Raw genomic sequence first — 72,089 nt, 5'->3', positions numbered from 1 at the left:
TACTCGATCGAGTAGCACTGTTACAGGAGGTTTTCGAAAATTAAAAATGTTCAATTGTTTTATAATTGCGAGTTTAATGTTTAAAGTAGTTGTGAGTGCGTAGTAACACCTGTGAACCGTTAATTTCATATGTTACAAAGTCGTGATTGAAGTGTTATAAGCGTATTTGTCACAATTAGTGAAGCGGTAATAATTTCTGGTTACTTTAATGCTGCATACGCCTCATTACGATCTATTTATCGGACTTGTAACTTCGCCTATATTTGTGCATATCATTTTAACGTGTGTTGTCAACGGTAACTAGTTATTCCGGTGACTTGGGTACGATTTCTAATTTAACGAGTATGTAGTTAGCGAGTAATGTCCACAACAAATAATATGGTTTCCTTTAATGTTGAGATACAAATAATAAGTAATACGCGTTGATATTTGGGTGGTGAACTTCGGGGACGAAGTTCCTTTTTAGAGGGGAAGAGCAATGTCGCGAAACAAAAAGGCCGTTTTCGAATAATGCTTTGCTTGTTTATAACGTTGTTGGTACCATGTTTTGCGTTAATTACAAAAATTTCTGAAATATAACGAATTACTTTAGTTATTTAAAGTGAAGGGGTTGTATGTTTCAAGAGACGGTCATGAAGAATAGTTATAGTGTGATAAATCGTATTCGAATCACGTTGCCAAGTAACATGGTGGCATTGGTTGTACCATATGATAGTTGATATGAGACATGTTCTAGATCGATAGTTTGATAGTCGATACTGTATGTCGATACTGTATGTCGGGTGATCGTAGGTGGTGATTCGCTTTGCGGGTTTGATGTTTATATGTATATAAAGTAACGGTTAACGGTAATAGTGCTTGCATGATAGTAGTAAAAGTCATTAGATATAAGTATAGACGGTGATGATGATGACATGGGGGGGGATGGTGTTTCCGGGGAGTAATGGGTTGAGCGGGAAGATGGGTGGGGATGTGTTGTCTTCGTATCTTGAGCGGGAGATAGGAGAGGTGAACTTCGGGGACGAAGTTCTTTTTAAGGGGGGAAGACTGTAATACCCGCCCTTTCAGGGACCCTTTGACCATCATTGACTGCCCTTAGGAGCGGGAGTAATCTTAGAAAAGTATGCCAAAACCATCTTGGGGTGCGTGTTAAGAGTGGTACTCGATAGAGTAGAGGCTACTCGATCGAGTAGCTGGGTTACTCGATCGAGTAGGGGGCTACTCGATCGAGTATGTTGGGTACTCGATCGAGTACCGGGTTTTCAGCGAGGGTTTTATATCGCGTTTTGTTAAATCCGCAAATCACTTCCGCCACTTTCCTCCTATCCTTCAGTCGCCCCTTTCCCTTCCCTTCACCTCAAAACCTCCATGGAAGCCTTTTGAAGATCCTTGAACCTTAGGAAGGCGTCGCTTGTGTCGGGTAGCGGTCTCTTGCTGACTTTTCTCCCTGGTAGGTATGTCATAATCATCATCCGTGCCTTTGTTCCCTATAGTTAGGATTGCTTGTTGTAATAGATATTTGTATGGTGGTTATAGGCTTTGCTTGCTAGCTGGATATGTTGTTTGTCGGCATGGATTGGTTGCGATTTGCTTAAAGGTAGGTTCGCCTACTCGGTTTCGTAGATGGTCAGTGTGTCGGTCGTTATGGTAGTATTGTGGTCGTTTGATATAGTAATTGTGTTGTGTTGTGATTGTGGTTGTGATCGTTGTTGATGGTTCTCGAGATGCGGTCTCTACCGAGTGGGGTCACTGCGGGAGTGACTTCACGCCCTAGTTTTGCCCTTCGTGGAACCCGCCACGGAAGGGGATGTGCACATTAATGGACGGGGTTGTCGCTCGATATGATGAGCGGGGATTTGGTGGGTATGGTGCGGTCCCCCCCGGTGGTGGGTCCAGTGGACCGTCGATGTGATGAGTTGGTTGGATTATGGTGGTTGCGTTTGGGTGATAGTAGTGTTGTATTGATAATTGTAGTTGCCGTTGTTTTGTCTTATCTCAGTACTGACCTTGTGTGGTTGTTTGTTTGTTATGTGTCTGCCGTGATCCCTTATGGTGAGCAGTCGGTCTTAGCAGGTGTTGATGTTGTTGATAGCTGAGGTCCGGGCAGGGATGAGTCTTCACGAGATATGATGGTCATAGCGAGTAGTCTTTGAGTTGTACCTTTGTATCGTATTTTGGTTTAAATCACTTGTAATATAACTTAATAGTTCTTTTATTGACGTTTGATAATTACTTTCCTCGGGCAACCGAGATGGTAACGCCCTTATATGCTAAGGAAGGCCTAGTTAAGGCTCCTCTGGATATGGGGGTGTTACAACTTCCTCTTGTAAATAACCATTCAAGAATGCCGTCTTGACGTCCATCTGGAAGAGCTTCATTCCCTTGTGTGCGGCGAATGCTATCAGAAGTCTAATAGCTTCAAGACGAGCAACAGGTGCGAAGGTCTCGTCATAATCTATACCTTCTTGTTGTTTATACCCTTGGACCACCAATCTTGCTTTGTTTCTGACAATGACTCCGGCATCATCTAATTTGTTCCTGAAGACCCACCGAGTTCCAATGACTGTACGATCTTTTGGTCTAGGAACTAAATGCCAAACCTTGTTTCTTTCGAACTGTTGTAGCTCTTCTTGGATAGCTATAATCCAATCTGATTCAGCAAGAGCTTCATTGATGTTCTTTGGTTCGATCATGGACAGAAAAGAGTAGAAAGAGCAGAAATTGTTCAAGGAACGTCTTGTTTGAACACCCTTCTTAATATTTCCAAGAATATTGTCCATGGGGTGTGAGTTCTTGTATTTCCACTTCGTTGAAGTGCTTGGTTCTTCATCGTTATTTGAGCTTGTCCCCACTTCATTTGGTTCGGAATTAGAGGAAGTTCCCCCTGAATCCAATCCAGGTGTTGTATTTGAGCCGATTATAATCTCAGACTCTATACCTTGATTTGGATTCAATGTTACAGTAACATCATCTATAACATTGGTTTGGGAGTTCTTGTCTTGAGTCAATGTTATAGTATCATCAACTATAACTTTGCCTTTCTCCTTTTTATCTTTTGAGGAACGAATAAGTTCATCACTTATTCCCTCAATTTTGTTATCCTCTAATTCCAATTCCGGGGGGTCATCTCTTGAAAGACGAAAGTCGGATTCATCCAAGTCTTCTTCCTGATCCTGTAAAGGCTTATCGAACACATTATCTTCATCAAAAATAATGTGAACACTTTCTTCAATACAAAGAGTTCTTTTATTGAAGACTTTGTAAGCCTTGCTATGATCTGAGTATCCTATGAAGATCGCCTCATCACTTCTAGGGTCAAATTTGCTTAAACGGTTTTTACCGCTATTATGCACAAAGCACTTGCTCCCAAAGCAACGAAGATGGGAGATATTAGGTTTTCGACCTCTAAGAAGTTCGTAGGGGGTTTTCTTGAGGATAGGTCGGATCATAGCACGATTATGGATGTAACAAGAAGTACTTATGGCTTCAGCCTAAAAATTACGAGGTAAACCACTACACAGAAGCATTGTGCGTGCCATATCTTCTAAAGTTCTATTCATACGTTCAACGACACCGTTTTGTTGAGGAGTTCTTGGTGCAGAAAAGTTATGACCTACACCATTAACTCTACAATATTCTATAAAAGTTTGGTTGTCAAATTCGGTGCCATGATCCGTACGAATAGATACAAGATTAGTCTTATATTTGTTTTGAACACGTTTCATAAGACAATCAAATTCATCAAAAGTTTCGTCTTTTGAATGAAGAAAGATAGGTCATACATACCTTGAGTAGTCTTCTACAAGAACAAAGACGTACCTGGATCCTCCTCTACTCCTTACCTTCATAGGTCCACATAAATCCATGTGTACCAACTCCAAGGCTTGATTTGTGCTTACTACTCTTTTCGGTTTAAACGATGATCTTACTTGTTTGCACCTTGCACACGTGTCACACATCTTTTCTTGGTCGAACTTGATCTTAGGTAACCCTTCAACCAAGTCCCACTTCTTGAGTTTATTCAAGGTTAGTGAGCTAATGTGACCAAACCATTTATGCCATAAACAAGGATCATCAAGAGTAACTTTCATGCATGAAAAAGAGTTAGTAGGCACAGCATTTAAATCTACCATATAAACATTTCTTTTCCTTTGGCGTTCTAGAATAACATTGCTAGTTCCTTCGATAATAATGCGACAACTATCAGTATGAAACACTACTTTGTTACCTTTGTCACATAGTTGAGATATGCTTAGCAAGTTATGTTTTAGACCATCCACGAGATAAACATCACTGATTGCGTGAGATTTAGAAATTCCGATTTTGCCAACTCCGATTACTTTTCCCTTTTTTTTGTCCCCGAACGTCACTTTTCCTCCATTAAAGGGGTTGAGTGAAAGAAACAGATTCTTGTCTCCGGTCATGTGTCTTGAGCATCCACTATCAAGATACCACTGATTGTTTTCTTTCACTTCTTCCTGCAGAAAAGATTAGATACAGTTTTTAGGTACCCAAGCTAAGTTGGGTCCTTTATGATTAGTTACTCTATATACTAAATCCTTTCGAATCCAAACATGTTTAATGACAGTTTTTCTAACCTTAGGTTTGTTTCGCTTAGGAGGAGTTCTAGGGTTAGGGTTTTCTCTAGGTCTAGTAATTTCTCTAGGTCTCTCTTGACTACTTCCCTTGTGAATAGGTTTACTAGGTTGAGGTCGACAAGGGTTTTGTGAAGTGCTAGGTTTCTTAGAGTAGTCAAAGGCCATGTCATAGAACCAACGAAATTTATTGTTCCTTTCTTCGTTAGGTTCGTTAGTGGGAGTTTCCTTATCCTCGACAACTGTGTCAACAGTTTTCGCATGTTCGGCACTTTTTCGTAAATCATGAGCCTTTTTGACACAATTGATTTGGATATGTCCTGTATGACCACAGTAATTGCAAATCAAGTATTCAGGAAGATCAGCATACTTCCTTTTTCTAAAATAGAAATCCGAAGGTGTTGATTTGCATTTAGAGTGATCTCTACGGCTGTAGCGCTCATGTCCTAATCCCATCTTCATATTATTATCAGATTGTTCGGTTAGGAAGTTTAGGACTTTTGTGCTACCTTCCCATTTGTCATGGACCTTTCTAGCGTGTAGAAGAAGGTCTTTTAGGGTTTTAACTTCCTCTTGACATTTTGTGTGATCTACATCATTGTCCTTTTTAAAGTTATCACGAAAGTCTTGGAATCGTTTATTAAGAATGAACACAACATCGGTGTGGTGTTTCTTAACATTGATCATATCGGTCTTAGATTCTTTCAATTGCTTTGAAAGAGAATCTATCTCTTTCTTTTGATCTAAGATAACTTCTTCATTAGATTTGACCTTAGTTTCCAAAAGTTCTTTGACTTTTCTATATTCTAAAGTTATAGCTTCATTAGCTATAACTTTGGCTTGAAGGTGCTTGATGTTAAGCTTTAGGTCGGAAGTTATAGCTTCATTAGCTATAACTTTGGACTCTAATTCCTTCTTTTCAGCCATAGTAGAATCTAATGTTTTAGCTTTCTCAGTTATAACTTTAGATTTCAACTTCTTAGCTTTAGTCTTGAGAGTATGATTCTCTTCCGCGATTTCGAGAATCTGTTCCTTTAGATCTTTCAATTCCAAATCCTGTTCGTGACACTTATCCAGAGATTGTTCAAAGAATTCAATTAAAGCACTTTTAGACAATTTCCTAACACATTTTTTAAGCTCAAGATAACTTACCTCTTCATCGTCGTCTTCGTCTGATTCTCCGAGAAAGCAATAGTTTGAATGAGAAGTTGTGCTTTCATCATCACTGTCGGAGATTAGGTCAAGACTAACACTGCTGAGACACAGGTTTGCTACTTCGTCGTCTTCAGATTCCTCGTCATCTTCTGATTCAAGGTCTCCCCAACACGAAGCCATCATAACTTGCTTGAATTCTCTCTATTTGTGAAGGACGTCTTCGAGTCATTAACCTTTTTGTTGAATGACTTGTTGTTATTGTTGTTATAGGATGATTTTGTTTGTTTATTTCGAAATATCTTGTTTTTAAAGCGTCGTGCAAACAAGACAGTTTCATCCTCTAGTTCAGAGTCAAATTATTCGCTCTTTAAGGTCATACTCTTATTGCGACTTGGTTCAGCGTCATCTTTGTTAAGAGTAATTTCATGGGCCATGAGAGCACCAATGAGTTCTTGATAGGATAGGGTTTCAAGATCTCATGATTCCTCCATTGCAGTGACCTTAGCACGCCACTTCTTAGTAAGGCTCCTAAGAACCTTTCTAGCAATATCCTCGGTACAGAATTTCCTACCTAGGTTTTTTAATTCATTTATTATACTTGAAAACCTTGCGGACATACTATCTAAGGACTCATTAGGCTCCATTATGAATAGCTCATATTTTTGCATAAGCAAATCTATTCGGTGCTTCCTAACAATGGAAGTACCCTCGTAAGCTAATTTGAGCCCATCCCATATCTCCTTGGCCGTGGAACATGAAGAGAACCGATCAAACTCAGTAGAAGTCATTCCGTTTTGCAGAAGACTTATCGCTTTGGAGTTCTTTTCGGCCTTCTTGTAGTCGGCCTCGACATAGTCCTCTTCTTTCTTTTCATAGGTAGTGCCTTCCTCGGATGCCACAAAAATTTTGTGCGGTCCGTTTTGAATAATCCTCCAGCACTCCCAATCGTGTCCTTTCACATAGTGAGTCATCATGTTTTTCCACAATCCGAAATTCTTCCCATCAAAGACGGGACACTTGAGATATTTGGAATCCATTTATCACGTGATAGGCACCGGAATATAAAACGATAACATAAATGAAAAACAACATAGATCAGCCTCTTTGCGGTTTGGCAATCAAGAGCACAAGGCTCTGATACCAATTGAAGAGTCTATTGATCCAAAATACTCAAGAGGGGGGGTGAATTGAGGATTTAAAACTTTTTGAAAGCGTTTTCGATTATTCTAATGTAATTGATTATTTAAAGTTTATTGATTAAACTTTAACTAATCAACTAATGTAATAAACGAAACAAACGAAAGAACGGAGAGACACAGGGTTTTTGAAGTGGTTCAGTTTCACAAGTCGAAACCTACGTCCACTATTCTCGATTAATAAATTTAGTACCTTTCTACGGATTACAAATTTACTAACCCAACTCGTACAACTAACTCTAGCTGTAACTCAATGAGTACCGTTAAATACTCGAGTGACTAACTTACGCTAATAAGAAAGCACTAATGATTCTAACAAAGGTTCACGTTAATGAACAAGTTAAGAATTCAACTAAGCACTATTATCTTATAACGATAAATGAAAAACGAGTATGCGAGTTTTAAGACACACGACCTTTCAAAATAACAAAACGGTTTTTCTGTTTAAAACACACGGTTTTGCTTTGTAAAGATGAAAACAATTTTTATGCTTAAGGTCTCTATTTTAGATGTTGTAAATAGCAAAGTATTTATAGGAGAAGGAAGAGTAGGCTACACGGTTTTGTCAAACCCTAATAGCCGAAATATTAAGATATAAAAACAAATTATATCTTCTTATTATCTCTTTCCTAAAAGCCTTAAAAGATAAAAAAGAATATTCTAAAAGATAGAATATAATCTTTCCAAATATTATCTTTACTATAAATTCTAAGATTATGATAAGATTTCCTAAAACAAGAATATCTTTTACCATAAACAAATATATTAAGTAAGATATATAAGATATGTAAAGATATTATTATAGAATAAAATCTTTACCTAATATACCCTATGTAACACGAGATGTCAGGGCTCATGTGCCTCGTGACTCGTGCAAACCCTAGTCTTAACATATGATTATAATTTAGGTTTTAAGAGAGGCTATACAGAAACCCTAATTAGTAGCAAGGTCCAACTCATAAGTTGATCCATCAAGACTACCAATTAACGTTTACTATAAAACCGGACTCCTCACTAAACCGGGCTTTATAATATAAATACTTTTATTAAAACAAACTTTAAACAATTAAAAAACAATTTTCGAAACAATTATAAGTCGTGTATAAAAACTCAGCATTTCAATGTTATAGTAGAAGAGCTATAACATTGAGCTCTTTTATTAGTAATGTTATGGCTGCAAAGCTATAACTTTACTAATCAAGAAACTCATTCTTGATTACCATTACGAGATAATCACCTATACTATTCTAATCTTCAAGGAGATCTTCGAGTATAGGCTACGTCATCATCCAAGCTTGATTAAACTTTAGACGAACTTCGTCTTCACATAGTTCTTGAATGAATCTTGAATCGTTTGATCTTGAACGAAGGCTCTTGAACTTCTTACGCAATTGTCACATTCTTCTTTGTTGCTCATAATAGGTTTGTTCTAAAATACTTAACAAACAATTACACGCAACAAGTATATAAAATGTAAAACACCTTGACATCATCAAAACATAAACATATAAACTATATGGTTCAACAACACTATTTCTGATGGTTTGATTACACTGATTCATGTGCCTATCCAATCCTAGCTCGCTGACATTTTTAAAAAATATGTGGCATCGTCTCAATTTGATTTCCTCCTTCGCAAACTGGGCATTCTTGATCTCCATGCTTCAGTTTGAGAGGGGGGGTATTAGGCCGAGTAGGCCTCGTCCGTATTCCGTCCTCCTTGTATTTACCATTTCATAGTATTCCGTCAATGGTATTTACCAATTCATTGTATTAGCCAATTCATTGTATTTGGCTAAGTAGGTTCTTTGTATCTAATTATTGTATTCCGTTCTCATTGTACTATATATTGCTAAGAAGCTGATGAAATAACACACAACACAATTACATATTTTCCTAAACTTAGTTTATCAATAATGGGGTGGTGTGATGGATCAAATCATCAATGTGTTAATATGAGGTTAATGATGTTTTGGTAGATTAGCTCATAAGTGAAGTTGGTTCAAAGATGAGGCACTAATCAATTATGATCTTCGTTTTCGTCTTGTTGATGTTAATAATTGTGAGAGATGTTACTGTCTAAAGCAAGGTCAATCATAGGCAAACCCTTATGGTGTGTTTGGATAAAAAAAATAGAAGAGAAGGGGACGGAACGGGGAATGGGGGAGATACGGGATGGAGGCAATGGATAAGTGAAAAGGAAGGAAGAAAGGAGGGGGGATGGAGGTTTAACAATGGAGAATGAAGGATTGGAGAAGAAAGACGTTCAAGTAAGAAAAGTTGACCCTAAGTCAAACTTAACCGGAAACAATAGGTAAAAATTTTGCCAAGTTTAGTGAGAAATGAGGAGGGGGCAAAGTTAGGTTTATTGTGGGTTAGGGTAAGATTATTGGTAGTCTTAAGACAAGACTTTGGTAAGTTTTAAGACAAGACTTACTCAAAACTACCAATAATCTACCCTAGTCTTGACAAAGTCTTAAGTTGAGTCTTGAAAATCCAAGACTCAACTTAAGACGTTGGGTGAGTCTTGACCCCACCTTAAAGGAAAATAAAAAAAGGAGTAAAGTGAAAAGGTAGAGTCTATGGTGAGTCTGACGGATAATGTATAAAGTCTTAGGTGAGTCTGAGGTGGGTCTGAACAATAAAGAAATAATAAAAGTTAGTGGAAAGCTGGTGTGACAGAGTTTTAAGACTTGAGAAAGTCTTACTTATAATCTCACCCTTATTTTGAAGTTGGGATTAATATAAAAAAACCATGCTGTCAATTTTTCCAAAAAAAAATTGTTGTAGCCAGAAGTTATTGTTTGTCAAAGTATTTTTTTTTTTTTAGGTATAAATGTACTAGTGAGAAAGTGAAAATAATGAGGGGTACTAGTGAAAATTGCCGTTTTTATATATTTGAAATCCCTTATAACTTTAGTGACTACTCAAGTGGAGTAATATGCTCCTAGTCGCTACTCGCTACTACCTCCTTCATAACCCCAATTTCACTACGGCTATGTTTTGTAAGGCATTTCAGGTACCTGATTTGACCAAGCAACCTGATTTGACTAATATTTTAGGTAGTTGTTTTACCTAGTGCTGTTTGGTAAAGTCATTTCAGGTACCTGAAATGACTTTTCAGGTACCTGAAATGAAAAGCTACTCCAGGTAGCTTTTTAAAGTTTCAGATAGCTGAAATGTTCTACTTTACATATTTACCCTTTATTTAAATTAATTTGTTATAATTATTAATGTTCTTTTATGTCATTTTACAAAAAATCAGTTACGTTTTCAGTTAGTTTTACCAAACACTTTACAATTAATCAGCTACCTTATCAGTTTCTAATTTTCAGCTAGCTTTTCAGGTACTTTTTAATTTCAGTCACCTTATCAGGTTTCAGGTACCTTTTCAGTCAGTTTTACCAAACAGAGCCCGGCTCCGTTTGGCAAGGCATTTCAGGTACCTAATTTGGTCAAAGTAGCTTATTTGACCAAAATTTCAGGTACCTTATTTTTTTTGTAGCCATTTTGCAAGTAGCTTATTTAATCAAATAAGGTACCTGAAATGAAATGCTACCTAAAGTAGCATTTGAGATTTCAGGTACCTGATTTGATTTGAATTTCCGCTTTTACCCCTTAAATCTATACTATTAAATAATTATCATATATTTTTACGTCATTTCATCAAAATCAGTTAGTTTGCCAAACATTTTTTTATATAATCAACCACCTTATCCGAAAACGCTACGGATACACATGGTATAAAAAAATTTTGTACACCATCCAATAGCGGCGTGACATGTGGCAAACCATGGTAAATTAGGTTAGATGGATTTAGGGTTAGGTTAGTCATTTTACATATATAGTTAACTAATTTATGGTTAGTTTTAATTCATATTTCATGTTTCCATTTATATTTAGGCAATTACATAAAAATTTAATTATTTATTATTCAATTACATTAATGTTTGCAAAATAATTAACTTTTGCATCAAACAATTTTTTTGCATCAAATTAATGAAACCCTAATTCAATTACACATCTGACTAAATTAGGGTTCATCCAAAAATTGAATTAGGGATCAAGACAATGAATTTCGTATCACATTTCCCCCCTAATTTAATTGTATTAATAAAATTATTGGAACGATTTTTCAATTTAATCGAAATTGATTATCTTTTTCGTCCTAAAATAAGTAATTCGAATGTAGCCCTAATCCAAAATCCAATTAAACAGAAAAATTGTTAATTCAATTGATGATGAACCCTAATTGAAATCGCTTTATTAAGAATGATGAAACCTAATTTAATTTAATTTAATCGAAATTGTTTATCTTTTTCGTCCTAAAATAAGTAATTCGAATGTAGCCCTAATCCAAAATCCAATTAAACAGAAAAATTGTTAATTCAATTGATGATGAACCCTAATTGAAATCGTTATTTTTGTGTGAGTTTCAATGGTTGGTTTGGAATTAGGCGAGAAATTGAGGCTTAAAAAAAAGATGTTAATATTGAGGTTCGAACCCGCGTTTCATGACAATGGGCTAAGTTAGTTTTTGCAAGTATACTTATAACCAGTTAAGCAAGGGGTATCAGCACGTCAACTATACAATTTAATTGAATTTTATAGTGTGAAATAATCTCTATATATGAAATAGTCAAAGGAATATATTGCCTTAATATTCGTTGATTATTGTTTCCTATTTGGGTGCCCTAAATTTCGTCCATTTTGATATTTTATATTAAATAAATTATTTAAGGAAGATTTTCTATACCATTTAGTTATTTAAATTTATTCTGAAATAATCTATTATATTGTGTAATCTTATATTTCTTATTTTTAATGTATTGTAAATTTATTCTTAAAGATTTGTTTTTTCTTAAACGTGGGTATGATTTGTGGGTATATTTGGAGGGAAATTTTGGAGGGAAAAAATGGAGGGAAGTTTGAGTTGGGATTGTATTTAAGTTCATCCCTTTGCTCATTTTAACTCGCACAAAACTCATCCATAATATACAAAAATTCTAAAAGCTTATCAAACTAACCCTAAATTACAAATGGATAAGCGAGATGAAAAAATTGCAAAACTTATGCTACGAAACCGTGTGTTGGAGCATCGACTTGCAAATGAGAAGAAAGGTCGCGCACAAGATGTTTTGGAAACAAGACGGTTCATTCAAGCAATGATGGAAATTGTTCCACAAAAGCAATTTGAAAAAGCTCTTTATGGTATCCCTTGCCAAAATATCGAGTACATATATGAAGAGGAGTTTAATGCGAAAAATGCTCCAATTCTACCCGATGACCATCTTAAATGGCGTCAAGTAGTTGACTTGGAGTATCTCCCCATGCCCGTTGTGGACGATGCAATAGTGGTTCGGGATGATTTTGGCTATAATGGAGATCAACCTACACCTAGCTCCTTCTCCTCTCAATTTTGGATGGAGGTCTAGGGATCGATATCGATTGCCGCCACGCGCTATTAGACGCCTCCAGTTTTAGTTTTTTTATAGTTTTTGTTTATTAATTTTTGTCATTTCACTCGTTTTTCAAATTCAGTTTGTAACCTTAAATTTCATTCAGTTTATGCTATAGAATTTTTAATTGAAATAAATTTGATAGTCATTTCATCAATATCCTTTTAATTATTTGTTTGAATTAAGAATATGTGTGAACATCGAATCGAATAAAATGAATTATGGTTCAAAAGCAATTAAACGACTTGAAATAAGTCGTAAACTAAGTTGAAATGGTAAACCCTAAACTGATGGACATGGTGAAAAAAAATGTGGTTAGTATGATTCGAACCCACGATGCATAAGAAGCCCTAAACGGATACACAAGGTAAAAAAATTTGTGGTTAGTATGATTCGAACCCACGATGCATAAGAAGCCCTAAACGGATACATATGGTAAAAAAAATAGTGGTTTGTAAGATTCGAACCCGCGTTGCATTAGAAGAGATTTATTGTTTGCATTTGAGTATAATGTGAATGGAAATAAATGTAATTAAAAAATAAAAATATGATCTCCCAAAATAATATGATTTTTGAAACTTAAGTAAAGTTTCCTAATTTTATGCCCTAAATTTTGGCCGATAATATAGTTTCCTAATTGTATCCCTATATTTCGGCCAAAATATCTTGGTATAATTTGTAAAATTTAAAAATGAATATATTATAGGAAGATACAATAAAACTAAAAACAGAAAAGACATGAAATATCGTAGTTGATTATGAATAAAATTTGAAATATAAATTTAAGAGTAATGATTCGAAGATAGAATATTGCGTGAATCAAATTGAAAATGGAAAAAATATATGTTACTAATTAAATAAACTTAAATTTGATTTAGTATATATTGCAATTTAATTGATTAGTAATCGTGCTGATACCCATTGCTCAACTGGTTTCTAATTGTAACGCATAGCATAGGCCAATCCGTGTTCGATTCTGCATAGACACATTTGTTTGATTTTTTTTTTTAATTTACCAAATTTAAAACCATTGGCGCAAAATTGAATAATTTGACCAAATTTAAAACCATTGGTGCAAAATTGAATAATTTAAATTAAGTTTGGGAAAAATTTTGAATTTCACACAATTGGCGCAAAACTGAATATACTTGTTTGGGTATAGAATATAGGGTTTAGGGTATAGAATATAGGGTTTAGGGTTTAGAATATAGGGTTTGGGTTTACAATATAGGGTTTAGGGTTTAGAATATAGGGTTTGGGTTTACAATATAGGGTTTAGGGTTTCTAAGTTTGATTGTATGGAATTACTTAATAACTAGTTCCGATTATAGCTTACTATCGACATTTTATGTAATTATGTACTAACTAGTTCCGATTATAGCTTACTATCGACAATTTATGTAATTATGTACTAACTAGTTCCGACTATAGCTTACTATCGACATTTTACGTAGATTAGGAACTAACTAGTTCCGATTATAGCTTACTATCGACATTTTATGTAATTATGTACTAACTAGTTCCGATTATAGCTTACTATCGACAATTTACTTAAATTAGGAACTAACTAGTTTCGATTATAGCTTACTATCGACATTTTATGTAATTATGAACTAACTAGTTTCGATTATAGCTTACTAACGACAATTTATGTAATTATGTACTAACTATTTCCGACTATAGCTTACTATCAACATTTTACGTAAATTAGGAACTAACTAGTTCCGATTATAGATTACTTCGACATTTTATGTAATTATGTACTAACTAGTTCCGATTATAGCTTACTATCGACAATTTACTTAAATTAAGAACTAACTAGTTCCGATTATAGCTTACTATCGACATTTTATGTAATTATGTACTAACTACTACTGATTATAGCTTACTATCGACAATTTATGTAATTATGTACTAACTAGTTCCGACTATAGCTTACTATTGACATTTTACGTAAATTAGGAACTAACTAGATCCGATTATAGCTTACTATCGACAATTTATGTAATTATGTACTAACTAGTTCCGATTATAGCTTACTATCGACAATTTACTTAAATTAGGAACTAACTAGTTCCGACTATAGCTTACTATCGACATTTTACGTAAATTAGGAGCTAACTAGTTCCGATTATAGCTTACTAGCGACAATATCGACATTAAAAAGTAATATACTAGTTAGTATATATTATTACTATAAAAAATAAAAAAAATCTTCTATTTATACTACAAAAAAAGGAAAACCTAACATCTTAAAATACATACCTGTTTACAATTATAATTTTATATATAAAAAAAAGTCCCTATAAATTCCGAAAACCGCCGACCGTCCATTCATCTTCCTGCATTTCATCTTCTTCTTTCCTTCTTCCTCTTCCTCCCTTAAACCGCCACTTTAAAAAAACACACACAAAAAACCCTAATCTCTAACCCTAAATTATCAAACTTAAAAAAAAAATGGTTCAAGTTGAAGACGAAGGCCCTGATTGGTCGATATTTGCTCAACCCAAGAATGAATATCCAATCCCGCATGCAATAACTAAACTCGATAAACCGCCTGAAATTGAAGGAACTGATGAAAGTTCATCCGCGTTTTTGGTTGGTTCATGCAATGACATAATGTCATTCTACATCATACCTAGGTGTGTATTTTGGCAGAAACTCGTAATTATTGTCCATAATCACTACTACAAACCCCTTACCTTCCCGACGCTTTTTGGTCGACGCTTTTAAAGGCGTCGACCCAATTTTTCCCCATATACTATTTTATTAATATAATAATAATTTTTTATTAAAAAATCCCGCTGACGATCAATAGGTTTCATTCTCTCGCGCTAATCCTTTCCCTAATATTTTGATTTTCCCCCAAAATATCAAACCGCCTGTTCAGCTATCAATTTCTCCTCGTTACTTTTCACTCAATTTCCCTCAGAAATCGTAATTAATTAATCAAACCCTAATTCATTACTAATCAATCGTCCTACTATTCATCTCCAACAATTACTCATCAGTGAATCGGGACTCTCGTTGATCATCATCGTCATCAGCTAAATAGGTATGTAATTAATCAAAACCTAATGTACGCTTGTGTTTTTTCTTGCTTTCGATCGTTGCTTCATCATCATCGCAAGTGTTTGTATATTATTCAATCGTTGTTTCATCGTCATCGACGATGCGAAAACCGTTGTTGATCATTTGTCGGGTTTTAATGTCGCAAATCGGTATCTGATTGTGTTGTATTACCAGCCTACTAAGATGAATAAGAAGTTTGATCACAAGAAGAAGTAAGAGGAGATTACTTAATTGCAGGAAAAATACGGTGTTTCGACTAAAGATTATGATAATTGATTGATTCATTGCGTTTGGGTTTTGTGTAATTTAGGGTTTAATTGACGTTTGGTTTGAGTAATTTAGTGTTATGTTGATGAATTGGATGGTTTTGGATTACGGTTTTGTATGTGAGATTTATCTGTATGCATCCCTTTAACTTTAAGGATTATAACGAATAATAAAATGATGATTACGAGTCATAAAACTAAATTGCAAAACAAAAGCATCAAGGATTAAGAAATAACCTTCGGTCCTAGCAAATATGGCCTAAGAACAATATCAAAGTTGATATTCGCCTATCAGTTGCACCCAAGACGATATGAGATATGCCCTTTGATTTTTTTTGCTAGAATCGATCCCCCAAATTAACTGATTAACTTTAGGTTTTGTGTTTTTCTTTTTGATGAGAGGAGGCTAGGTTAAAAGAGAATTAGGGTAGAAAAATAATGATCTACCTATTACCTTATAAAACCGTGTATTAGGTAAAATAGGGTAGTTATTTTTCTTCCAAAATCTCGGCCCAAATTTCCGAAATTAAGAAGATTATTTCTCTTTTTTTCGGTTTTAGCAACAACCACAAATTAGGATAAAATCCTCTTATTTTTTGTTATTCTAAAATTATATATAATGCGTACATTTTATTAATTGTCATACATGTTGTCCCGTTTTAATAAGTCCATACATAATTGGTTGTAGTCGATTTATTAAGTCCGGCCTGACAACATATATTATAACAATCTCGTGTAAAATATACTTTAACTATAATTAAATATAACCGATTACATTTAATTACAAATTAACATATTAATTCGTCCAAGCTAACATTATATACATTAATTAAATATAACATATTATATTCAATTTACGAATTGACAGTTAATTCGTCATAGCTAATATTATTTAATCGGCATTAAATAATCGTCTCATCAACACATTGACTAACTGTTTAGTCATATAAGGCATCAATGTGATTACATTTCCATAATCACATTTCTCAAACACATCCTTTAGGTGTGACTTTTAGGGACCAGTTGATCACTGTCATCTGTATGATAATAACGTCAAACTTTCTAGCAAGCCAACCGTTATTAGGTAATCGTTCATCAACTGATAAAATACGAAGTATACCCTTGTGAACCAGTAAGAGATTTACAAATGTTATCACACTAATTTGTGGAGGACACAAGCTCCAACAAACTCCCACTTGTCCTCACAAGTGTATGTGCGATAACCGATTCTCATATCCTAAAATTTCTCCCACTCAATGTAAAACAATTTGCAAAATCCGTATTCGCAAAGGTCGTATTTTACAAGCGATCATCATCAAGAGTTGTTTCCCCGACTAGAGAGTAACTTAACTGATAAACGAATCATCATTCGAGCATGGCCATGCATTTCAGTTACAACTCTTCGAATGGCCCTGAGAAATAACTATACCTAATAAGGGTTGGATATTTTCCTCAACTCGAATCCTGTCGATGTAAGCACAGTATGAAATGACCCAGAAAAAATCTACTTAGCCTCCAGTTACGGCAGACCGTGAGAAAGAAACCAAAGTCACCCAAAAACTGCCTTAATCTCAAGAGACAGTCGATAGTCAAAATAATCGACTCTAGGAACACAATGGATGTCCTATCCACGACCTGGCACCGAATGTTTTTAAACATTTAGGACTCCATTACGTTGTCACAAAAATTTGTCCTACGAGGTATCGCTATAATCTCGCATCTGTGATCGATCAGTCAACCGTTTGACTTGTGGCTCGTTGAACCCACCATCAATCGACTGCACAATATAATAGACAGAGTTATCAGCTCATTAAGGCGATTACGGACCAAAACAAATATAATGTAATTCAGTTCACTTTGTGGCGTTCAAAGTTGTCAGTACAATCCACATGAAAAACAAAATATTATAAAAACGATGAAGTTATAAATAGTATATGAAAAAGATAATGTATCAAATCCATAATCAACTACTACAACTCAGGAACATGTTTAATTCCCATGGAAATAACGTGCCCTTCATGCTTATCAAAATTCAACGGTTTAGTGAGAGGGTCCGTGATGTTATCATCCGAAGCTATCTTGTCAATCACTATCTCTTCTTGCTCCACGTAATCACGGATCAGGTGAGCTTTCCGATGTACATGTCTAGATTTGTTGCTAGACTTTGGCTCCTTAGCCTGGAAGATGGCACCTCTATTATCACAATAGATGGTGATCGGGTCATTCGAACTAGGAACTATCGTAAGTCCTTGTAAGAATTGACGCATCCATATCGCTTCCTTAGCTGCTTCCGAAGCGGCATAGTACTCGAATTCAGTGGTAGAATCTACTACAACACTCTGTTTGAAACTCTTCCAGCTGACCGCAGCACCATTAAGAGTGAAGACAAACCCGGACTGAGATTTTGAATCATCTCGATCCGTTTGGAAGCTAGCATCTGCGTAACCGATTGCGCATAGCTTAGTATCGCCTCCATAAGTCAATACCCTATCCTTAGTCCTCCGTAGGTACTTGAGGATATTTTTAACAGCTATCTAATGTGTTTCACCTGGATTCTTTTGGTAACGACTCGTCATACTCAATGCATATGCCACGTCTGGACGTGTGCATATCATGGTATACATGATTGATCCTATTGCAGATGCATAAGGAAAACGACTCATGCGCTCAATCCCTTCTGGCGTCGTGGGTGACTGAGACTTGCTTAACTGCTTCCCAGACGTCATTGGAAGGTTCCCCTTCTTGGAGTTAGTCATGCTGAACCTCTCAAGAATCTTATCCAAATAGGACTCCTGACTAAGTGATAACGTTCGTCGTGATCTATCTCGGTAGATACGGATTCCCAATATGCGTTGTGCCTCACCCAGATCTTTCATCTGGAAATGGTTCTTCAACCATTGTTTAACCGAAGACATGAGAGGAATGTCATTCCCAATCAAGAGTATGTCGTCGACATACAGTATTAAGAATACAATCTTGCTCCCACTCGACTTGATATATAAGCATGGTTCCTCGACCGATCGAGTGAAACCATACTCTTTTATCTCCTGGTCGAAACGATGATTCCAACTCCGAGAAGCTTGCTTAAGTCCATAAATGGAACGCTTAAACTTGCATACTTTCTTAGGATGTTCAGGATCTATGAAACCTTCGGATTGCACCATGTACAACTCTTCCTCCAAATAACCGTTTAAGAAGGCGATTTTCATATCCATTTGCCAAATTTCATAATCATGAAAAGCGGCAATCGCTAAGATTATCCGAATGGAACGTAGCATGACTACAGGTGCAAAAATCTCATCATAATGCAATCCGTGCACTTGAGTGAAACCTTTTTACACTAGTCGTGCCTTATAGGTTTCTGGTTGCGCGTTTACAGAACGCTTTATTTTTTAAAGCCATTTGCACTGTAGAGCTTTTACCTTATTAGGTAAATCAACTAGATCCCATACGTCATTCTCATATATGGAGTCCATCTCGGATTGCATGGCTTCGAGCCATAGCTTTAAGTCGGAACAGGTCATTGCACCTTTATAGGTAGCGGGTTCATTACTCTCTAGGAGTAAAACGTCATTCTCCTCGACCATACCAATGTATCTGTCCGGAGGATGAGAGACTCTACCCGACCTCCTAGGTTCCTCAGGAATACTAACCATATCATCAGTTGGAGGAACAACTTCCTCCATCCTTCCTCGATTGTTGGTTCTAGAATCTCCGAACACTCGAAGGTTCTATTACTCGTCTTGTTCTCGAGAAATTCTTTCTTTAAGAACGTCGCACTAGCCGCAACAAAAACTCGATGTTCGGTAGGCGAATAGAAGTAATGACCAAATGTTCCTTTTGGATAACCTATAAAGTATGTCTTGACCGATCGCGGGCCGAGCTTATCCTCGTGTCTCCAATTGACATAAGCCTCGCAGCCCCAAACCCGAATAAAGGACAGGTTAGGGACCATTCCCTTCCACATTTCATATGGAGTCTTGTCGACAGCTTTAGTCGGACTTCGGTTAAGTATAAGAGGAGCTGACAAAAGAGCAAAACCCCATAATGAAACAGACACTACCGTGTGACTCATCATGGATCGAACCATATCAAGTAAGGTTCAATTTCTCCGTTCGGACACACCATTTAATTGAGGTGTTCCAGGTGGAGTTAACTGCAAAACGATTCTACAGTCTTTAAGGTGTTGATCAAACTCATTTGAAAGATATTCGCCACCCCGATCTGAACGGAGTGCTTTAACCTTTCTACCCAGTTGGTTCTCAACCCTGTTGTGGTATTCCTTGAATTTCTCAAAGGACTCACTTTTATGCTTCATTAAGTAGACAAATCCGTATCTACTCAAATCGTCCGTGAAAGTGATCAAATATCTATAGCCATCTCTAGCGGTAATTGACATAGGTCCACAAACATCAGTACGTATGAGTCCTAATAGGTCACTAGCGCGCATTCCAACACCTTTGAAGGAAATTCGAGTCATTTTGCCAATGAGACATGATTCACATGTGCCATATGTAGAAAATTTGAATGCGGGAATAGTCCCATTATCGACGAGTTTCTTTACGCGTTTCTAATTTATGTGTCCCATTCGACAATGCCATAGATAGGTTTGATCTTTGTCACCAACCTTTAATTTCTTATTATTCATGTGTAATACTTTCGTGGTTTGATCTAAGATGTAAATTCCATTCATGGAAACTGCTTTGCCATAAATCATTTCATTGAAAGAGAAAATACAACTATTATCCTTTATTGAAAATGCAAAACCGTCTTTAGCAAGTACGGAAACAGAAATAATGTTCTTAGACAAACTGGGTACATAGTAACAGTTATTTAAAAATAACTCAAAACCACTAGGGAGTTGGATTTCATATGTTCCCTTCGAGACAAAGAAAGAACTCGTGCTCCATTCCCGACTCGCAGTCCACATCATCTTTTTCGAGAGGTATGATGTTCTTTAGGCCCTGCAAATGATTACACTGAGATGAGAACCACAACCAAGTATCAAGTACCCAAGTTCAAACTTGCATGATTAATCTCAATCATATGAATATAAGATGACATACCAACAGGAACGACGTGGCCTGCTTTGATGTCCTCACGGTAGACGGGACAGTTCCTCCTCCAATGTCCAGTCTTGTGACAATGGTGTCACTCAATGTCACCGCCCTTGCTCTTTGCCTTGCCCTGTGAGCCACTAGTCTCATCAGGCGCACTCTTACCGTTTCCTGGCTTTTTAAACTTTGGCTTACCTACAGCTAGGTCGCCATGAGCCTTGCCCTTACCTTTACCCTTGTTGGAAATCGTGAGAACATCCTACTTCATGCTCCCACTCAACTTCATATCCTTCTCGTGGCCCGCACGAGAAGGAGTATACTCATGAGGACTCTTTTTCAAGTCATTCATGTAGTAGTTCACCCTGAAAAGGGCAAAACCATCGTGAAGAGAATGAAGCATTCGGTCTATGACAATGCTCTCAATGATTTTACAATCAAGTGCCTCCATCTTCTCGACATTCTCAATCATGTGAAGAATGTGTGGGCTAACCGGTTGGCCCTTCTGGAGTTTCGCATCAAAGAAGCGACATGTATGCTCATAAGTAACGATTCTCGGTGCCTTTGAGAACTCGTTAGTGAGCGTGGTGAAAATCTTGTTTGCACCCTAAGCAATGAAGCGTCTCTGCAAATTGGTTTCCATTGCAAAGATGAGTACGTTCTTTATCGCACCCGCTTCCATAACGAAGTCACTATAAGCGAGTGACTCGTTGACTCCTGCATTGGGGCCTGGGTTTACCGGTATTGGCTCAGTTAAGTACCTGAGCTTACCGTCAGCAATGGCAGCATTCCGTAGTGCTGCCTGACACGTCTGTCGCGTACCTGTCAAAAATACCAACTGGCTCTAACTAATATAGCTAGGGAAGTCGGGTCGAATCCACATAGAGGTAGGAAATTTTCAGCTTAATCTAAGTTCGTCAAGGTAACCAAATGGGGGGTTTTTAAATGTGATGTTCTAAACTAAGAAGAGTAAGGAAGAGAAAATAAGAGGAAGGAATTAATCAGATAAGGAGAAACAGCTAAGACAGACGGTTCACCATAATCATTCAGTCAAGTAATCTAGGTCTCAGATTAATGCGAATACGATCTAAGGGGTAGCGAACGTCACCTTTCGGTCCTTAATTCACCCTAAAGCGTAAATAGCTTAGCTTTCGCCCTCACTACAATACCCTATTGCTCGCTACTAGTCTCGCCTTTTCCAACCTTTCGGTCCAGGTCAAGGGTCACTAAGATATAAATGTCTAATTGCGTCGACTCAATCGATGAGATACAATTAATCGACATTTAAACAACAAAGATTACACCCGCATTAACCCAATAAATCGACTACTATTCCCTCATGATAATGGATCCCCTATAGTCTTAGCATGGGGGAATTAGCTACTCATTACCATCGAATTAATAATAATGACAAATAGATAATTAAAACTAAACATGATGATAGAACTAATAAGGATTGAATTTAAGCAATTATGATAACAACTAAAAGAGGGAAGGAATTTAAGCAATAAATAAGATCAAAGATAAAAGTAGAATAATAATACCAATCGCAAATTCCAATTCCGAGTAGCAAAGTGTAAAGGAAGAACAAAAATCCAAGAACAGTAGTCTTAGGTAGAGTAAAACGAACGTGAGAAGAGAGCCAGCAGTAACGTAGTCCCTCCCCTCTATCTTATACGAAAAATCCATCCTAAAACCTAATCTATGGACTAATTACAAAATCCCACAAAACAATTAGGCGGGAATTAACTAAAACAGGACAAACCACTCGATCGAGTAGAAATAAACTACTCGATCGAGCAAATGAACACCAAACCACTCGATCGAGTGGTTATAAACCACTCGATCGAGCACTTCTTGCAAAACCTCCTCGATTGACTCCTTAAACTGCTCGATCGATCAATCTTGAGTATATGAAGCATTCGATCGAGCAGAAAACTACTCGATCGAGCTATACAGGCACGCTAGACTTGAAATGCCTTCCGAAACCAGTTCACGCGTCTCCAAAATGTTAGATTCCAAGCTCCGGCTCCTTATTCTCTATGAATACATGCAATTGGGACAAATTAGGCTCGATTTAACTCCTCTTCGGTTAATTCCTGCAAATTACATAAAACGAACCAAAGTAGGATATTCGGGGGCATTTGTAGCTAGATGCTACATAAAAAGTGCAGAATGCGTGTGAAAATGAGGTGAAAACCTTATATAAAAGACACGCATCAAATCTCCCCAAACCAAACCTTTGCTTGTCCCCAAGCAGATATGAATGCAACTAAGGATAAACAATGGAACGGGACCAACGCATCAGCTACAAATTATCCACTAAAACCAATTTAATGCAATAACTGACAAGGTGGCAAAAGAGAAGTGCAAACGAGTTAAATCAATGTTTCAAACTTACTGAACCGTCGACCTTGCAAGACTCAAAAGATGTCGGACTCTCACGGGCCGCTCGTCACTCAAAATTAGGCACAAGGTAAGTATATATGTGAAAGATAGAAAGAAGTAGAGACACTTACCTAACTCGACCTATAAGAACATGCATGCAGTTAACATGAATAAAGTCTCTACAACCGTACATATGCATTCCAACCATACTAATGACCAAGACACATGCCGAGGACTTACATTTGGGTAAGTGAGGTAATGGGTAAGAAGGGGCTAAGATGAATTTGGATATGTGGAGTTAATAGCCAGGCTAGCAACAACGGATCCAAAATTAAATTGCGTCCCAACTTCGTACTCAATATAACAAGATGAAACGGTGCAAAAACTATGCACGAAACTCATGAAACCCAAAAACTCGTCAACTCCCCATAAGATATAAGTGAAACATGGGAGTAAAAGTCATTATATAATTCTCATTTTTCTTCACACGAGATTTATTTTTTTTTCTCTTCTTTTCTTATCTCGCTTTTTTTTTCTTTTCGTTCTCCTTTTTTTTTTCTGCTCTATTTTTCGTCATTTTTTTTTCAACAATTCTTTTTCTTTTCCTTCAATTCTTCCACCATCTTCTGAAATCAGATAAAACAACCATATTGCAATAAAACATTCCAAGAACTACTCGTTACTAGCTCAGCTAGGGTAGGAAGTATTATAGAAAGTAGTTAATAGGACAAAAAGGTAATTTGGCTATGTGGGGCTCATGGGTAGAATGAAATAAAGGGAATTGCCTCTCCTAACATGTGTCACCATCCACAGACCGAATGCATACGGGTATTAAGAAGACTAGACTAATGCTTATGCAAATTGATGTTACATGCCTTAAAGAGAGTACTATTCACATCCTAAATGAAACCGGTCAGGAATGTCACCAGTTTAAAAAGCTCTAACCTCAGAATGTAATGTAGCTTGCCGACATAATGAATCAAGTCTATTCGTTCAGATAAGAGAGAAACAAAAACTCGTAGATTATGCACATAATCATGCCAACTAAATGTCAAGAATATGCAAGGCTCTAGTAAAGATTAAATGTAGCGTCAGTGTTGAAACGTTCTGACTCAATTTAAACGTGAATTTTTTTTTTGAATTTTTATGATTTTTTGAATTAATTAAAGCAACAATGCATGCGGAAATCAATAAACGTGAAAGCAAAAATGCAAGAAAACATGCAGACACAGATATGGATGCATACCTCCCCAAACCAAACCGTACAATGCCCTCATTGTACCAAAAATAGGGAAAGAAATGCAAACTGAAGAGAAAGGGATAAATGGAGTCGGAAAACTTACAAAACGTCGTAAGGAGGAACCTTCCCAAACCGACCATGAACATGGGAGGTCAAAGAAAGTCAAGCAGTAGCTCCATAGACGTAAAAACAGCAGCTGGGAAGCATAACCGCTCGATCGAGCACTTGGAACAGCTCGATCGAGTGAACTGGCAATTGGAAGGGCTCGATCGAGTGAAAAACCACTCGATCGAGTAAGCGTGATATTGACTTTGGTTGATCGAGGACAATTATCACTCGATCGAGTGAAAACTTCCCCAAAAAGTGCTCGATCGAGCATAAAACCACTCGATCGAGTACTTGATCCTGCAAAACACGCATTCCAAAGCTAGAAAAACATAAGGAGTTCGTAAAACAGCGTCTAAAGTTCAGCATAAAGCTAAAGAAAAATAAAAGGTTCAACAAAAGTACAATAAAACAGTCCAGGCTGCCTCCCGGAGAGCGCTGGTTTAAGAGATCCCGTACGACCTTTTTGGCATCAATTAACTGGCGCGTCAAGCTCGTCGAAGCGCAAGACTTCAACGCGATTGTCTGCTTCATTCGCCTCGTGGTAATGCTTCACATATTGGCCATTCACCTTGAATCTATGACCCTCGGAATCTTTGAGCTCCACGGATCCAAATTTGGTAACAGCTGTCACCGTATAAGGACCACTCCACCTAGACTTCAGCTTGCCAGGGAATAATCTCAATCGGGCATTAAAGCAAAGACCTTTTGCCCAACATGAAACTCACGAGGTAGGATTCTCTTGTCATGCCATCTCTTCGTCTTTTCCTTGTAAATGCGCGAGTTATCATAGGCATTAAGCCTAAACTCTTCTAACTCATCTAGCTGCAAAAGATGATTCTGACCACACAACTTAGGATCATAATTAAGCTCACGAATTGCCCACCAAGCCTTACATTCCAATTCAACAGGTAAGTGACACGATTTCCCATAAACTAGCCTATAAGGGGATGCACCAATTGGTGTCTTAAAGGCAGTTCTGTAAGCCCATAATGTGTCATCTAACTTAAGACTCCAGTCTTTCCGTGATTTAGAAACTACCTTAGACAAGATCTCTTTCAACTCGCGGTTAGAGACCTCAACCTGACCACTAGTTTGGGGATAATACCCCAAACCTCGCCGGTGTTGGACACCAACTTTAGACAGAATAGAGGTGAGTTTCTTTTCTTTAAAATGCATTCCCCCATCACTAATGACGACCCTAGGGACACCAAATCGGGGGAATATGATCTTTTTAAACATCTTTATCACGGTCTTAGCATCACAATGAGGTGAGGCAATTGCCTTAACCCATTTTGACACATAGTCTACAGCCACTAAGATATACCTGTTACCTTTACTGGATGGGAACGGTCCTTGAAAATCAATGCCCCAGACATCGAAGACCTCAACCTCTAAGATGCCGTTTTGTGGCATCTCATGTCTCTTTAAAATGTTCCCTGATCGTTGGCAAGCATCACAAGCTGAAACAAAAGACCTAGCATCAGCAAACAAAGAACGCCAGTAAAAACCAGACTGAAGTACCTTAGCCATGGTGCGCGATGGCCCGTGGTGACCACCATATGAAGAGGAGTGACAGCCTTCCAGACTATTTTGGTCTCCCACTGTGGAATACACCGTCTGTAGAGACCGTCTGCACATTCCTTGAACAAGTAAGGATCATCCGTAAATCGCTTAGCGTTATACGTAAAACGCTTCCTCTGGCGATGAGAAAGGTCGGCGGCGACTTGCCACGACAACGAAGTTAGCTATATCTGCATACCAAGGTTCTTGGTTAACAATAGACGATATAACAACAATTAAAGTATCGTCAGGAAAAGAATCATCAATAGGTAGAGAATCTCCCCCTTCTTGTCGCATCAGCCGCGACAAGTGATCAGCTACAACGTTCTCAGCTCCTTTCTTATCCTTAATCTGCAAATCAAACTCCTGAAGGAGGAGTATCCATCTCAGTAGCCGTGGTTTAGCCTCCTTCTTAGCAAGGAGATGCCTCAAAGCTGCATGGTCAGTAAAAACAGTGACTTCTGACCCAACTAAATAAGTACGAAACTTCTCTAAGGCATAAACTACAGCTAGCAGCTCTTTCTCAGTGGTAGTGTACTTCACTTGAGCCTCATCCAGAGTTCGGCTCGCATAGTAGATAGCATTCAAAGCCTTGTCTTTCCTTTGGCCTAGCACCGCTCCTAGTGCATAGTCACTCGCATCACACATAATCTCGAACGGCAAGTCCCAATCGGGAGGCTGTATAATCGGCGCGGAGACTAAAGCCTGCTTTAACCTGTGAAAAGTAGAAAGACAGTCGTCAGTAAACACAAAAGGGGCATCCTTAAGTAGCAACTGTGTAAGTAGTTTAGCAATTTTTGAGAAATCCTTGATAAACCGGCGGTAAAAGCCGGCGTGACCAAGGAAACTCCTCACCCCCTTAACATTAACAGGAGGTGGTAATTGCTGAATCACTTCCACCTTTGCTTTATCAACTTCTATTCCCCTATCAGAAACTAAGTGCCCTAGAACAACTCCCTCATTGACCATAAAGTGGCACTTCTCCCAGTTTAGCACAAGGTTAACCTCAATACAGCGCTGCAACACTTTCTCAAGGTTAGACAGACAGTTAGAAAAATCACTTCCATATACACTGAAATCGTACATAAAAACTTCCATGATAGACTCAATATACTCTGAAAATATCCCCATCATGCACCTTTGAAAGGTGGCAGGGGCATTACACAAACCAAAAGGCATCCTGCGATCGCAAAAAACGCCCGAGGACAAGTAAATGTAGTCTTAGCCTGATCGTCTGGGTGGATAGGGATCTGAAAGAACCCTGAGTACCCGTCTAAATAGCAGAAAAATTTATGAGAAGCTAACCTTTCTACCTATTGATCAATAAAAGGAAGGGGCAAGTGGTCTTTCTTGGTGGTGGCATTGAGCTGTCTGTAATCTATGCACATCCGCCAGCCAGTCACTACTCGAGTAGGTATTAATTCATTCTTTTCATTCTTAACAACAGTTGTCCCTCCTTTCTTTGGGACCACCTGTACTGGACTTACCCATTTGGAATTACCAACAGAATATATAATACCTGCATCTAGCAGCTTCATTACCTCAGCCATCACAACATCCTGCATCTTCTGGTTCAGGCGGCGCTGACCTTGCCTGCAAGGTTTGTGATCTTCCTCCAGCTCTATCCTGTGCATACAAATATCGGGACTAATCCCCTTGATATCGTCCAGTGAATAGCCCATTGCTTTCCTGTTTTTCTTAAGTTTTGACTAAAGAGAAGTCGGTGATCATCATTAAGCTTGGCACTAACAATGACTGGATATTGCTCTGTATCGTCTAAGAAAACATATTTAAGATGAGAAGGGAGAGGCTTACGTTCCGGTACCCTTACCTCAATGGAGCAAAGAGTGCTAATCATTTGTTCCACTTGCTCTCCCTCAGCTTCGGTAAGTTCGGGCTCATCTAAATCATCAACAAGCAAATCCAACACAGCGTCATCGTTGTCTGGGCTATCTGCACACTCATCAAAAAGCATAAGAGCTTCTAGTGGGTCCTTCATAAAAGAACCCGACCAGAAGTCATAAATAGACTCGTCAATAATATCAACCGAATAACAAGTATCCTCTATCATTGGGCGAGCCAAAGTACTAGGCAGACTGAAAGTGATCGCGTCATCTCCTACTGCTAGAGTCAAACGCCCATTTCTAACATCTATAACAGTCCCAGCTGTACAAAGGAATGGTCTTCCTAGGATAATTTGGGTCCGGGTGTCCTCAGCTATATCTAAAACAATGAAATCTACTGGTATAAAGAGCTTGCCTATTTTCACAGGCACGTCCTCTAAGACACCTAAGGGCTTCCTAACGAGATCTATCACCATCTCGTAGGGTAATGTTAGTCACTTTAAAATGACTCATGTTCAGTTTCTTGCAGACAGGAAGGGGCATGACACTGACACTGGCACCTAAATCGCAAAGGGCCTTATCAATAACCATGTTGCCTATAATACAGGTAATAGAAAAGCTGCCCGGGTCTTTCATTTTAGGCGGACTCTTATTCAAAAGCAAATTACTAGACTCTTCCATAAATGAAATCGTCTCAAATTCACTCAAATTTCTCTTACGCGTCACAACATCTTTCATAAATATAGCGTAAGTGGGTACCTGAGTAACAGGTTCGGAAAGAGGGACAGTTACTTGGAGGTTCTTCACAATGTCCACAAACTTACCGTACTGTCGCTCGATCTTTGCGTCCTTTAGACGGCCTGGAAAGGGTACCCTGGTAGCAACGAGTGGACCCGCAACTTTTCCTTTACCTTTATCAATGCGTGACGTCTCCACAGCAGGGGAAAATGACACGGTAGCGGCATTAGATAGCAAAATAGGATCTCCGCCACTTAAAGTACTCGATCGAGTACTTATATCACTCGATCGACCATTCTCTTCTTCTGTTTCACTCGATCGACCAGTTTTGTCACTCGATCGAGTGATTTCTGCAGCAAACTCATTCGATCGAGTAATAATATCACTCGATCGACCAACAGCAAATTGTGCACCACTCGATCGACCAGTAATTTCACTCGATCGAGTGATAGGATGAATTGATTCACTCGATCGAGTAGAGAAATCACTCGAAAGAGTATCTTGATTACACGCTGCAAGTATTTCGGTTAAGAATTCCTCTAGATCGTCCTCCGGGGTATCTTCAGCTATCAAAACCTCGTCTTCTTCATGAGTAAGGTCATTTTGAAAATTCATTGTACTGACTGGATCGCATATTGGAAGAAGCTTGGCTTGGTCTTTCGCGAGTGTTAACTGCGCGACTTGTTCTTTCAGTTCCGATATGACCGTTTCAGATTGCCGTGATATACTCATCATAATAGATTTTAATTCGGCAATTTCTTCACTTGCAGAAGGAGGAATCGGTAGCGGGGCTGGCGGGGAAGGGGTAGAGACATTCTTTATTTCTTCATATAGCTGAGAGAAAGGAACTCCCTGCTTGTATTTCTAATAAGCAAGAACGCGCTCTACACTTTCCATGCATCCGATAGGGTCATGCCCTTCCATGCCACATCTACGACATGGCTCTATATGCTCCGTGATCGTAGGCATCCTGGAACCTCCCCGGCAACGACGCCAAAATTTGACAAAATGGGGGGTTTTTAAATGTGATCAAAACTTTGCAAAAATGAGATCAGCCTCAAGGAATAAATTCCTTGAGACAAGGGACAAGCTTAATTAAAGCAACAAAATTACGCCACCTCCCCGGCAACGGCGCCAAAATTTGACACGTCTGTCGCGTACCTGTCAAAAATACCAACTGGCTCTAACTAATATAGCTAGGGAAGTCGGGTCGAATCCACAGAGAGGTAGGAAATTGTCAGCTTAATCTAAGTTCGTCAAGGTAACCAAATGGGGGGTTTTTAAATGTGATGTTCTAAACTAAGAAGAGTAAGGAAGAGAAAATAAGAGGAAGGAATTAATCAGATAAGGAGAAACAGCTAAGACAGACGGTTCACCATAATCATTCAGTCAAGTAATCTAGGTCTCAGATTAATGCGAATACGATCTAAGGGGTAGCGAACGTCACCTTTCGGTCCTTAATTCACCCTAAAGCGTAAATAGCTTAGCTTTCGCCCTCACTACAATACCCTATTGCTCGCTACTAGTCTCGTCTTTTCCAACCTTTCGGTCCAGGTCAAGGGTCACTAAGATATAAATGTCTAATCGCGTCAACTCAATCAGACAGATATAATTAACTGCAGCATTTAAACCACAAAGATTACACCCGCATTAACCCAATAAATCGACTACTATTCCCTCATGATAATGGATCCCCTATAGTCTTAGCATGGGGGAATTAGCTACTCATTACCATCGAATTAATAATAATGACAAATAGATAATTAAAACTAAACATGATGATAGAACTAATAAGGATTGAATTTAAGCAATTATGATAACAACTAAAAGAGGGAAGGAATTTAAGCAATAAATAAGATCAAAGATAAAAGTAGAATAATAATACCAATCGCAAATTCCATTTCCGAGTAGCAAAGTGTAAAGGAAGAACAAAAATCCAAGAACAGTAGTCTTAGGTAGATTAAAACGAACGTGAGAAGAGAGCCAGCAATAACGTAGTCCCTCCCCTCTATCTTATACGAAAAATTCATCCTAAAACCTAATCTATGGACTAATTACAAAAGCCCACAAAACAATTAGGCGGGAATTAACTAAAACAGGACAAACCACTCGATCGAGTAGAAATAAACTACTCGATCGAGCAAATGAACACCAAACCACTCGATCGAGTGGTTATAAACCACTCGATCGAGCACTTCTTGCAAAACCTCCTCGATTGATTCCTTAAACTGCTCGATCGATCAATCTTGAGTATATGAAGCATTCGATCGAGCAGAAAACTACTCGATCGAGCTATACAGGCACGCTAGACTTGAAATGCCTTCCGAAACCAGTTCACGCGTCTCCAAAATGTTAGATTCCAAGCTCCGACTCCTTATTCTCCATGAATGCATGCAATTGGGACAAATTAGGCTCGATTTAACTCCTCTTCGGTTAATTCCTGCAAATTACATAAAACGAACCAAAGTAGGATATTCGAGGGCATTTGTAGCTAGATGCTACATAAAAAGTGCATAAATGCGTGTGAAAATGAGGTGAAAACCTTATATAAAAGACACGCATCACTGCCTCCCAGTTCGCAAAGATGGACCCGTCGTTTTTCAGACGTGTAAACTGATTCATTTGGTCCATGAATATTTTCAGCCAGGACTCGCGTCCAAGTGTGGCACTAGGCATTTGGATTGCGTTATTTCCAGACAGTTTGTTGTAACAGTATTATCAAAATAAACGTGTTCTACACTGCGAGAAGAAGAATAAAAATAATAAGCATGTGCATCGTTTATATTTTTAAGTCTAATAAACTACTGTCATAACGCGAAGACTCAAAACATGTATACAATTGACCTCCCTCAAGAATTATATAAATGATCCCAAGACTCAATTCTCTGTAAATTGATAAGCTAACCTTTTAGCTAATTCTACCGCTAGAATTCTTGGTCGATAAATTTATGCAAATTCTATCTTTAGTCCATCATAATCACGAGAAACTCTTCGGACTATAATGTTGAGATAAACTAAGTCATCACAAACTACTTACCCAACGTAGAAGGGGTCATATTATTCCTACCGACGAAGAAAGATTCATAGTTGTTTGCCCTTATAAAGACTAATCTCAATTTCCGTTTTAGAGGAAGATCCCATCAACTTTACTTTAATTCATTTTAAGTGAACTAATATCTAGCATGCGTGAATGATTAAACTAAGATGATGGCTTAATAAACATGTGACATCTGTATGTCTATGAAAACTAACATACAACCTATATGTGTCAATTTTCATGTATTTTAGTAGTAGGTGGTTTGGTTTTAGGTGGAATATGATGCATAAACTATCATGTGAATGAAAAGCAATATGAATGAAAACGTAAAACAATAAAAGTCCTAGTGTGGCCTGTCCTATCAAAATGAACATTAAATACATGTTTGGAATCCATCCTTGGACCCGATAAGCTTGTCTTGATGTTCCATCTTGATCCATGTAGCGGGAGTGAGCTTCAATCTCCATCTCTGGTCTTCTTTTGAAAAATACAATAAATAAAATTTACATAATAAACCTATTTATTACATTCTAATTTCAAAACCCAAAACTAAAGAAAAATAAAGGAGATTCGAGATCTCATAATTACATAAAAATTATGTTTCCTTCATTACGAAAACATAATTAACTAAGGCCACACTAAGTATTACAAATTACAACTGATTGCAAAAAAAAACGTAAATTAAATTCATTCAACGATACATTCAACAAAAATAAAATGCATCAACTAAAAATAAATTAAACATACATGACACAATTCCTTAATTATGTTGATTAATTTATCCAAACCACCTATTTAATTGATCAAATTAAGTGACAATTCCGCAATTAATCACATTAAATTTAATCTTAATTCATATTAAACTTGTAATATGAATTTAATCCATCAAAATTTTAATGCTTTAAAATAATTAGGTATCTTTAAATTGTAAACCGTTTCACAATAACTAATTGGTCAAAACAAACAAAAAAAACAAAATCCTTTATTTCTTTTAATGTCTCGGCAAAAAAAAAAAGAGAAACAAAAAAAAAAATTATTTCAGTTCGGCCGAAAAAAAAAACAGAAAACAATTTTTTTTTTCTCTTTTCTTACGGTAATTCCTCAAAAAAACGAATCAGCCCCTAATCTTTTCTCGGTTTTTCAGCAAAAACCGAATAAAAAAACAGAAAAAAAAAATTTTTTTTTTTATGTTCTGCCCAACACGTGAACAGTACCAGAAACTGGAAAAAAAAATTTCCACGGCAAAAAAATTTAAAACAGTCGTCAAAATTTTTAAATAGGCATTATGCCTAAATATCAAAAAACATGATTATCGATGAACAAAAATCGTTTATGGTTGCTATTAACAAGATTAGCATATGAATTAATGGAACAAGATTAACCGTATATGCCAAAAACTATATAGCAAAAATAAATTTTTATATCATCAACACGACAATACCCATTTACATTCTAACTTAATCTGCATTAAATCAAAACATCTACCAATTTTTCATATAATCATTCTAACTGATTAAAACAACAATATGAAAAATAAAATTGGAAATATCATCAAGAAAAGGAACAAAAACCGGCTGCTCAAAAAAAAATTCCAATCGGCATAAAAAAATTTCAGTCGTGCCCTTTTTTTTCTTTTTTTTTCGAAACCCTAAAAATTGTTTGCATCCAATTTTTATGAAAATTATCAAAATAAAATTCGTGGCCTTGGCTCTGATACCACTTATGAACCTGTATGAGATTTACAAATGTTATCACAATAATTTGTGGAGGACACAAGCTCCAACATTGTATATGCTTGCAAGAGTATTATGTTGGAATTAATTAATTGCATTATCCACGAAAGATGATGATTTGTGATTAGTTAATTATGTTATCTTTTTGTGTATTTGTGGTTTATGTTATGCTGTAATTATTTGATCGTTGTGTTTTAATTGTATGATTTCGAAATTAGGGTTTTGTGTACCTGATTTTAATCTGGTAATTTAGCTGAATTGACTTACTTCTTGTGGTTTATGATTTTTGACTGATTTCGGATTGCTCTTTGTTTAGGTAGAGCTTAGGTTGATTTATGCGCAAAACGGTTTTGAATAATGATTCATGTTAATTGACTCTAAATTATTTTCGGTAGCATCTGGAGATTGTAAGTTTAAAGTTTTATGATTTGCTTAGGTTCAGATCGAATTTTACTTGCGGTAGTCAATCTGGAATTCTGTTTATTCGGTTCCATTGTGATACTACCTCTGATCAAGTTGAACTGAGCAACTGAAATTAGGCTTGAACCAGCTAATTTGTTATGTGTCTGAGTAATGAGTTACAGTAAAACTTCAGAGTTGAGACATAAAGCCCTTCCTTTCTAAAGCCATGTGCTTTTGTATAAAAGGGTTAAAGTCAAGGTAATATGCATATTTTTTCTGTGTAAAGAGATTTTTGGAATGCATTAGCTGAAATGTTACAAGGGCAAGTAAATTTAGATCTTGAAAAGGATATATCTGCTTCCTTCTACATGATGAACACGGTGTTACAAAGATGCTTTATAGCTGTCCAAAACTTTTAGTTTGTGCATGATCTTGAAAAGGACTAGGGGCTTTGTTAAATTCTAGTGTGCGACATGATTTTGGTAACAATCATGTAATGTAGGTAGTCGGTCGACTCCCATGGGAAGTTGTTCTGTCTGCGTGTAAGCGGAACTTACATGACTAAAACGACTCACTCAATCTGCAAGTAATTTTCTACTGTTAGATAGGGTTTGGGTATTGTTGGCAACTTTCATGTTTAAAGGCTTTAAGCTTCTTGTTAGATAGTAGGAACTTAGGAACGGGTTTTTAGTTATTTTGGGCTCTGAGTAGGAACCTAGAGTAGGTATTTTAGTTAGGTTTGTGCTCTAAGGCTTTGTGATTAGTAGACCGGCAAACCGATTAGCTGCTGATTTTGAATCTTTCATTTGAACAAGAATCTGCCAAATTTCTCTCTGTTGGGAGTTTGTACTTTAATGTTAATCACAACTTTAATGAGTGAAATTGTGCAAAGATACGAGTTAAAGAGGCAAATTGAGAATGCACAAAGTGAATGAACATACAAGCAAGGCAGAGGTGTCGAAAGAGCAGAATACCTAAAAATATATGATATCGGAGATGCGGGTGGCAGAAGGAATGTTGAAATTCTGGTAATCAATTGCAGTGAGTTTTAAGTGAGTGTCACTGGTGCGCTTGACTCTGAACCTGAGGAATTGAACACAGCTTGTTTGGGAACCACTAATGCCTTTACAGCTCTGTGTAGTCGTATACCATATAAGTATCCCTCTTTTCCGTGACATTATGAATGCAACAGTTCAGAATCATGGGGATGTCACACTGAATTGTTGCTATTTAGTCTCAAAAGCATTATTTATTGCTGATCTCTGATAGTCCTGGTCACACAGTTCAGTAAAAAGAGTCATTCGTTAAAATTTTATCTAGAAGATTCATAAGTTAAATACTCAAGGAAAGTATTTGTTAATCCTTAATTATGATTAACATCAGTGGTTACTGTGATTCTTTAGTATTCAGGTCTTACAGTTGTTTATATTGTAATACCAGTTTATCAGTTGATTGTCTTTAATTTTAGGGCAGGATCCGGATAATTTAAATTTGGACCAAAGTTTGGACAGTGACGCTACTTCAGTAGTTTATACGGTGAGTATTGCAAATTCCTATTTAGTTTTCATTTATTATTTATTATTAAAACCTAATAGCGTTGAAAATTTCGGTGTACATGAAGTAGAACTTAGCTAAGCTCTCTTGAGCCTTAATCCATAAATGATTTGGATATGGAAATTTAATGAGAGGAAAAGGTAATGGAGAAAAGAAGAGGGAACTATGATAAAGTTGGATTTAAAATTCATTGTTGTACTTCCATGTCAGGTTTCCAACTTTCAAAATTTGAAGTATTTGCGCATTTATTATTGTGACAATTTGCAAAGCATAGGATCTCCATATATTTTTGCTGGACAGTCGATTTGTTAATCATTTTTAGGGTTCTGGGTTTAATAAATTTAGGGTTCTAGATTTTAGCTGTTTGATTAGCATTTTTTAGCTGTTTTGAATTTAGCTGATTTGGTAGCACAATATGTGTCGATTAGCATTTCCTATACCGAATCATTTTTCCATGGACTGTTTGGTAGCGCAATATGTGTCGATTAGCATTTCCTATATTTGATCCTTATTTTTGCCGATAGCCCTCATTTTTTAAGAAATAAAGCGGCATTATCGATTCCTGTGGCAACCTTGTTGGTAATTTGCGTTAGATTTTTCGTCAGCTATCCATATTTTTTGTCAATCACCAAGCAATTGTCCACGTTACTCAAATTTTTTTCATATCTATCGATCAAACCAAGGTCACATACAGTTGTAATTTGAACACTTGTATAAATTCATTCTATTTACTTCATCAAAACATATAATTTTCTCAATATAAACATTAATCTTATACTCTATAACAAAGATAAGAATTTTAGTACATTGTTAAATCACCCCAATATCAGTATGTCCTAACTCCCCCTCAATTTTTTAATGTGGTGGAAGTCAACCTTTTTTTGTACTTGTCCATATGGAACTAGGCGAGAGGGTATTGGCAGGAAGGTTAAGCTTGCTTGGCTCTTCTAAATTGGGGAAGCCATTTGAGATGTGCACAAAATTAATCTATGTAAGGAGAAGGGTGAGGCGGGGTGGGCATTGGATTAGCGAGTTGCAAAACCCCCCTCTTTTTCATAACCGCTTTGCCGCCTATTAAGAGAATAGGTGTCCCGTTCATTCTCAGTCGAGTAATTTCAGACCTCAATTTGAGTCTTCCATTTCTCTTTCTCTGTCTGGATCAGCAAGCTCTAACACTAGTGCTCTCTTTGGGTCGGGCGCTAAGACCTTTGATGTAACCACAAAGAATATTCATACTCTTAGCATACCTTAACCTTTGATCAGTTGATTTATCAGTTCATTGTCTTTAATTTCAGGGCAGGATCCGGATAATTGGAATTTGGACCAAAGTTTGGACAGTGACGCTACTTCAGTAGTTTATACGTGAGTACTGCAAATTCCTATTTTAGTTTTCATTTATTATTTATTATTAAAACCTAATAGCGTTGAAAAAGAAATATGGTTTAAACCACAAAGCAAGTCTCAACCCCTTCTTGTGTTCGCTCTCATAGTCTCATGCTTAGACTCGGCTGAGGTCCTTTTCTTCTTATTCTTTTTACTACTTTTATCTCTCCCCTTCTTAATTCTCATACTGTCATACCAGCTAGTAACCGAGTATTCCCAAGCTCCAACTTTTATTCTACAATGTTCTGATTATGTGATTTAATGTGCTGAGATTATCGTCGTCGGTAGAGATCTCATATTGAGATTTATGCGAGTTGTTCTCATTAAATATGTAATGCCTTCAATATCTGTGTCAAAACTTGCTGCAAAAAAATTGTGTCAAAACTAAAACAAATCCCATTAAAGAATTAATGCTTTCAATATGTGTCAAAACTCGCTTACAAAAAAAAATTGTGTCAAAACTAAAAGAAAAACAAAAAAACTTTGGTTAGAATAATATAGAAAAAATGTGAAAAATAAATCTGAGAATACAAAATATATATATTGATTCAATCTTTATGATGTGTAGTCATGGATACTAGCTAGATTACCTTGCCAAATGACCATCGCGATTACATAAATGGATGTAGGGAGTTTATTGAGTTAGCTAAGGAAAGTCTTGTAGATGGGAAAACAAAATGCCCATGTAAGAGTTGTAAGTTACGTTATTACTTCACGCTGGGCGAAATAGAGGGACATATTTTGTTCAAAGGGTTTTATCAGAAGTATACGGATTGGTTTTGGCATGGTAAAAGGGACGTTCTTGATCATTTTCATGGAGAAAGTAGGGAAGAAACCTTGGTAGGTCGTGATGATATGAAAGGTTTACTTAATGCAGTTTATAGGACTAAGATTCCTAACCATTCTAAAGATTTTGATGATCATAATACTTTTGTTGGCTCCGTGGAAATAGAAAAAGAAGCTGAATTTGATGACGTGTCTATGGGGTTTAGTTCTTATGGTGAGTCCGATAATGAGTTTGAGCACGCATACGATGCTACGAGTGATGACCTCAACAATAAACAAGACATTAGCTATAAAAGATTATTCGAAGCCGCAAACGAGGAACTTTACGAAGGCTGCCAATCTTTCTCAAAGCTCTCATTCCTTTTACATTTATACCATATTAAATGTATGTTCCATTGGTCTATTGAGTCATTTAACAAGTTACTTGAACTTCTACTTCAAGCATTTCCTCAAGTAAAAGAGTTCTCATCATCCTTTTATGAGAGTAAGAAGATAATAAATGATTTAGGACTTGGGTATGAAAAGATTCACGCCTGCCCATCCAATTGCATGCTATTTTGGGGGGATAACAGTGACAAGGAGGAGTGTAATGTTTGTCACACGTCAAGATGGAAAAAAGTCATAGGTGAAAAAGGTAAAAATCTAGCTAAGAAGGGTGAAGCAGCTAAAGTGATGAGGTATTTTCCCCTCATTCCTAGATTAGAGAGGATCTACGCGTCACCTAAAACAGCAGAAGATATGAGATGGCATCATAAAGATCGTGTAAAAGATGGAAAACTTAGACATCCAGCAGACGCTTTAGCATGGGAACAATTTGATTCTCGTTATCCTCTATTTGCCTCTGATCCTCGAAGTGTTAGGTTAGCATTAGCTAGTGACGGGTTTAATCCATATCGTTTGATGAATACCACTTATAGCACATGGCCAGTTATTTTGATTCCTTATAACTTGCCACCATGGTTGTGCATGAAACCCTCTTCATTTCTTTTGTCTTGTATTATTCCTGGAAAATCCAGTCCAGGAATTGACATTGATGTGTATCTGAAACCTCTAATTTCTGAGTTGAAGTTGTTATGGAGCGGTGTTGACGCATTTGACGCCTTTGAAGGTGAAAAATTCAAACTCCGAGCAGCATTACATAGTACTATTAACGATTTTCCAGCATATTCTATGCTTTCTGGATGGAGTACTGCTGGTTATAATGCTTGTCCACGTTGTACCCATTCAACTAATTCCGGAAGATTTGGTGGCAAGATTTGCTATGTGGGACATAGGAATTGGTTGGCTTCAGATCATCACTATCGTTCTGAAGCTAATTTGTTTGATGGAACGATAGCGCCTGGCTGCGCTCCAAAATCTATAAGTGGTTCTGATGTCTTAAGACAACAAGAAAAGATTGAATATACGTATGGGAAGACTACAAAACGATTGAAAAGGCCAAATAGAGCAAGGGAAGTTGGTGTCTCGACTAACATGGTTAATGATAGCAACTGTGAAGATAATAATCATAATTTGTGGAATAAGAAGAGTATATTTTTTGAGTTGCCCTACTGGGAACACAACCCACTAAGACATAATTTAGATGTTATGCACATTGAGAAAAATGTGTGCGACAATATATTGGGTACACTTTTAGATATGGATAAGAGTAGAGACGATGTGAATGCGAGAAAAGGTCTAAATAAGCTAGGCATAAAGGAACATATATGGCTCCAAGATCGACCTAATCGAGAACCATACATGCCTCCAGCATCATACACCATGTCTAACGAGGAGAAAGAGCGGTTTCTAAAAGTCTTGCAAAAGATTAGAGCTCCTGATGGGTATGGCTCAAACATCTCTAGATGCGTGAATATGAAACAGAGAAAACTCATTAATCTTAAGAGCCACGACAATTATGTCTTAATGCAAGATATACTTCCTGTGGCATTGAGGGCATCCAAGGCTACTAAAGTTATTGACTTACTTGGGGAATTATCTTGCTTTTTCAAGTCTCTTTGTTCGCATACCCTTGAACACGACGAGTTAAATGCACTTCAGTCGAAAATTTTGCTAATACTATGTCGTATGGAAATGGAGTTTATGCCAACCTTTTTCACAATTATGGTTCACCTATTGATTCACTTAGTCGAGGAGGCGAAACTTGGTGGTCATGTCCAGTATAGATGGATGTACCCTATTTAAAGGTAATTATCAGAGACTATTTAAGTGGATGTTTAAGTGTTTTTTCTAAACTGATTTTATGAACTCTCTAAAGGTATTTGGCTCACTTAAAATCATACGTAAGAAATAAAGCGCAGCCAGAGGGATCAATTGCTGAAGGGTACATGCTTGAGGAGACAATCACATTTTGTTCAAGGTATTTGGAAGGTATTGAGACTATCTTTAATAGGTCGAAGAGGAATGATGATGGTATTCAAGACATGAGTGATTATTTGTTTCTCTCTGGTGATAGAGTTGTTGGTATGATTGAAATAGTACGCCTAGATGACAGAAGTTTAAAACAAGCTCACCGCTACGTTTTGCTTCATTCTGATGAGATGAAAGAGGGTCTTCAGTAAGTATAAATGACTCAAATTTTTATAATTTAGCACCCATCCTCAATATAATCCGGTAATTATTTTTTTCCAATTCTTTTAAAGTGCATTTCTTAATTACAAGCGGCGGGAGATGGTCCATCTCAGTGTTACCCAAAATATTGAAAACGAATGGATTATCAAAGAATTTGCGGAATGGTTGCAAGGACAGGTCCACCCCTTTTAAAACTTCGAAATGTGGCTTATCAGTTTTATATTATTCATATTGATACAATTGTCTGTTGTCATAGGTGCAAAACCTAGATACAAGTACCCCAGAAGGACAACTTAGGAAAGCTTTGGCAGGTGGTTTAAATAATCATTGTAAAAGGATGATGGGATTTATGATCAATGGATATAAATTCCAAACGGTTGATCGTGAAGAAAATCGAAGAACTCAAAATTCTGGAGTTATGGTCGAAGCTGATGGTGAAACATATTATGGAAAACTAAAGGATATTTATGAGTTAGATTATTTTGGCCAATGCAAAGTTGTAATGTTCAGTTGTGCTTGGGTTGATATACACATAGGTGTTAAGAAGTTTAAAGATGGGAGTGTGTGTGTCAACTTTCCTAAAATGATGCGTACTGGTCGAAATTTAGCCGATGATCCTTTTGTTTTCTCGTGTCAAGCAAAACAAGTTTTTTATGTCGACGATGAGACGTAAAAAGGATGGTCTTATGTAATTAGTACAAAACCTAGGGATCTTATTGAGACTGGCGAAATTCTGTTGAACTAGTTTTTGTATACTTTTGATATTAGATGATTTTAATTATTAATCTAAATAATGTTTTTGGTTTTGGTTATGCAAATGTTGTGAGCAACTCTTTCCCTTTATTATATTATTATATGCTCGTTGACCTTTACTATTATATACAACTAATGGATTTAATGTTTATTTTAGGATTTATTAACGAGTATCACGTTCAAGGATGAGTTACCGAAGCAAAAGGACCAGGGCTCAATTTAAGGAAGCTGATGGGCCAATGCCACCTCTAACCACACCATCATCTCTTACTACGGAATCGGGTGCTACTCGATGATGGATGGGGGCCATTTTGCCCTCAAAAAAACAAAGTAGCTGCAGTTGTTAAGGCACCGCAGCAACAACCATCGCTAAAAGATTGTCGTCCTCATGGAAATATTGATGAGCCTTATGCTCCAAAGGATTCTTTTTCAAAGACCCGGGTCAATCCGTCTTTTGAAAAAACTCGAAATGACCTAAGTTCAAGAATCCAAATCTCTCACACTTTTCAAGAACGTGCAGCTAAATATGATCAACCTAAATATGATCAACCTGACCGAGCTTTTACTCCAAACCCCTTACTTTCAAAGACCCATGTCACCGCAAATTCTGATGATCTTGCTGCTAGAAAAGCTCGCGAACTCTCTGCCAAGCAACTTGATGCATCTCAAAAAAGGGGGGAACAAGCACAAGTAGGAGGGGTTAAACCAGCCGGTACGTTCTGCAAAAAAATTATTAAGAAACCTGACGGATCTTTTACCACAAACCTCATACTTTCAAAGACCCATGTCCTCGGCAATTCTTATGATCTTGTTGCTAGAAAATCCCAAGAACTACCTGCCAAGCAACCTGATGCATCTCAAAAAACGGGGAAAGAGGCACAAGTAGGAGGAGTTAAACCACCTGATCCTTTGTGGAAAACTTCTACTTCCTTTACTACAACCCCTCTAGTTTCAAAGACCCACGCCACCATAAATTCTCCCGATCTTCTTTTGCTAGAAAAGCCCGAGAACTCTCTCGCCAAGCAACTTGATGCATCTCAAAAAGGGGGAACAAGCACAAGTAGGAGGAGTTAAACTTATTAAGAAACCTGACGGATCTTTTACTACAAACCCCCTACTTTCAAAGACCCATGTCCCCCGAAATTCTTATGATCTTGTTGCTAGAAAATCCCAAGAACTATCGCAAGCAACTTTGATGCATCTCAAAAACGGGGAAAGAGGCACAAGTAGGAGGAGTTAAACCACCTGATCCTTTGTGGAAAACTTCTACTATGAATGATTGGTCTTTTACTACAAATCACCTACATTCAAAGACCCATGTCACTCGAAATTTGCATGATTCTGCTAATGGAAAAGCCCCACAACTCTGTGCCAAACAGCCCGATGTATCTCAAAAATTTGGGGAACAAGCACAAGTTTTGACTCTCAAGTCCACTAGTAATAGTGTAAAGCCTGCATTATTGTCAATGTCTCAACCCACTTGTCGTCCGCTACCATCTGAACTTGTTAGCATGACCAACAATGGGTGTAATAGGTCTAACACAATTGAGAAGTCATCGGTCGAGCATGAAGAAGTTCTGAACCAGCAAGATGCTAATGTAACTCATCTAAAAACTTTCAAACCGAAACGTCGTAGTGTGGTACACGATTGGCCTGATAATGTAGAATTTGACGAAAATGAGGAGGTTCTACTTATGGGTAAGTTCTCTTTGTTTAATTTTTGTTGTCATGGTTGGCTTTCTGAGTTCTTTTCGTTTAATTTTTGTTGTATATGTGAGAATCTCTGGTTTCGTATACACAACCATTATTATCATATCACCTCTGTAGATGAGTTGTCAGTGTTGGTAATAGCTGGTAAATTCAACCATTATTATAAGTGTTATCAACCTGAGTTGTAGCAAGAACATCTTCAATCATCAGCTTGGCATTTTGGTAAAGAAAAAACATCATTAGAATTACTCAAGTTAAAGAGTAAATTAAACTACAATATCATCTATTCTTAATGCTTATTGTACCAAACTAAAATAACACAAAGATAGCTTGGACAGTTTAAATTTAATGAGATAATACTAATAGTGCAAATTAACCTTCATAACTGAGTAAATGAAAAAAAATGAAAGTTCATGGCATCCTTCTAACAGCAACTGGGTTACCTGAGTCTCTATACCCTCAACTCTTTCGGAAGCTCTCTTCTGAAACATTTGATGCTGGAGATTCCTTCCTTATTGATCCTTGTGAAAATGGTCTTCAAAGACACCTTCTTCTTACATCTGATTTCATGTCTAAGCATTCTAATCTCTTCCTTGTTGATCATGCTTGGACTTTCAGGGTTTCTGATGCACCTAAACATGTATTCTTCTTTCAATCTTTTTTTGCTTTTATGCTATGTTTTTCTCCATTTTTAATTTGGTTGGCTGTGCTTTGTTTAGATTGAGCAGATAGAAATTGTTTTAGTTTGTGTTTATGCATGTATAAATCTAAATTTGGATGATTGTAGTTCTTTGTTGGTTTGTGTGGAATTGTGTGTTGGGACTGCCGCCACTACTCCATGACATTAGTATGATATAGTTTTCTATGCTCACCAAACTTATTAATGCTTTTTTTTTCCCTATTTTCTAGTAGTGCAGTGATATTAAAATAAGTCTTTAAGTTACAGTGATATTGTTGATAGTTAACGGAAAAACTAACGGTCTTAGGTTTGAGTTCCTTAACTATATAAAAATATGTTTAAGTTCCTCCTGCATTCCCTGCGTCCAATTTTGGTATTATCATTTATTTTGTATATTGTTATGTCACTAGAAAAGTATAAAAATATGTTTTGAGATATGAACATATGTATTTATGTGTTTTGGTAGATAATGAAGGAAATATTGAAAAGGTCAGCGGTCCAATTCAACCGCATGATGTATGGTGTACTAAAGGGAGGTATTGTGTCACTTTTAATGAATTTCATCAGCCACTCAAAAAGGGAGGGCACATCCTCGTTAAATTCATTGGTAATATGGCTCGGAAGGAAAGATTTTGTCCAATTGGAGAGACAAATTGGCACCGTGTGCCTAAAATTTTCAAAGTTGAAATCATCAACTGTATTTGGGTATGTTGTTACTAACTTCATAACATGGATAATTGTGCTAGTTTGGTCAGCTCATATTTTTTTGTTTAAATTAACCTTTTTTTTCGAAGGATCATTTTGTTATTCCCGATGGTGATGGCTATGACAAAGGTATTCTGAAGCGTGTAGGCAATAGTGTGAGACAATATAGGCATAACTTGAAGAAAACTTTGTTTAAACCCAAGAAAAAAACTAAACAAGAAATCTATCAAACTAAACCAGGAGGGGTCCCTCTTGATAGTTGGATTCATTTAGTGGATTATTGGTATTCTGACAAGGGAAAGGTATTTGCCCAAAATTAAATAGTTGCTTTTATTATCTTCACTATTTTTTCATTATGTCAGCACTCTATGTAATGTCTATTTTATTTAATGCAGAAATTTTCTGAATGCGGAAAAGAGGCCCGTGCATCACAAAATCATGTTCACACAACCGGTTCAATAAGCTATGCTAATATACGGGCGGAGTTTGTAAATATTTTATCCTTTATTGATGATTACCACCATCTTTACATTTATTTAGAATTAAATACAAGCTTAGGTGTATAAGTTAATTACTCACTGATGACTCACAGGAAGAAAAGAACAAAAGGGAACCAACTGAATTGGAGGTTTTCAAGCAAACTCATAAGAGGAAAGATGGGTCATATGTGAAAGATACAATAACGGAAGAATTTGTGGTACTCATATATAATAAAAATGTTTGATGTACTCTAAAATTTCTTGTAAATTGACACATACTAAGCATTTTTTTTAATGTGTGCAGTTGGATGCTGATACTTATGTTCAATCTAAACTTGCAACCAATCCTACCAAGCCCAAAGCGCAAATCCAAAATGAAGCTTTCAGTAAACTAATGTATGGGAAAGATATCCCTAAACGCCAGTTAGGCTATGGTTTCGGCGTGAAAGGAAGTGATGTATTTGCGGTGCACGGTATTTTAAGGAAAGAGACTTTTAAATCTGGAGATAGTAGTTCTTTGGAACTCAAGCATGTGGAAAAGGTGCAAAATATGGAAAAGTCTATTCTAAGTTTGACTAAGGACAAAGAAGAGCTGCAAACCAAGTTGAATGAGACGAATAGCATCTTGTATAAAATCTTGGAAGGTATGAGTTCGGGAATGTCGTCGCCCGAGATAGCCCAACTTGTAAAATCATCCTTGAACTCAAAGGTATTTTTATATTTATGTTGTCTTTAAATTTAATATAGTACTGAATCGTAGTATGATTCAGTTTGGTAGTTTTGTCTATGCTGAATGGTTCTATAGGAATGATGCTCGGTTATATGCCTTAGGGTTAGTTGTTGCCCGCAACCCCTTTCATTCTTAACGTTATTTAAAATAGTTGTGAGACGCCATAAACTTGTGACCGTCATAATTCACAAGTAAGAATTTGTGACCAATGTGTAAATTGTTGTATTTAGGTGTAAAACTTTGTTGGTTTCCACTAGGGAATCCCCTGATTACTGTTAGTATTGTGTTAAGAATTGAGATGTAAAGTACTGCTTATTTTTGTTGTTTGGAGTGTGGAGGTATATTGATCATTTAGCCACAAAGGCGTGTGCAAATGACTGTTAGTTAGTATTTCTGTTGTTTGGAGTGTTGTGGTATATTGATCAATATAGCCACAAAGGCGTGTGCAAATGACTATGAGTTGGTATTTTGGAGTAGACTTGAGTACTTGTGGAGGTAATTGAAACCTAGAAATGTCGTAGCATTGGTTTTGGTCTCTGTCGGAGTTTTAGGTGTGTCTACTTTTTGTAGATATGACGATTCTTGAGTATATTACCGAGTGTTACCCCCCCCCCAAACTGCTTGATTTTTATCATCCGGATATTTAAGTGAACAAGGGTGATAAGAATGAAAATAGTAAGAAACTAAGAACAACGTGAACCCAGTCGGCCAGTCTTTATATGAAAATGGTAAGTATCATAGTCGGAGCTTAGGGAGTAGCATATTTGGCATGTAATAAATAGCTAGCAACTGTAGCGGTTAGTGTAAGGTAAGTGCTAGCGCTGTTAAGTGTTCATTAAGGTTCATGTAATCATTTTTTTTTTATATATGGTTTCTTAAGTATGTAGTATTTTGATTTCTTTTTGTTATTAGTAGCACAACTTCCTACTTGATTGCCTTGTTAATGATATTTAATTTCCTTGCATGTAGATATCAGACTCAACTAATGGTGGCGGTGCATCCGGATAGAAGGACCAAATCTTGAATTCTTTTTCTGGAGTAGATTAGTTGCACCTTTTGGCTTAAATCTAATCGTTTCGAAACAATTTATTATTTTTGCGTAAAAGCATTAATAGGGATATTTCTTATTTTTATTGTTCGGATGAAATAATTACGATATTTTTTTTTATTTTTTTTTTGAATTTTGAAAGCATGTAATTTGATAATTGCAATTTTAATTTATGGTATAAAATTTTGTTTTGGTTCTAGTCAAATTAATGTTTTTTATACACACTTTAATTTGGGTTTTTTGCCCAAATAGCCATTTAACTCAAACTATTTTCCAAAATGACTATTTCATAAATCTAATTACCAAAGTGACCATTTTATAAATCTAATTACCAAAATGACCATGTAAATTAATAAAGTTGCCATAAAAAGCTAAACTATAAGGTTTTTTAATTTTATTATATTCCCCCAAAATAGTACAAATATATACAAAAACTATGAAAAAAAAATCAACAAAATCAACAAAATAGTAATATTTCAATAATATTTTCATAAAATTAAGAAAAATATTTAATCTATTGGCCTATGGATCTATTTTTAACTTTTGAGTGAAGACCTATGATTTTTGTTTAAGTTTCAAATGAACATGTAGATTTACAAATACTTTCATAAAAAATATCGTGTGGAAAAAAAAGAAACAACACGCAGTTTTTAAAAAATAAAAGAACATGCAATTTTCTTTATCATTGTCAATGCCCTATCAACAATGAAAGCGCATTTTTAATTTTATAGCTTTTAATGAAAATTTTATAGATATTTTGAAATTGTAAAAAGATTATAAAAGTTTCCTCCTTTTTTCTAACTTAAATTATTCCTATATCATGATAAACTTAAATAATTTTTAAAATTAAGTTTAGATAGTCATTTACAATGTTGTATGGCTATTTTGGGAAATATAATGGACATATGGTCATTATGGTAAATAGTTTCGGCCAAATGGCTATTTTGGCAAAAGACCCCTTTAATTTATGATGTCATTAGCTGGTAATTTATATGATTTAATTCAAATCGTATTGACGAAGATAGTATTAGTGAATTTGTCTAGTGACAGGAAAAAGCGTAGAGAAATTCAAATTTTCGACGCGAAAAAGTGTAGATAAACTTTGACGCTTAAAGTGTCGCTGCTCTCAACACATAAAAGCGTCTACAAGGTTGACGCTAAAAACCGTCAAAATTTCCTGACGCCCCAAAAAACCACGTTTCTAAAAGCGTCGAGAAATAAAATGGCGACGCTTAAAATAGCCCAATAAAGCGTGGGCAAAGTAAGGTGTGTGTAGTAGTGAATTATGTTTTTAATTTTCAGTAGATGCATGTATGGTTAATGACGTTTTATGTATAAATATCGTATTTGGTTTGGTTGATCGGGTTGGGTTTGATTATGATAGTTCTTTTGATGATGAAGATGGTTCATGCAACATGGTAAAGCCTGTTGTTTTTTGTTTACGGGTTGCATGCACCCCGTTTTTAGTAGATGTTGTAATCGGATAGTTGTGATGAAGATTAGTTTTTACTAGATGTTGTAATCGGATTATTGTAATCAGATGGTAACTCATCTAGTTAATGTAAATTACTTATTATAATCAGATGATGTTATAATTTCTTATAATTTCTTCAATTGCTTGCTTCTTTAATTTCTGTCTTATAATCGCTTATCCTTGATACCGTAAATAGTGGTTTCGTTTTTATGATATAACCTAATCTCGATCAGTTTTTGATCATGACAGTCGGCTTGATGATTTTATGTATACCGATTTGATCATCGTTATTGTAATCGTTTTAATCGATCTTTAATTTCCGTTTTCAATTTGACCATAATTGTATAATTTTCCATATTGTAAGCTTTAGTTTAATGGTAATTATTCTGATTTCCTTAGATGAAATATTGGTATTCTAAATTAGGGTTGCTTTCCAGTTTTTAATAAATCAAATTCGTTTAATTTAGTGTATTGCATAATTCGTTAATTGGTTCATTCGTAATGTGATTCGAGTTTACGAAAATAATAAAATCCGTAACACAATGAAAGTAATCATGATTTCATTAATCAATGGTAAGTCATCATAAATTTTTTGGTGTTGTCATATGTCAAAAGGTTGAGTAAGGAGATGGATAAAGTCATTTTGCATGCAAAATAGTCTTAGTTTTACGAATTTGCAAATTCGATTAACTCGAAAAACCGGTTTTACCGATTCGACTAAGTTTTACCAATTCAAGTAACTCGTTTATATTAAGGACTTAAATTAACATAAAATTCGTCTAAGGTTATTAACCGATTTTAACTAACCATCATTTTGACGACGTTTGACAAAATTCGACTTCTATTAATTTTTACGAAATATGTCGAAAATTTTTAATAGTTTGTATGAACTTCAAAACTAATTAAAATCACATTATTGAAACCCGGTTTTTAACCCATTTTTTACTTTAACCTGTTTGCAAATCTGTTTACTAACACGACATTAGAAGTCACTAGACAACTTACACAATTATTATTGCCTATAAATGTATGTAACCTCTCATTCATTAAACACAAAACCCAACCTACCCTTCATCAATTATTAATCTCCATCCATAATCTCTATCTTCTACCACTTCAACTTCCCTTCTTTCTTTGAAAAAAAAAACCTATGGAAGATGATCGTGACCCCGATTGGCGATGGTGGCAACAATCCCCAGAAGAGTTTATCCAATACCCGGTGTTATTAGAGATATGACCGAAGCACCAACCATTGAAGGTACGGATGAAAGTTCATCCGCCTTTCAGGTTGCCGCGTGCATGGACCTCATGTCCATGTACATCTTTCCTAGGAGTGGTTCGTGGCAGAGAATACATATGACCCGTACTTGTAAGTTGTGGGCGTATGGATGGGCTCAGAGCAGGAAAAGTGTTGAAGCGGAGCAGAAAAAAGCCTAGGAAAAATACGGTGAAGGGGCAAAATATTGCCCTTAAGTTGTCGTCTTGATTTTCTAATCGGTCATCTTCTATATTAATGTAAATTAACTAGTTAATCATATTGTGAAATATGTTATCGGATTATTATCATACTATGTTGATGTTTGATTTTCCTCCCCTATTGTAAAATATGTCGGTTGTAATCGTCTAGTCAAGTCTGATGTTTGTATTATGTAATCGGACTATAAAATTATGTCGGTTGTACGTCGTATGGTTTTGGGATCACTTGTAATCAGATGATCGAAATTCCTATGGTAATCTAATCGGATTGTGATAACTTGGAAGGCGCACAAAATATGTTTTAATTTTTAATTTTTTTTTTTGGTTACACGAAGCGGGATTATGCCCATAAATTAATGTTTATAGGGATACGATTTCAATTGGACTAATACTCGTTTAGTTTACAAATTTCATTGAACTATGATGGACAAAAAAATTGGACTAACTATTATGCAATTGGACTTCCTCATAGACAAATTGGAAAAATTTTAGAACAATTGGACGAAACTGATTAATAAACTAACATAATTCGACTAAACTAACATAAAGTTGATCAATTCGAATAAATTGCAAATAGGATTAAATTAACATTGTCTATAATTCGAATAAACCAAATCAATTCAATAAAATTGACAAAAAACAATTGAAATAAAATCGTCTCAAAACTTAATTAAAGATTCATCTACTGCGTGTCACGAGTTGTGCTTCTAGTAACCCTCCTCCTTCTCGGCGTAGGTTGCGAAGGACCTGCCTCGTCGACGTTTAAAGCCCTCTTAACTGTAATTTATCTAGGCCTAGGAGCTCTACTCGTTCCTCTCTTATCAACGGGGTCTTGCAAGCCGCCTTCTGTATGTGGAGTCACATTTCTGACCATGTGACGTTGAATGTCTTCCTTTCGTTGTAGTCTCCTTTTCCCCCATAACCGATTAACTTCGCAACCTGCACCCATGTCGTTGAGGGTCTGAATGCCAACTGTTGCTTCCATTTCTTTCACCATCTTTGATGTATCTCTATCATATATGGCGAAAGCATCATCGGATTGTAATGCTAGCCTAAATATGTAGTCGTTCCTCAATGTCACCCCAAGTGAACGCTTAAGGCGTTCCGACTCTCCTGGTGTGTGGTAGCCGACCTGAAGATGGTCATAACCTCTAACCAAATCCTTTCGAAACCGAGTCAAAATGTACTTATCAGGAATTAACTGCACTTTCTTCAGCAACATAGCACGGATAATATGCCTACATAATATTCCTCGGAATTCAAAACGTTGACAACTATAATTATACTCACCTGTATCCGTGTTGATTGTGACATTGTAGTTCTTATCCCGTGGAGCCCAAAACGGATGTTTCACCTCCTCGGTTACAACAAAAGAAGAGAATTGACCGATATTCATTTCATTAGAAGCATTAATGTGTATAAGGGCATACACCTCTTTTTTAACCTTCGCGAACATCTTATTAGAATAAGCTCTTTGGAAGACTTCCTCAAGGATGACACTCTTATCGTACAAAGACGGTTTATTGGTGCAAGCAAAGTTTAATCGTTCTTCCTCCTCGACCTTGACTCGTAGGGCATTTTAGTAGTTGCCAAGGAATGCGAACAAAGTTGTTTGCGGATTAACATAATTCTTGAAGAATATGTTCGTCTGCTCACTTCTTTGTGTGGATGACATACCTGCGCAAAACATGTGCCTCCAATACAACGGAACCCATGACTCCCTTTTTTCATACATCTCCTTGATCCAACTATGCCGTCGTATCCCATATTTATCGAAAAAAATTGCCAAGATGCCTCAAAATCATCGATGTCCTTACTCTCATAAACCACATCCCTTAGGTCAGCCTGAATTTCACGGAACCTAGAAAAGTTCCCCAAATTCTTAAAACCATTTCACATTATGTGTCACAGACACAAACGGTGTGGCGTATTAGTAAATAAGGTCTTCACAACCAAACCAATCCCCCTACACTGATCGGTGATTATAACTGAATGAGCTCTATCCATACAGTCTAACCATCTCCTAAACACCCAAGTAAAGCTTGCGGCGTCCTCGTGTGAAATCAAAGCGGATGCAAGTACAACAGTACTACCGTGATGATTTACACCAACAAACGGAGTAAACAGCATTTTGTACCTGCAATTTAAACATAAGTATAAGCATTTTAATGTAAATTGAAATCGTATTTTAACCTAAGCACGGTTCTCCTACCAAAACAGCAATCAAGGATCGATAATTGCAAACCAGAACAGCAATCGATTTAAGCTATAATACTTCGACTCAAATCGTAGTACATTAATTCAATTTTACATGATTGATAAATACATAATAAACTTGATTTTTTTTTTTAAAAAAAAAAAAAGAAAACTCCAATTCAATAAGAAAAAACCGTAATATATTAGGGTTCTCATGAATGACTAAAATTTTATTATTTAACTCAAGATAATAATGTTACATGTTACAAAGGAACGTAGCGTCATAAGAAATCACATCACCAAATATCTTTGCCATAGCCCTGCAACGTCCATCGGCCCAAAATACATTAACCAACATCCCTTTTTGATCCGTCTGGATTGCATAGTAAAAATCGGGATCGACTTCTTTCAGCTTAATAAATCTTTCTTCAAGAGCATTAGCATCACCTTGAATTCAACTGCGTCGTCGTTCTTGATTGAGCATGTTCCTCAAATCACGCTCAATAACTGTTAAATTCGCGTGACCACCAACTTCTCTGACCAAGGTGTTAAAGTTTTTAGCAATTGGGATACCGGCTTCATCATTCATCTAGGCTCGTCTCTTAAAATATTCATCCCATACCCTGTATTCGACCATATGTCGACTCTTTGCAGGATTGAGATCATCATGATTGTGGTCCAATCTAGCATACTTGATGACCATGAAATCATCTAGTAAAGTGGCTTCTGTGACACATTCGCATAGCTTAAATGAGGAAACGCCAATGTTCTTTTTCCTTGGTTTAGCCGCCCTTGTGCAACATAATCTGACTCGTTTATAAATGTAGAAACGAGGCTCGCTCTTTCCCACACCATATCGCTTTACCTCTTTTCCTGAATAGTAATCCAGTAGTTTGCTAGTCCTAATATAAAATTGAAAGCCTTGATTATAGGCATATTGGTAACAATATGCACCAAGCTCATCACCATTTACAAAATGCATTCCTTGTGTCGGAGGGTTAAGTTTAACATTGTCGGTGTATCCGCTTTTTAGGAACTTAGCGACCTTCTGCACATACCCCCCTTCAACAACAGGAGGTTCATGCAAGTCATCTACAACAACCTCATTTTCGACGACAGTATCATCGTTGCCGACACCCTCATCGTTGACGTCATCCTCATGGTTGTCGTCACCCTCATCGTTGACGTCATCCTCATGGTTGTCGTCACCTCCAATGTTGACAGGTTCACCATCAACACCGTCATCATATAACAAATCATCTATGCTAAAGTTGTCAAAGCTAACAACCTCCTCTTGATCATCCCCGTCCAGTTGAACTTCCACGTTATTAACAACGTCCTCTTGATCATCCCCGTCCTGTTGAACTTCCACGTTATTATGAACATCTTCTAAACTGATATTGTCAAGATCGTCTTCCCAAGGCAAATTAAGATCAACAAGATCGTCTTCCCAAGGCAAATTAAGATAAAAATCCATCTTCAATAACTAATGCTTGTTTTTTTCTTAAAAAAATATAGTATCTCTTTGTTTTTCCGTTAACACTTCAACGTTAAATCTCAACAAAAAGATATGATTTAGAAAACGGTATTTAAAATTATACTCGTATGATTTAAGAATCAATTTAAATAAATAAATTTAATTGTATCAAATAAAAGATTCTTAAAATCATTTAGTTACCAAAAAAATCTAATATGAAAATAAAACAATAAAGGAAACAATAAAAGGCGAAATTTAGGGCAATATAATAGGAAAGTTTGACTATTTTATTAATTAAGATTATTTAACACTATATAATGAAATTAAATTGACTATTGGATGTGCTGATACCCCTTGCTTAAATGGTTAAACACCCTTCTAATGCATAATGCATCGCATGTTTGATTCTTATTAACAACATTTTTGGTTTTTGTATTTTATTTTCCCCTTTTTTCCCCCAAATTGCACGAATTAAGGTTCATCAATACTTCACGATAACAAAAATCGAATTACATACTAGATCAATTTCACGAATTTAATTACGGTTCATAATCATTTGATTAATCGAATTAGGGCTAAATTATGCACCTATTGACGAATTAGGGTTCATCATTAATTATTCTGGAAAAAAAAAATCGCATTCAAGTACAAAAAATTCACGAATTGAATTTGGGATGGTATTTAATTGCATGAACGATTTTGATTATTGTATATGGAATATTAATCAATTTTATGTATCGAATTCAATTACGAATTGATTATTCGGATAATAATTAGGATTTAAATAATTAGGGGTTTTTCGAAAAATTATGCACTTAAAATAATGGTGAAGAAATCCACATAATGTTGACGGAAATTTAGAAAACTAAATTGGAAATTTGGAAAACTAAATCAAATATAACAAAAATAACCATAAATAATGTTAACTAAGTGTAGTTAATTAATTAACTATATATGTAAAATGACTAATCTAACCCTAAACTAATCTAACCTAGTTTACAATGTGTATCCATCTTCCCACCTTATCAGTTCCTAATTTTCAGCTACCTTTTCAGTTTTCAGTTAACTTTTCAGTTTTCAGCTAGCTTTTTAGGTTTCAGCTACGTTTTCAGTTAGTTTTACCAAATGGAGTGGTTAAAATATTAGAAATTGGGAGGCGCATTGGAGTAGATAATTAGAGAAAGTAGCAGCAGTTTGTTGGAGGGGTTGGGTTGGCGAAGGAAGATATGGGGTCAGAATGGGAAATGGTTAACGACGAGGGTTTCGTATACCAGCGGAAAAAGAGGAGTAGAATAATCGGTGGTGGAAAAACAGCAGATCCAACGGCGGCGGAGGAGGAGGTGGCGGCAGCAGCAGCAGCAGTAGTTGAATTGAAGGAGAGAAAGAAGAAGAGAAGACGCATAGCACTTGTTAAACTCAAAGACAAATGCAAACATGAAATTGGTGTATGGCAACATTTGGACAACACCTTAATCTCTATGCAACAACAACATCAACATCTCAATCAACCTTCCAATATCAACCAACAACACCATTCCATTCTAGGGTTTCCTTCCCAATCTTCCTTCTTCCTCTCTCACCTTTTCTCCCAGGTTACTTCCTTCTCAATTCAATTCCCCTTTTTGTTTAATTATTATTATTATTGTTGTTGTTGCTTGCTCTATTAATTTCATTTCAAATGCATGGAACGATTACACTTTGCAAATTATCAGTGCAAATGGTTTAATGCCCCCTTTTCTTTTTGTAATGACGCTGACCGCAGTTGGAGTATCAAGTCTCTGCAGAATACAAGACCTAATACGAGCTCTCGTCAATAGTTATATGCTCATACTAGGCCTTTAACCTGGGAGACAAAGTTAAAATGCAAATACTACCACCAAAACAACAACTTTAACTCTTTTCAAAACTCAATATCCCGAAATTTAACTACCCTTTCTCTATCTTTATATTTGAAAAGGCGGATGGAGTTTTCTTCCAACCATCACTTGATTAACCGAATACCAAATACAGTATTTACTTTGATTCAAAATTTTGTATTAGAGCCCAAGCTGGGTTCCACTAATGATGCTTCTCTATTAACTTGAAAGATAACAGAGAAGTCTAATACAAACCTATTACAGATTTTAGAACATTGGGTATCAGAGATAGCCTGTATGTAATTAACATCAAATTAATGAGCTAATATTCATGGAATATTGGTCTTAAAACTAAGGGGGTTAGTTAGTGTTGTTCAGGTGAATGTGCTTGCTATAGTGGCAACAACCTGAGAAAACACACTCAGTTCAACTTGAAATTTGTTTCAAGGAAGTAAACATGAAAATATTTTGGTGATTTAGAGTTTAATTTGCAGTGGAAAATGTAAGGTAAAAATGGATATAAATTAGCTACAAAACGTTCCTAGATAAGAACGCTCAGAGTTCAAAGTTGAGAGAACTTCTCAGTTTACTTGGTTTTGCATTTCTGAGTTGTGTGTGAAAAATGTTATGTACAATCTCCTTTATATAGAGGAAAGCTAATCTGATAATATGACTAAATGAATAGATTAACTTCTTGGGAAATGGGAATTCATGAATTGAACCCCTTGCCATTCTCTGCACTTGACTCTCTAGAATGCAATAAAATCGCCCATCACAAAGGTAACATAAGAATACAGCATTTAATGTCGCAGATGTATCTGTGTGCTGATTTTTTGGAATTGTAACTCCTTCCCTTGTTTATCTATCTGATGGACCTCAAAGAGTAGCCATTGGAAAGCCAAAATCAAATCCTATTCGTCATTTCCATGTAATTCATTGCTCATTGCTCCAGCATCAGTTACTCTCTATAGCCCTACAAAAGTGTTAACTGTATTAGTTAAATTGCTAAAATGCAGAGATTGATCTTCTTAGGATCACGATATTACCGGCTTCATATCATGTTTAATACTCCTTTGCAGTTTTAGGTTTTGGCTGTCTGCTGAAAAGCTTGCTTATTCAGTTGCGCATTACGATTGACCAACAGAGCAGTTCAGTTTTGAACCATATCACATTGAGGACTTTTGAACTCAATTAACATTTAATTCACAATCGCCATAATCGTCTGCAATGCCTTAGGAGTATCATAATTGTTGGTTGCAATTTCCACTCCCATGTATACAGCCATTTCTCTACATAGCCGCTCAATCCTTAATTGCTAATTTTTAAAATTACACGAACAATGGTGTGTGCCTCACCTTTTATTCCCTCTTTACTTTTTATTCCCTATTTTTAGCTTATACTCAGTGTCAGAACTTACAACTAATATAAATATGCATATTCAAACGATATCTTCCTAAATTCCTTTTGATTTGTTCTCTTATGTGAGATGTGAAATGTTGATTATTAAGAGATATATCCAGCAGATCAGGAATTTAGAACTTCTTGCACTAAACTAACCGCGTCATTGGTTGTCGTGCTTTTAGCTCTAGTATGCATTTTCTCTGTATTAGAATGCCCTATGACTCATTCTTACCTACATTGTTTGGCGTGTTTGATCATTCTTACTCTATCTTCTGAGATGCCAACCACACTAATTCTTTCAAGCCAAGTGAGTCAAAAATAGTGTGTTCTGTTATAGTAGCAACTATCGTGGCTTCTGTTAATTACCAACATTGAATAAAAGCAACTGTTTTCGAGCTCGGAATTCTGTTATACTTCTGTTTAAATGCTGCTATAATGGGGATTAATTTGAATGCTGCTTTACTTCCGTGTTTATGTTGGTAAATGTGATTTGCCTTAATGTTTTTATTTCGTTTTGAGGTATGTGACCATTCAATGATGGCTCTAAAGAATGATTCATTTCATCCGACCTCAAATCATTTTGGGATTAAGGCTCTGATGATGATCTTCTTAATTCATTCGCTGCATTTGTGGTTTTGGCACATGACATAAAACGTGTGTCATAAACTTGAAAATTCAGCCGATCCTAATGTAGTAGCAATTGTTGCATATAGAATACTATCAAGGCTGTGAACTTCTTGTCTCAGGCAACATGCATGATAAACTTCGGTATTTGGCTAATGTAAATCTAATCGATCTGAAAGCTAATTAGGTGTGATTTGATGTTATCACAAGCCGTCATATGATAAGACTAATGAGATTAACTCAATATCCTGATAAGTAGGTAGTTATAAGTTAAATTGGATGGACTCATATTTCTTGATAAGTTTTTCATAGCTTTGATGGGTATATCAGTCTGGGTGGAGGTATGATGATATTATTTTCATGCTAGATGGTTTGGTTTCGCTAGTTGGTTTGCAAATGCTTCAAAATTTATGCGTCTTGTTTGTTGATATTGAATCATATACATTTCAGGTAGAAGCACAAGAAGCAATAATCCGTGACTTCTCACAGCTTTGCGAGGTAGCAGAATCCTTGTGTAGTGTCCATGAGGAGAAGGCTAAGCAACAATTTATTGATCTCCCAATCTGGAGATCACCTCGAGAACTTATGACATCTCTTTGTGAGGATTGAGGATAACTTGGACCTCTCCAAGTGTGGTTAGTTTGCACTCAATTAGTGACTGGTTCGATGTTGCATGGTTAAATGAAATAAATTGTGTAAAACGATTATTTTGAAGTATAGACTATAGAGTGCAACGTTTATTGGAATTAAGATTTCTGTGTATGTCTGGTGTTCTCATGTGTGAGATATTTGGTCACCAATCTACCAAATTGGTGAAAAAAAAAGTAAGGTATGTTGGACAAATTGGTAAAAAAAAAAAAAAAAAAAAAAGTACGAAGTGAGACAAATTGGTAAGAAAAAGTTTGGATTTGTGACAAATTGGTAAAAAAAGTTGATTAAGTGATATTTAGACCATATAAATATTTAAATTATAATATTAAATATTTTTTATGAATAAATAATAGGTCTAGCAGTGTCATTGTAAATTGTAAACGTAATATGGTTTTTTTAAAGATTTTATTGGATTCAAGTAGGACAAAATCAATAATGGGTTTATTTTTCTTTAAAAAAAAACAAGTAATCACAAGGTAGAAAACCGTAAAATACAACCGAGAAATCGCATCCTCAATTTAACCGGTAATTGTAAATCGTATAACCTATTAAACTGAGCTGGATTCATACGACTTTTAGGATTTTTAAAATCGTATACCTAAAAAACTATATTTGTTCACCACTAGCGAGTGGTGGCCTAGCATAATCATCAATATATATAACTAAAGGAGAGGCTTTTTTTTCTAATTATACTATTAGCATTAGAATTGGGAAATTAATTATTTACTATTTTTCTATTATAATTAAGAATATAATTTTCCTATTAGAAATACAAATTAATTAATATTTTACAATTTTCCTATTAGAAATAGGAAATAAATTACCAATTTATTAAGTTTTTTTTCCTAATTATACTATTAGAATTAGGAGATAATAGTTGTTTAAAATTTTTCTATTATAATTAGGAATATGATTTTCCTATTAGAAATGAGAATTAATTAATTATTTTACAATTTATTATTAGAAACATGAAATAAATTAATTATCGATAATTTATTAATATTAAAAAATTATTCACTAGTATTTGGTCAGTTTTTATTAAATTAGAAGGGAAAAAAACCTTTGATATATTTATAATATCCAATTTTATAACAACTTCCGATTAAAAAAATGAGGTATTATGAGGCTAAAAGGCCTTAGGCCGAACTGGATTATGACAAATGTGCATGCATAATATGTACTACATGGAATTTACTCATGTAAAGAGTAAAATGAACGCTGAAATATGCCTCTATGTCTTTTGTTATTACTAATATCATATTTAATTATAAATAATACGAAGTTTATTTTTCAAATGTCATATGTATGTCTCCTACTAATTTAAAGTTATTTCCCTCACAATACACTTCAACTTCTATTGATAATTTTTTATTATTATATTATTTACATTCATTTGTCATTATATAAAAGTATATTAATCAAAATTTAAATAAGGTATTCACAAATTATTGATAAGTACAAAGTTTGATATCTATTTTTCAAGGAGTAGTAAAAGATAAAGAAAGTTGCTACTAATTTGTGAATCGAAATATCATATTATGATAAATGAATGTAAATGTTTTGAAAAACTTTATTATGCGATTGTTTTACAATTTAAAGTAAAAATGGTACCACGAGTAATAAAATAGATTTGAATGAGGCTTGAAGGTAAATTAGATACACTTATTATAGAAATATGTATAAGGTTAAGATTCAATTCACGCAACGATTAACATTAAAAAAAAGTCATGAAAAACACATAAAAGGGTATGAGTAGTCTTTCCCTAACATAGTGAAGAACGTCTGTCTCAAGCTTTTATTCTAACAAATTTTCATGCATAAAAAACGGTACTATTCAATTATATGGAGCAAACTAATTATTGTTGATGCTATAATATTTTTTTTGTGTGTGTAAATTGAGCACATCATCACTATAATTTAGGGAGAGATACGAGTTGGGGAAGGGTGAGACATATTCATCATGCATAATACGATGCCTTAACCACCTTTAGGCAAAAAATAAAAATAAATGAAAAAAATTTAAACCTAAAAGGGGGTCACGTACTTGCTAACTATTCTATAGTTCTCTACCATATTAATTTTCTCATGAAGTTTATGACATTTATTTCATATTAATAAAAAAATGATTATACTGCTTCGTACAATTTGTAATTTATAACTTTTAGCTAACTTATTTGAACTTGCTTAAATTTATATATTTTAAGTGAAGAATATTAATTATAAATATGATAAATATAAAGTTTGATCCTTAATTTCCTCAGAGATAAAAAAAAACTCAATTTTTATTTTCTTATAATATACTAATTAAAGGTCATAATCTAAAACAGTAAATTACACCACAATCTACTATTTCAATATGTCGATGATCAACACCCAAAATAGCACATTTCTTATTTAAATAGTGTAAAAACTCTCAAAATGTTAAAAAAAAAATTCCAATCTGTCGTTATCAAATAAAACCTAAGTTTCTACGTTTTTTTTTTTGTCATGTTCAACTTAATCTTTACGGGATGTAAAAATGATGAAGTTCAGAAAGTAGCGGTTAGTTTCTTGTTAGTTAGACGGACTTTTCAAGAGAGAGATGAAAGCTTTGCATTTTAGACCGTTTTATGTGTGAACCGAAGGGATTAAGTAGTGGGCTAAAGGTTGTTTCGAGTGGAAATGAGGTTGATAATAAATAGGTAACATGAATAATAACAAGAAACCTCAAAAGATCATACTGATAAATTTAATCTTGACCCAATCAATCCAAATTAAAGTAAAATCTTAATTCTAAAAACATTGTCGAGAGTAAGGGTTAGTTTCCATTGGATTGTGGATTTTTCTAGAAGTAGGGGTTTAGTTTTTCACTTGGTTGGATAAATTTGAGAGAAGCTTCGAAGACAAGGATCGATCTTTAAAGGGATGAGATTGTTTTAGATCATGTATGTGAATAGGGAAGAAAAATAGGGATATGGGTGAAGGATTTTGTTTCAAATGAGAAGATGGGGGGTAAGACTAATGTTATAGGGGGTGTCATAAGCAGCCCCAACCATGTAGTATTGCGTTTGAATTTGGTTCACATTCAAAGGTACGTTTATAGTTTGACCGGGAGATATAATATTTAACTATATATAAATGTTTTTACGTAACTACCATTTGACCTAACAATGATTAAATTATGGCTGTTATTCTAAAGAATGAGATTCGTTGCATCATTGAGTTAATTATGCAAAGTAAATATTATTGTTTTCCTTGACCAATTGAAAAACAAACAGGTATTAATGAACAAAATCTCAAAACTCTCAGTCTCAAGTATCATATATATAAACTTCATATTGGTTTTATTTTCCGAAAAAAATAACATTGTCGAGAGCAAGGGTTAGTTTCCTTGGATGGTGGATTTTTCTAGAAGTAGGGGCTTAGTTTTTCACTTGGTTGGATAAATTTGAGATAAATTTCGGAGACAAGGATCGATCTTTCAAGGGATGAGATTGTTTTAGATAATGTGTGTGAATATGGAAGAAAAATAGGGGTCTACATGAAAGATTTTGTTTCAAATGAGAAGATGGGGGCCAAGACTGTTGCAATGGGAGGGGAGGGGGCGTCATAAGCAGCCCTAGCCATGTAGTGTTGTGTCAGAATTTAGTTCACATTCTTATATAGTTTGACCGGGAAATATAACATTCTAACTGTAACACCCCCATACTCCAAGTGCCTTACCAGGACCACTCAGGTATGAGGATGTCACCATCTCGGTTACCCGAGGCATGATAATCATAAGACAATGAAGAAACATACTTTATTAAATAAGTTTAAGTGATTACATTACAAAACCAATCGTAAGCAAAGTACTGTTGTCCTCAAACTATAAACCAACCGAAAGGAATGTTCTAATAAACACGGCGGAAGACTAAAGACTCGATATGTGATGACTCCATCCCAGCCTAGATCCCACGCGTATCCAAGATATACCTGCAAGCTTACAATCGCTCACCACCCCGAATGGATCACCACGATTTTTAAAACATTTAAACGGGTCGATACTAATCACACAACTTATATATATATATATATATCAATAATAAGACAACAGGCAATTTGAATCGTCACACACACACACCGTAATACTCCGTATTTATGGTCTTGGGGTACTCTATCGAGTAGCCCTTACTCTGTCGAGTAAGGGTATGTTGCGAATAAAATAGTTTCGACTGTTGGGCACTCGATCGAGTAGTGGGGCACTCGATCGAGTAGGGTACTCGATCGAGTACCTTGGGTACTCGATCGAGTGTCCAGTTTACGGGGAGTTTTTCGCGGGTTTTGTTAATTATGCGATTAGGGTATTTAAACTTAATCGTCGTTGTTTTAATTCACTTTTACCAAAACCTAAAACCTGTTTAAGAGAGAAAGCAGTCAGTCATCTTCCTAATCGCATCCTTAACAATTCCGGAGTTCGACGGTCGGTTCGTATCGTAGTTCGTGTCGTTGGATTCCTTGCGTCGAGGATAAGCTTTTAATATAATTTATATAATGTTTTGCTAGGTTTGGTCAAACCCTAATTTGGGATTTGGGGGTTTTATGAATAGTAAGTAATTGGTAGTCTTTATATGTTATATGTTAGGAGGAGAATTCGTAGAAGAGGCGTTTTGAGACAGTTGTAGACACCGTCTGCGTGTTGTGCTTTCCAGGTAGGATTTCCTACTCAGTATTAGTCCCATAATGGGATATTGGTGATGTGCTGTAGTTAGTTGTTTGATATGATGATTGTGATTGTGTTTGTGATTGTGGTTGTGTTTGTTGATGGTTCTCGAGATGCGTTCTCGGCTGAGTGGGGTCACTTGCGGGAGTGATCTCACGCCCTAGTTTCGCCCTTCGTGGAACCCGCCACGAAAGGGGATGTGCACATTAATGGGGCAGGGTTATCGCTCGTACGATGAGCGGGGCTTAGGTGGGAACGGCTGCGGTCCCCCATGGCAGGAGGTATGGGTCCAGTGGACGGTCGAGTATTGAGATGATGGGAGTTGGTGGTGTATGTGGGTGTGTGCGTGATTAAATTTGTCTGTTTGTCTTATTGTTGTTATCTATATTGATTGTGTGATTAATGCGACCCGGTGTTGTTTTGTAAAACTGCGGTGATCCATTCGAGGATGGTGAGCGGATATTGAACAGTATAGAGATAATCTTTGGGATATTTGGGATGGCCACGACATGACGATAGAGTCTTCCATTTGTAGTTTAGCATTTATTTACATTTCGATTGAGAAAGCGGATAGTTTGGAATAATGTATTGTACTTTCGGTTTGGTTTCGAGGATTGTATTTATTCATTAAACTACTTATAATAAATGTTGTTTCTGTTTTGTCTATTTGATTATCATGCCTCGGGCAACCGAGATGGTGATGTCTTCGCACTGAGTGGTCTGGTAAGGCACTCGGAGTATGGGGTGTTACAAATGGTATCAGAGCGACGATCCTGAAACCTGTAACCAATGAACTTAATGAACATAGGGAGTCAATTAAAATGAACCCGGGGTAAAAGTTGTAGGAGCTAGTGCAAAGGCTTGGGAGACGTCCTAAAGTCGCGGGGGTCGCCCTACAACTTTGAACCGGTCACATGGGGAAAGTGTTTGTCGAGTCATCTGTATGTTTGATTAACGTGTGCAACAAAGTGATGAAGTGTGTTGATTGTTTGGTGTTGAAATAGGAAGTTGAGCAAGTGAAAGGATATGATATGTTGAACATGTTAGTGAGATGATAACATGTTGAATGATTTACAATGTGGCTTTAATAGCATGATGAATTGATCTTGTTGATAGTATAATAGATGCGTAGCATATGTATTCTGATAGCACGTGATTTTATAAAGTTAGCATGTTAGTATACGACGTAATATGCGGGTAGCTCTTACGTATTGGGGGTACTTGATCGAGTGAGGCTGACTCGATCGGGTAGGTTTTTGGCGATTTTGAGTCCAGAATCGAGTTTTGGGGCACTCGATCGAGTAACTAGGGGTACTCGATCGAGTAGGGGGTCACTCGATCGAGTAGCCTAGATACTCGATCGAGTGGGTTAGAGATCAGAAGGTCTGTTTGGTTCTGGAGTTTGGGTACTCGATCGAGTACATGGGGGCACTCGATCGAGTAGCCTGTTACTCGATCGAGTGGGTTTGGATACTCGATCGAGTAGGTTTAAGGCAGCGTGTTTTTCGTGTTTTGAGGTTTAGTACGCGTGTTTATGTTTATCTCTTTCTTATATAGCTTCAAGATGCCGCCCAAGAGAAATGCTTTGTACGCGAGAGCGGAGCTTATGACTACGGATGACATCGTTAAGATGTTGGAACACCAGGACGCTCTTACCGAGACCCGAAGAAGAGAGTGAATGAGGACAAGGATAAGAGTAAGGAGAAGGAGGTTGACCATGCTAAAGTCAGCCTCTATATTGCGAGGTTTAACCTGAAGGAGTACAAGGGAGTTGAGGAGCCTAACCATCTTGATAGTTGGTTGAGGGAGATGGAGAACATCTTTTGGATTTAGTTCATTTGTCTGATGAGATGAGAGTGGATCAGCTGCATTCTATCCGAGGGAGGCGGTGGCAAGTGGTGGGATTCGGTGAAAGTGAGTGCCAAGGAGATATATACCAACCAGGGGTTACCTGCTATACCTTGGGAGGAGTTTCGTAGGGCTGTGAGGAAGGAGTTCGTACCAGAACATGTGAGGAGTAAGTTGAGAGAGGAGTTCGACAAGTTTAAGATGACGGCTGAGATGTCTGTGGCTGAGTACTACAGGCAGTTCAATGAGAAATCCAGATATCTTTGAGGACATGGGTTTGAGTGAGGAGAATCGGCTTTGAGGTTTGAGAGAGGGCTAACCACGAAAATTATGGATAAGTTACCCGTGGGAGTCCTTGCGATGTGAAGGAAGCATATGAGAGGGTGGGGGAGGCGAGAGGCTAGTGGAGATGGCTCGGGAGAGGTCGGGTGGAGAGAAGAGGAAGTCGGAGAGCGAGGGTGGTGGCCAATCTAATTTCAAGAAAGGCAACCACAATCAATCTAAGGGATTTTCTTCCGGGTGCGGGTTTAGTCTTTGGAACTTCCTTTGGGCGAGGTCGTGGGAGTGTGAGCAACAGGTGGGAGTGACTGCTTTGGTTGTGGTGGCGTAGGCCACAAGAGACATGAGTGCACGAGCGCACGGGATCCTTTCGGAGACTGCGCAGAGCTTTTTAAGCAATGACCGGTGGATCATGGCCAAACCGGGAGGTCGAGCTATCGAGTGGGAGGCAACCGCAACGGCGGTAATTCTTATCGAGAAGACACCGATGAACAACAACAACAATCAAGGGTCGGGTGCTTCGACCGCATCGCCCAGTAATCTTGTCCGGGGAGGTGGGCGGAAGACCGATGGCAAGTTGTTCATGATGGACAAGAAGGCGGTGAGGAGGATGCGCACGTTATCACCGGTACATTCCTTGTTAATGGTATTCCTACGTTTGTTTTGTTTGATTCGGGGGCTTCTCAATCGTTTGTGTCTTCGAGTCATGTAAAACAGTTGGGTTTGAGAGTATATGAGTCTGTTAGGGAGCAAGTTTTCATACCTTCAAAGTGAGTCTCAGTATCGTGTGGGAGGTTGTTTAGAGATGTATCTTTGATAGTTGGGCAAGTCGATTTCCCGGTAGACTTGCTAGAGTTTCCTTTTAATGGTTTTGAGATGATAGTTGGGATGGATTGGTTAGGAAAGTATAAGGCTAAGATAGATTTGTCATCAAAAGAGAGTGTCCCTAAGAGGTCCTAAGGGTGTAAGTGTGTCTTATCGTGGGTTTCTAGTCAAACCCAAAGTTAAGTTGATTCGGTTGTCACTTTGAAGTCGTATCGAGGAAGGGATGTCCTCGATTTTGTGCCATGTGAGAGATGACCGGATAGAGAGCCCCGCGATTGACGAGATACGGTGGTGGGAGAGTATGCGAGATGTTTTTCGAGAGGAGATTCGGGGTTGCCACCAGAAGAGGGAGATAGATTTCACCGTTGAGTTGAAGCGGGGACGGGGCCAATCTCTAAGGCACCGTACCGTATGGGTCCTAAGGAGATGGAGGAGCTTAGGAAGCAGTTGGATGATTTGATAGAGAAGGGATACATTAGACCAAGTGTATCGCCTTGGGGAGCACCAGTTCTTTTCGTGAAGAAGAAGGATGGAACTTTGAGGTTATGCATAGACTAGGGGAGCCGAACCGTGTGACGATAAAGAACAAGTATCCTTTGCCAAGGATAGATGACCTGTTTGATCGGTTGAGTGGTGCAACGGTCTTTTCTAAGATCGATTTGAGGTCGGGGTACCATCAGGTGAAGATTAGAGATGTGGACATACCGAAGACAACTTTCACGTCGAGGTATGGCCATTATGAGTATGTGGTGATGCCATTTGGGTTGTCCAATGCGCGGCGGTGTTTATGGATTTGATGAATAGAATCTTGAACGGTTCTTGGATCGGTTTGTGGTGGTGTTTATCGATGACATCTTAGTCTACTCTAAGACTAAGGAGGAGCATGAGGAGCATCTGAGGATCGTGTTGCAGACTTTGAGGGATCATGAGTTGTATGCTAAGCTGTCCAAGTGTGAGTTCTGGTTAGAGAAAGTTGCTTTTCTGGGGCATGTAATCTCTAAAGATGGGGTAGTGTGGATCCGCGAAGATTGAGGCGGTGACAAAGTGGGAAGCAGAAGAATGTTCCGAGGTTAGGAGTTTCTTGGGTTTAGCTGGATACTACAGACGGTTCGTGAAAGATTTCTCCAAGATAGCTAGACCGATGACAGCGTTGATGAGGAAAGAGAATAGGTTTCGTTGGGATGAGAGTTGTGAGACGGCGTTCCAAACCTTAAAGGAGCGTTTGACCACGGCTCCTGTCTTGGCATTACGAAGGGAGCGAGAATTTCGAGGTCTATACAGATGCCTCGAAGAATGGGTTGGAATGTGTGTTGATGCAGAATGGTAAAGTAATTGCCTATGCTTCTAGGCAGTTGAAGCCTTATGAGGAGAACTACCCTACTCATGACCTGGAGTTGGGTGCAGTGGTGTTTGCTCTCAAGATTTGGAGGCACTACCTTTATGGAGCAATCTTTAAGGTATTTTTGGATCACAAGAGTCTCAAGTACATCTTCACGCAGAAAGAGTTGAACATGAGACAGAGGAGGTGGATGGAGTTGATTGGTGATTACGACATGGAAATCATCTACCATGAAGGAAAGGCCAACGTTGTTCTTTGATGCTTTGAGTAGAAAGAGTGTACATTCCTTGTGTACGGCTCTATCTTTGATGAGGTGAGGATGAGGTAGCGAGCTTTGGGATTCATATGATGCGAAAGGAGATGCTATGGGTGATATGACAAAGTACACATGGAGTTTTATGATGATATTCGAGGTAAACAGGCTTTGGATCCTAAAATAGTGGAGTGGAGAGTTGGAGTAGAGAAAGGGACAGTGTCCCGGTTTTCCATTCATCTGAGATGGTAGCTTGAGGTTTGATGGTAGGTGGTGTGTTCCTAATGACGAGGAGTTGAAAAAGACAATCATGACGGAAGCGCATTGCACACCATATTCAGTTCATCCGGGTGGAGACAAGCTTTACAAAGATTTGAAGAAAACGTTTTGGTGGCCTGGGATGAAGAAAGAGATAGCCGAGTTTGTGTCCCGTTGTTTGACATGCCAGAGAGTTAAAGGGGAACAGAGAAGACCACAAGGTAAGGTTCGGTCTTTGGAGGTGCCTGAGTGGAAGTGGGAATCCATTTCCATGGATTTCATTGTGGGTTTTTGAAGAGTCAACAAGGTAACAATATGATTTGGGTGATAGTGGATCGTCGACCAAGTCACTCACTTTGTTCCAATGAAAGATACATGGACTAAGGCACAATTGGCTATGGCCTATCGAAAGAACGTGCTTAAGTTACATGGAGTCCCTAAGGACATAGTGTCCGACAGAGATGCGAGGTTTATATCAAGGTTTTGGAAGGAGTTGCAGGAATCGTTGGGAACGGCTTTGAAGATGAGTACAACATTTCATCCTGCGACAGGGCAGATCGAGAGAACAATCAAGACTCTTGAGGATATGTTGCGAGCTTGTGTGATGGATTTTGGTGGTAGGCGGGAGCGGAGGTTGGACTTGATAGAGTTTTCTTACAACAACAGCTATCACACTAGTATTGGTATGGCACCGTTTGAGGCTTTGTATGGGAGGAGATGCAGGAGTCCGATCTGTTGGGACGATAGTCGAGGCGGTGGTTTTAGGACCAGAGATGGTACATGAGATGGTGGAACAGATTAAGATGATCAGGGAACGGATGAGAGCGGCCCGGGATCGACGAGAAGAGTTATGCGGATCTACATCGTCGGGACATAGAGTTTCGGGTTGGGACAAGGTTCTTCCGAAAGTGTCTCCTATGCGAGGAGTTATGAGATTTGGGAAGAAAGGCAAGCTAAGCCAGAAGTTTATAGGGCCTTATGAGATCTTAGAGCGAGTTGGGGAAGTGGCTTATCGTTTGGCTTTTTTACGCTTTGGAGAGAGTGCATAATGTGTTTCATGTATCGCAGTTGCGGAAGTATGTGAGTGACCCGTCACATGTGTTGGAGGCGAGAGAGCTTAGAGTGGATGAGTCTTTATCATACCTTGAGATGCCTAAGCGGATCCTAGACCAGAAAGGTTAGGAAGACCGGGAGTGGTGAGACGGTTTTGCTCAAGATCCTTTGGTCTAACCACGAGACCGAGGAAGCTACATGGGAGGCAGAGGATATAATGAAAGAGCGTTACCCTTTCCTTTTTGATCAGGTATGTATGGTTACGGGGACGTAACCTTGTTTCTTTAGGGGGGTAGGAGATGATCGCGAGAGTTTTTAAGAGTTTTTACACCCCTTTTTATATGTTGTGTCGGTATGTTTGTCGGGATAAGTTGGGTTAGTAGCATGTTTTACGTTGTGTTTATTTTGACCTTGGAGTCGGGAAGCTTATGGGAGTACCTTTGTTTGGTAGTGGTTTGAACTTCGGGGACGAAGTTCCTTTTAAGGAGGGAAGACCGTAATACTCCGTATTTATGGTCTTGGGGGGGTACTCTATCGAGTAGCCCTTACTCTGTCGAGTAAGGGTATGTTGCGAGAATAAAATAGTTTCGACTGTTGGGCTCTCGATCGAGTAGTGGGGCACTCGATCGAGTAGAGTACTCGATCGAGTACCTTGGGTACTCGATCGAGTGTCGGTTTCTGGGAGTTTTTCGCGGGTTTTGTTAATTATGCGATTAGGGTATTTAAACTTAATCGTCGTTGTTTTAATTCACTTTTACCAAAACCTAAAACCTGTTTAAGAGAGAAAGCAATCAGTCATCTTCCTAATCGCATCCTTAACAATTCCAGGAGTTCGACGGTCGTTCGTATCGTAGTTCGTGTCGTTGGATTCCTTGCGTCGAGGGTAAGCTTTTAATATAATTTATATAATGTTTTGCTAGGTTTGGTCAAACCCTAATTTGGGATTTGGGGTTTTATGAATAGTAAGTAATTGGTAGTCTTTATATGTTATATGTTAGGAGGAGAATTCGTAGAAGAGGCGTTTTGAGGCATTTGTAGATACCAAATCTGCGTGTTGTGCTTTCAGGTAAGATTTCTACTCGTATTAGTCCCATAATGGGATATTGGTGATGTCTTTGTAGTTAGTTGTTTGATATGATGATTGTGATTGTGATTGTGATTGTGGTTGTGTTTGTTGATGGTTCTCGAGATCGTTCTCGGTTGAGTGGGGTCACTTGCGGGAGTGATCTCACGCCCTAGTTTTGCCCTTCGTGGAACCCGCCACGAAAAGGGATGTGCACATTAATGGACAGGGTTATCGCTCAATACGATGAGCGGGGCTTAGGTGGGAACGGCTGCGGTCCCCAGTTTGGCGGTGGTCGGTGGGACGGTCAGTATTGAGATGATGGGAGTTGGTGGTGTATGTGGGTGTGTGGATTGGTTTGTCTGTTTGTCTTATTGTTGTTATCTATATTGATTGTGTGATTAGTCGACCCGGTGTTGTTTTGTAAAACTGCGGTGATCCATTCGGGGATGGTGAGCAGATATTGAACAGGTATAGAGATGATCTTTGGGATATTTGGGATGGCCACGACATGACGATAGAGTCTTCATTTGTAGTTTAGCATTTATTTACATTTCAGTTGAGAACAGATAGTTTGGAATAATGTATTGTACTTTCAGTTTGGTTTCGAGGATTGTACTTATTCATTAAACTACTTATAATAAATGTTGTTTCTGTTTTGTCTATTTGATTATCATGCCTCGGGCAACCGAGATGGTGATGTCTTCATACCTGAGTGGTCCTGGTAAGGCACTCGGAGTATGGGGGTGTTACACACACGCACACCACCAACCAATCCCCATCATCTCAATCCGACCGTCCCTTTGGACCTGACCAGCCCGGTGGGGGACGCGGCCGTTCCCACCTAAGCCCCGCTCATCATACGAGCGATAACCCTGTCCCATTAATGTGCACATCCCCTTTTGTGGCGGGTTCCACGAAGGGCGAAAATAGGGCGTGAAGTCACTCCCGCAAGTGACCCCACTCAGCCGAGAACGCATCTCGAGAGCCTTAGAAACCAATCACAATCACAATCACAATCACAATCACAATCATCATATCAACAACTAACTATAGCACATCATCAATATCCCATTATGGGACTAATACTGAGTAGGGAATCCTACCTGGAAAGCACAACACGCAGACGGTATCTACAATTTGTATCAAAACGGCTCCTCTACGAATTCTCCTCCTATCATACAAACACATAAAGACTACACATCATAAACTACACACCAAAACCCCAATTCCTAAATTAGGGTTTAACCAATCTTAACGAAACATTATAGAAATTATATTAAAAGCTTACCCTCGACGCAAGGAATCCAACGACACGAACTACGATACGAACCGACCGTCGAACTCAGGGAATTGTCAAGAATGCGATTAGGAAGATGAATCGATCGCTTTCTCTCTTAAACGGGGTTTTAGGTTTTGCAAAAGTGATTTAAAACAATGACGAATATGTTTAAATACCTTAATCGCGTAATTAACAAAACCCGAGAAAAACTCCCCGTAAAACCGGACACTCGATCGAGTACCCAAGGTACTCGATCAGTACCCCCTTACTCGATCGAGTGCCTAAGGCTACTTGATAGAGTACCCCCTTACTCTATCGAGTACCTAAGGCTACTTGATAGAGTACCCCCTTACTCTATCGAGTACCTAAGGCTACTTGATAGAGTACCCTCAGTCGAAACTTTTCTAAAACGCAACTTACCCTTACTCGACAGAGTAAGGCCTACTCGATAGAGTACCCCAAGACTTATAAATACGGAGTATTACAGTCTTCCCTCCTTAAAAAGAACTTCGTCCCCGAAGTTCAACCCATACTCTAAAAGCAACCATACTAACTCGACCCAGACACAACAACATAACTAAGAACTCAACAACTCGACCAAACATAAAACATGAACTCTTAACACCCACTCCACCAACTATGTTTACTTCCTTAACATGACTCACGATATCGTATCCACCACATATATATCTCTCACGACACCAACTTCATACATAACCAACCACCATCCACTAACACTGCTAGCTCCATAATATCATCCACTATCAAATCCAAAATCAAGACACTCCTAGACATCAAACGGAATGTTACATTCTACCACCCTTAAAAGGAACTTCGTCCTCGAAGTTTACTCACACTCATAACATCATCCTTCAACTGTCAACACTATATAAAATATTCCCACACTCTGAAGCATCACACTACTACAAGCACGGCCATGGCCTTTTATAAGTATTGTCCACAAAACATATCCCTCCTTTACGCTACGCTAACACTCTACTTCCAATTATATTACCGCATGCACCACCATGAAACTCTCTTTTATTGCATCCTACTCCTCTTAAGACAAATGTTACGTCCTCGTAACTCACTAATACTAAACCCTTAGCTATATTATCTCATTATCCTCATCACCACCATATGTCAAAGATAACTGCCTATAACCTCATTTCCATAATCACTCCTATTTCTCAAGGCTCTCTTACTTCAACAGTTCTCATACTTCAAATCAATCTGCACACCCCTAACCTATACCATAAGGCTCGTAGCAAAATCACCATACTAACTATCCATTATCACTGCAAACCAACATACCTCGCTATGTAAAGCACTTATCTTCCAGAAGCATAACTCCCGATCCACACTCGTTACTTATACTCACACTAGATCCTCAAGTTCTTTCCTTCATTACCGCAAAACTCATACATAACTTAATATGACACTAATTCCCCCAACACCCTACACTCACTGTCCCAACAAAAGATTATGAACTACCTGCCGCTTTCAGATCATTACAACACATGTTCCACGAATCATTTTCCATTACCATGTCTACTAAAGCCTTATCTAGAACAAGATCAAAATTACTGTAACAACCTCTCACAACCGTGTCCCATCAATAGAACATCACTATACCATGACAACAACGAAAACATATTCAACTCTATTTCATATCATACTCTACCTCATTCTTAACTTAACTTGGTAAAGAAAACATCAATAAGCAAGACAATTGTCTACATGTTCAACCAAAACTCACAAAGAACAACGACAAACAAAACAACGATCTATGTATAATGGTATGCACT

At 37.2% G+C, this 72,089-nt stretch overlaps 2 protein-coding genes and 1 long non-coding RNA gene across 3 annotated transcripts; 2 read left to right on the top strand and 1 right to left on the bottom strand.

The window, feature by feature from the left end:
- Positions 1-37,639: 37,639 nt before the first annotated feature.
- Positions 37,640-39,754, top strand: LOC141628834 (uncharacterized). Its single transcript, XM_074441929.1, has one exon. It carries the CDS (start codon positions 37,640-37,642, stop codon positions 39,752-39,754), a length of 2,115 nt encoding a protein of 704 aa, XP_074298030.1.
- Positions 39,755-53,935: 14,181 nt separating this feature from the next.
- Positions 53,936-57,619, bottom strand: LOC141634165 (uncharacterized). Its single transcript, XR_012538922.1, has 2 exons — positions 56,358-57,619; positions 53,936-56,177 (listed from the first exon to the last, which is right to left on the bottom strand). It is a non-coding gene; the product is annotated as an uncharacterized LOC141634165 (long non-coding RNA).
- Positions 54,008-57,499, top strand: LOC141634164 (uncharacterized). Its single transcript, XM_074446437.1, has 2 exons — positions 54,008-54,460; positions 57,200-57,499. The coding sequence occupies exons 1-2, from the start codon at positions 54,095-54,097 to the stop codon at positions 57,356-57,358; spliced, it is 525 nt and encodes a 174-aa protein (XP_074302538.1). The 5' UTR covers positions 54,008-54,094; the 3' UTR covers positions 57,359-57,499.
- Positions 57,620-72,089: the final 14,470 nt, after the last annotated feature.

The sequence above is a fragment of the Silene latifolia genome, chromosome Y (assembly GCF_048544455.1).
Source record: "Silene latifolia isolate original U9 population chromosome Y, ASM4854445v1, whole genome shotgun sequence".
Taxonomy (NCBI): Eukaryota; Viridiplantae; Streptophyta; class Magnoliopsida; order Caryophyllales; family Caryophyllaceae; genus Silene; species Silene latifolia.
The sequence above is the reverse complement of the archived record's forward strand: the minus strand, read 5'-3'. Positions and strand labels throughout refer to the sequence as shown.

Excerpts from the sequence above, each read along its gene's own strand:
- LOC141628834 (XM_074441929.1), top strand. The coding sequence starts at position 37,640 with ATGAAAGGTTTACTTAATGCAGTTTATAGGACTAAGATTCCTAACCAT.
- LOC141634164 (XM_074446437.1), top strand. The coding sequence starts at position 54,095 with ATGGGGTCAGAATGGGAAATGGTTAACGACGAGGGTTTCGTATACCAG. Across the intron at positions 54,461-57,199 it reads TCTCTCACCTTTTCTCCCAG|GTAGAAGCACAAGAAGCAAT; the intron begins GTTACTTCCTTC and ends TATACATTTCAG.